We start from the raw sequence: 72,089 nt of genomic DNA, 5'->3' as shown, positions 1-72,089 counted from the left end.
ATATATTTGACCCTGTAACTTTCAAAAACGCTATAAAACCTGTACATGGGGGTTACTGTTATACTCAGGAGACTTTGCTGAACACAAATATTAGTGTTTCAAAACTGGAAAATGTATCACAACAATTATATCATCAGTAAAAGTGCTGTTTGTGTGTGAAAAATGCAAAAAAAGTCACTTTCACTGACAATATCATCGCTGTGATATGTTTTACTGTTTTGAATCACTAATATTTGTGTTCAGCGAAGTCTCCCGAGTAAAACAGTACCCCCCATGTACAGGTTTTAGGGTGTCGTAGAACATTACAGGGTAAAATACAGTGATAGCAAATTAAATTCTCTGGACTTTCGGCCTGGGTTGGCAGGCAGGTCCCTTAAATTGCAATCAATAAAATAACTTAATTATGTAAAAATATTACATAAATACGCACGTAGAATTTAAATATATATGCATATTTATATATTTGAAGTCTACGTGTATATTTATATAATTATTTATGTAATTTTGTATATGGACATATGAATAGTTCGTATTCTTTTTATTTATTTATATATACATAGATATATATACAATTTCATTCTAAGTGTATTTTGATATAAATATATATATATTAATATCAAAATACAGTTAGAATAAAATTTCGTATAGATATATAATTTTTTTTAAAATTTTATTATTATTTTTACATGTTTAATTTAATTTAAATTACTTATTATTTGTATTTTTTAATAATATATATATATATACAATATATATAGTTATTATATATATTATATATATATATACGTGTGTAATTTAATTATACGTGTATTTTTATATTAATATATGTACATATTAATATAAAAATACACTTAGCATGACATTATATATATGATATATAGACATATATTATATAGGTATAATATATGTCTATATCTCATATATATATACACATATATAATAATATTTTTTTTTATTAACTATAACTTTAATTTTTTCTTTGATTTTACACTGGCAGGGAGACTGCCTGTCAGCACAGACAGTCCCCCTGCAGGCAGACACATGGACACCTATTGTGACCATGTGGTCGCCCTGTTGAGCGATCACATGGCCACAGGGGTCCTAATCCGCCATGGGGAGACTGTCTGGGCTGCAGGCAGTCTCCCCACCCCGGGAGCACCGCCGATCGCCGCCGGGGGAACGACGGCGATCGGGTAAGTACATCTTAAATTTAGGACGGTTCAGGACCGTCGTCGGTCGGCAATGAAAAAATGACAATGACGGTCCTGAACCGTCCTACGTCCTTAAGGGGTAAAGCCAATATCTGTTAAATAAATTGCCCTGCCAAAAAATAATGAGACATTTATAGTTTAAAGGACCACTCTAGTGCCAGGAAAGCATACTCTGAAACTGCTATGTTTATAAAACAATTAGTTAACCCTAGCTGGACCTGGCACCCAGACCACTTCATTAAGCTGAAGTGGTCTGGGTGCCTAGAGTGGTCCTTTAAGTAAATAAATCCAATTAAAAAGAGTAGCATCATGAGTGATATGATTAAATTTCTGATAAAATATAACCTATTCATTTTTCTAAAATAGGTACATTGGAGACATGCCTGCTACCATGACAGTCATTGACATAACTATGCTTACTGGGTTTCAAGCAAACAAAGACGATTTAAAACAGGTATTATTTTAAAACCACATTTCTGTTATATACATATATATATATATATATATATATATATATATATATATATATATATATATATATATATAATACACATTATTTAACTTTAATTCATTTAGTCTAAAGTGAACCTGTTGTGAAAAAAATACATATTTGATATATCCACCATATACATTGAATACACCATATTTCAAAAAGATACATGGTGTATTCAATGTCAAATATAAAGACTTGCTAACTTTTCCTCCATTGCATCGCATCCCCAGCCAGTGCAAATCTTGTCAGTGACGTCGGTACACTGGCTTCGTTGAAGCATTGACTCTGCCAAAGACCTACGTATATCCTCTGTCCGTAATCTCACATCTAACGCTCGCCTCCAAGACTTTTTCAGGGTTGTACTTCTTCTGTGGAACTCCCTTCCCTTCTCCATAAGAATTTCACCCAGTCTCCACTCATTCAAAAAATTATTGAAAACTTACTTCTTCAAGAAAGCATATCATTTAAACTGTTAGCAGGTTTTTATCCCCCACCCCCCATGATGCCTCTCCTGCAACTGTCAAATATTACCTACTAAGCCCTCAGTGAATACTTTTCTAACAACCTACTTCGTACCCCTATTTTTACCTTTTGTGTCCCTATACCCCACTCACTCTAGAATGTAGGCTCATTGAGCAGGGCCCTCCACCTCTCTGTTCCTGTACGTTCAGTTGTCTGGTAACAATTACATGTCTGTTAGTCCACCCATTGTACAGCACTATGGAATCTGATGGCGCTATATAAACAATAAAATAATAATAATAATAATAATAATAATAATTGACTGACAGCTGGGAGAAAAAAATGTTTTTAAATAGGTTTTTCTCCCAGCATTTGATAGCAAGACTGTTAGCACAATGTATAAATAAAATACCATGCTCATCTTATGAGCATACATTGTTTAGGGCATGATAGATGCCCTTTAATAAGTCCTTTATGATTCTATTTAAGCAGCATTGTAGTTTTCTACATACGAATAATAGCAAAAAAACACACACACACACAAAAAATACAATCTGCCATAGTTTGAAGAATAGGAAAAACAGAGTGTATACCGCGCCTAGAGGTATTTATATAAAAAAGTATGCATACATATATTTGGTGGATATTTCCAACAGTGGATGGTAACCTCAAGATATAAATAAAGAAATAATAATAGTGCAGTACATTAAATCAGTACAAAAAGATATCACATAAAGCTATACACAGTCCACTCACATTTAGATGAGCTATAACAGAGCTCGGCTGTGATGCGCTTGGACGGTACAATCCCCGTCTTGGGATATGTGGTGATGGTGGCTCCAGGGGTTTTCAAAGGTGCAGTGGTATATAGATAATAAAAGGGAAATATAGCAGCAAATGGTGAAGTAAGTACTGTTGATATAATAAAAAATAAATAGTAATGTACTTACAATTGCTAGAGCAGTCTCCCAAGATTCCAGTCTCCCAAGATTCCGGTCATATATTTCCTCCCAAAAATTCACAAAAATCTAAATAACCCCCCAGGCCGCCCAATCGTATCCGGCATAGGATCACCCCTCTCCAACCTATCCGAATACATTGACATAATGCTACAACCATATGTGAAACAAACAAAATCATATCTAAAAGACACAATAGACCTTCTAAAAAAATTGGAAAATATTGTCTGGGAAACAGATTATATACTGATTACCTGTGATGTACAGTCCCTGTATACGATTATTAAACATGATAGAGGCTGCAAAGCTATTAGATCCATTTTGGAAAGGGATGACTCTATGCCCCAAGAGTTTTTAATCGAGGGCATAGACTTAATTTTGAAGCACAATTATTTCTGGTTTAAGGATGGTTTTTATCTGCAAAAAACGGGAACAGCCATGGGTACCAGGTTTGCACCCAGTTATGCCAACCTCTATATGGCGGAGTGGGAGGACCAGTCCGTTTGGAGGGGGCATGACTGGGTGGACTGCCTGGTATCCTATTCCCGATACATAGATGCCCTTTTTTTTATTTGGAAGGGATCTGTGAGCTTAGCCAAAGATTTTATTTCTCTTTTAAACAAGAATGATGATGGTATTATTTTAACCGCAGATTTTAGTAACTCTATGGTAACTTTTTTAGATTTAAATATTTATATTGAGAATAATAAAATACACACCAAAACTCATTTTAAAGATGTAAATGTGAACAATTATATAAGTACAGACAGTTGTCACAACAAAATATGGCTAGATAGTATCCCTAAAAGCCAAATTATGCGACTTAAAAGGAACTGTTCAGACACATCAACTTTTCTCAAGCAAGCAAACACACTAAAAGAGAGCTTTATACAGAAGGGATACGATGCAAAGAATATAGATCTAACAATTAATCAAACAGCCATAATAAATAGAAATCAGTTAATTTATAAAACAAAACCGCGACTGAAGCAAGATAATCCAGATTTTACTTTACCAATTGTACTAGATTATAACAATAAAAACAAACAACTGAAAAAAATTCTAATCAAACACTGGCACTTACTAAAGGAAGACGAAATTCTGGGAAAAATAATTCCAGAGAAACCCAAAATAGTATTCAGAGGCGCACCAAATTTAAAGATGCATTTAACAAAGAATTTTACAAAGAATAGCCCCAATAAAATCAATAACTTTATGGATAAAAAAGGTTTTTATAAATACAATTGCTGCATAGCGTGTAAAAAAACTAAAAAGACAAAAAGAATGGTGACTGAATTTAAGTCTAACAATACAGGCAAAATATACAATATAAAGGAAGTTATCACATGTAATAGCAAGAATGTTATTTATTTACTAGAGTGCCCGTGTGGCCTACAGTATGTGGGCAGAACCACTAGATCCCTAAAAACAAGAATAGCAGAGCATTGTAGAAATGTAGAAAAAGGTTTAAAAACTCATTCTATACCTACATATTTTTGCTTACATAATAATGACCCCAAGCACCTTTCATTTACTGGGATTGCTATAGTGAAAAACCATTGGAGGGGAGGAGATATCGTTAAAAAGATCGGACAAATAGAAATGAAGTGGGTGTATCAATTAGACACCCTACACCCCAATGGGCTGAATGCAGATTTTGACCTTTTTAATTTTTTATAAATACTTTATATTTTTATTTTATATTTTTTATTAATAAAGTTTATACTTTTTACCTTTTATTTTTTTTATTACTTGGTAAGAACTTTTTTCTGAAGGTCAAAGATTTTTAATTTTTCATTTCTCTCGGTCTTTTTACATTTATCTGAACCCCTCGTTTTTTCTTTTATGCTTGTGTTTTCTGCTGCATTCATTTGCTCTGAATGTTTTTATTGGTTTTATATATTGTTTTCTGCCTTTTTACACCCGGTCCAATGTACTATTATACATCCTTGATCTCCATGTAACTTTATCCACTATATTTATTGAAGGAATTAATGTATATGATACACATCTATTTAATTTATCCATACATTGTTATGTGTATATTTTTTTTTAAGAAATTCACCATACTAAGTTCAAGAATAATATGTTTGAATGTTATATACTTCTATGGAATATATATATTTCCTCTAAGTAGAGTCTGCTAAATATTTAATCTATGTTGAAGTGCCACTAATATAACCCTATGCAACCTATATCTGGTGCCCTTAACAAATATGGCGGTTATACACACGAATAACCACGCTTACATCTATTTATTCTTTGCAGAAATAAGCTAGTACACACGCTCTGGAACGCAACGCACGCTGTTTTCCTAGCGTTGCGTGCGTTCCATCTGAGCGTAACAGCATCGATCACGCCAAGGTGCAGTTCCGGAATGACGCGTACACCACGTCATTTCCGGTGCGACGCGAGTGCCGCGTCACCAGTCAGGCGACACATGCGTTCCACACAGAAAACCCGGAAATAGGAACCACCACACCACCAACGAATTTTCCAATCTACAGCCATATATAAACGGATCCCTGAGGGAGATGATCCACACTTCTGAAGAAGCCTTATCAGGCGAAACGCGTAAAGTGGACTTTTATATTTGTTATTATACTTGTTTGTTATATATATTAAAGTACTTTTTATAGTATACTTTTTTATATTTCAATTATTTTTATCTACTCCCTGGATTCTGCATATCCTTGGTGGGGATTATACCACCTAGGCCGTTTACACTAGAGCAGGTTTTATGCTCTAGCAATTGTAAGTACATTACTATTTATTTTTTATTATATCAACAGTACTTACTTCACCATGTGCTGCTATATTTCCCTTTTATTATCTATATACCACTGCACCTTTGAAAACCCCTGGAGTCACCATCACCACTATCCCAAGACGGGGATTGTACCGTCCAAGCGCATCACAGCCGAGCTCTGTTATAGCTCATCTAAATGTGAGTGGACTGTGTATAGCTTTATGTGATATCTTTTTGTACTGATTTAATGTACTGCACTATTATTATTTCTTTATTTATATCTTGAGGTTACCATCCACTGTTGGAAATATCCACCAAATATATGTATGTATACTTTTTTATATAAATACCTCTAGGCGCGGTATACACTCTGCTTTTCCTATTTCTATCCACATAAAAGGTTTTGGGAATCCTTGTTTTGTACACTGCTGCCTGTTCACTATCTGCTATAGGGAGCGCCTATTATCCCCTTATAGTTTGAAGAATGTGTTTACTGCAATGTGAATATATACATTTATTGGAAATTTAAAAAATAAATTCTAAAACCATAATTTTTAAACAATGTACATAGCAAAGTCCAGAATACTTTTTGGGTGAATTTGATCCAGTGGTGCTACCTGTTTATTGCTCGCATCCACTTGAATTCGAAATTCCTCCTTTTATGTGTCAGAGCCAGTGAAAACTAATAACCGCTGTAGAGACTAGGTGCAAGGTAATTTCTGCACCATAACCTGCAAAGCTGCTATTGTGTATAGTGTGACCTTTGTACAGGCTGTACAAAACAACCACAAAAAGGAATATTTTGGTGTGTCACCTGTAAGGAGCTCCAATACTCCCACTGGGTATCTCCGGCAAATATCCTCGAAGCTGGAAGAAGTGTAAATAGCTCTATTCCCCCCAGTAACAAGATAACACATAGTTCTGGGAGTACAACTGTTTTATTCAACAGGCTTGGTCTTTTTATACACAGACCCCCAGCATGAGGGCTCCATTGCGTGCATACAGTGCCCACCTAGACACCTCTGTAGCCAGAGATAATTGAGCTGTTGACCGCTAAACTAATTATCTTCTGGATACAAAGTACCTAATACAAAAACACCCCACAAAAAACAATAAAACCATACAGGAACCCCACGCATCATAAATCCCCGAATAGCTCTCGTCCGAGCGCCCAAGCTGGCAAAATAGCGCCAGGATCCATGATGAATTGTTCGATCACCATCGAGGTAAAGTTTTGACTCGCCGCACAAGAGGACTAAGCCCAAAATAGTTTCAGCGTAATTGTGGCTTTGGCTGGTCCAATATCAGGAGCTCCTGCGGTCAAATGGAAGGATGTTCCCCCCCCTGGCTCTCAAGGAGCAATTATTACTATAAGTCTGTAGTACCTTCCCTCCAAATAGCACTCTCCTTGCCGGTCAGCAAGGGGGTCATCACATTGGGTCAAGATGACCGAGAGCTGCAAAGTCACATAGTTGAGTTGAGTTGTAGAGTATTCACAGCTAAGTACCACTGAAGACTATTTGGTAGTTTATACAGCCAAATGACTGCCAGGGAGGGACTTTCGATAATACATTCATGAGAAGGGGAGGTACTAAATAAAGGGGACAGTAAACAGCTCTTTTCAGGACAAAGTTTATGTAATAGGTCAGGGTCCGGCACATCACCTAATCTAAATCAATCTTGCAGAAACTTTCACTGTCTTGACCTACAGCAATTCTCCACCAATCTCCTGCCCTAACTCTGCAACCTGTCTCTACAACTCTGAACTAGAAAACATGGCGCCTCCTGCATTTAAACATAGTAAGCAACCCCAGTTACAACCTTGGCATACTAAGACTCCTATAGTTTGTCTCTTTGCTCTGCCAAAGAAAACTATTTCAATACATTCATAACCACACTCATCTGAGAATCTAAACACCTCTTTCACACTGGAAATTCTGTTCTTCCGTTGTTGCCACAACTACTTCTACTAACCTGACTAGTCCAGACTTCGCAACTCACTTCTCTGAGAATATAACTTCTTGACCTGCTTCAGTCCGGATTTCACACTTGGCACTCTGACAATACAGCCATGACCAAAGTATCCAGTTGCTTAATTATTGAAAAATCCAGCAGTCACAGCTCCCTTCTAATTCTCCTTGATATCGCTGTTGTTTTTGACACTTGATCATCAATTCATCCTTCTCATCCTTTACAACATTGGTCCATGACACTCTGCTCTTTTCTAGTTCTACTCTTACCTCTCATAGCACTCTTTAAGCATCTTCTTTTCTATTTCTTCCTCTCTTTAACAACTACTCTACACTACACTAATGTTCCCCAAGGTTCTGTTCTCAGTCCCTACTATTACCAATCTATGCTTCCTCCCTTGGTAAATGAATTGGTTTCTTTGTCTTTCACTATCACTGCTTTCGCAACTATCTCAAAAACATATCTCGCATCCTCTCTTCTTAACACCAGATGCAGCTAAGATGCTTGTCCATTCCATTATCGTCTTCTGCCTTAACTACTGCACCTGCTTCTCACTAGTCTTACATGCTCCCAACTTGCCTCACTAAAGTCTATAAAGAATGCTACAGCAAGGCTCATCTTCCTGTCCTACTTTACATCTCACGCCTTCCCCCTCTGTCATTCCTTACATTGGTCTAAGATATATGGCACAATTTAAAATTCTGGTTCTAATTTGCAAATCTCTTTACTGTCTCATCTACCTACCCTCACTAATATACAAGTATGTTCAATGCAGGCCCCTACCCTCTGCAGAAGACCTGTGTCCATCATCTGTTCATACTCGCAACACTGACTCTCACCTTCAAGACTTTTCTATGGCTGCACAACTTCTTTGGAACTCTCTTCCCTGCTCCATTAGACTCTCGCCTATTCTCTATTCCTTCAAAAATAATCACTGAAAATTCACTTCTGCAAGAAGGCAGTTTTCCCTCCTCTCGTCTCACTTTCCCTCTCCTTCTCAACTGCTTCATCTAATAAATTAAGCCATCATTGTAAACTCTTCTAGCAATCAACTTTTCTATTACACAAAATACATCTTACCCTCATGCCTTGTGTCATTTTACTATACTTCCTTTAGAATGTAAGCTTGTTTGAACAGGCTTCTCAGCTGTTCCTGTTTCTGTACGTTTAACATGTCTTGTTGCTACTACTTGTCTGTTAGTCCACCTATTGTACACAGCTGCGGAATTTGTTGGCACTTTATAAATTATAATTTTAGTATTGACAACTCATTTCTCTCTGCAATTAAAAGCCATGGCTATGGAATATACTGAGGTATAGAAGTAACGTAAATTTAGAACCAAATACAGAAAGAAAAATGCCCAGAATGACTACAAATGAATTAGAGGCTAGTGATAACATAAGGACCCTCATGCAACTTAATGCACGTTATTGACATTGACAGACGGAAACAGTTGTGACCTGCCAATATCACGGGTGCAGGGGGTGCAACTTTCTCCCAGCACACAATTAAGATTTACTCTGGATGTGCACTGTTTCAGGAATAGACACTGCACATACTGACTCTTACCACCATGGCCACTTCAAATCCCTGAAATGGTCATGGTGGTAGGAGTTACCCTTTGTCAGATTGACAAAGGTAGTGGAGCTTGCCTTAAGCTCCATCCTTTATCAAGATTGTCAACTTTAGGAAAAATACATAAGCCAAAGTAGTGTCTATTTTGTCTTATGTTTAAAAGAGAAATAGATCAGGAATCAAGAAAATAACATATTCTGAAAGAGGAATAAAAGAAGAAACAGTAGGAGAAAGGTGTATTTGATGTGACAGATCCACTTTCAGTCTGTTTTTTACCGTTATTCATGCATTAACAATTTAAAGCAAATATATATATATATATATATATATATATATATATATATATATATATATATATATATATATATATATATATACGTGTGTGGATCTGTCACATCAAATACACCTTTCTCATATATATATATATATATATATATATATACATCCAAAATAGGCAGGAGCACTCACTTGCTAAAAGTCCAAAATTTATTAGAACATCTTTAAAAAGCGATCAACGTTTCAGTCCTGCATAGAGGACTTTCATCAGGATCTTTGATTTTTAAGGTATACTTCAAGCGTGAGTGCAGGAATTCTTTGGATTTATATATATATATATATATATATATATATAAATCTGAATACCGTGTAATCCTTAGTGTTTTTTTTTAATATATTTTTAGCTCACAAATAACGTTGAAAACTATATCATGGACTTTGAAGTAAAGGCAGCCAATGGATCGGTTGTAATCTATTTGACCGAGGTAAGTTTTCAATTAATTCCACTATATTGCAAAAATGCTAATGTGCCACTGTACTCACCTTTCAGTATTGTATTTCAGGTTTCCAATACACAGGATACTATTATTGGATTCAGAATAAAGCAGGATGACAACGTGGGTCTTCTCCAGCCAGCTGATATATCCATATATGAATATTATGAACCCGGTAATTTTGAAATTATTATTTTACTTTATTCACAATAAAGCACTATTTACCAATGCACTAAAAATAAACCTCTTTGCCAATCACTATTGACTTTATTTGCTGATTAAGGAATAGTGGGGAACTGATTAGGGAATTGAACACCAGAGTAGGAGCAGGAAAAATTAGTTTTACAGTAAACACAATTCACAATTTAGCACAATTCCTAGTAAATAAAATAAACTTCTTGTAATGCAAGCTTTAATTACATTTATTTATATGTAATTATGAATTCATTTTTAAAGGGGACTGTGTTAAGTTTCCTATAATCAATTTACTTCTATATTTATTTTTAATTTTTTACTTGACCACCAGGTAATACATTTTCACAAACCTAGCTCATCAATGCATACAGTTATATCTATATCTAAAACATATTGAACTTATTCACGTTTACCTTTTCACTTATCCCTGAAGCTTTTGGGATTCTCATTCATTTACTTGGATTTTTTCCCTTGGGCAGAGAGAAGATGCAGCACTTTTTACAACATTCCTACAGAAGGCATCCAGTTAAAGAAACTGTGCAAAGGATCTACTTGCAAATGTGCAGTTGGTAATTATCACTTTAGATCCATTCAAGTAAATGCCCTATATAACATTCAGTACTTATTAACATTTAGTAAATGCATGCTAACGCTTATATATTGACATTTAAAGAGAACTAGGGCTAAGCTCTAGACATGTGCACCAGTGAAATTTTCATTTTGTACGAATGATTTTGTACTAAATAAAAATTTCATTCGTCAATCCCGAATTTCATCCGCAAACCATTCGTTTTCAAACGGAATTAATAAAAAATAATTAGTTTTTGTCAATTTTGACAAAAACAGCACTGCGTATGCGCAAAAAAAAAGCAAGGAGAGAACCAGCAGCGCTACCAGCTCCCTCCTTGTAATATATAACTATCCCTAACGCCCCTGCATTAAAATCTATGGGGGCCAGTGGCTGCTTGCTGTCATTTAAAACTAAATATATATCAGTATTGGGGTCACTATTGCTGACCAGTCACTAATGCAATGAAGGGGGACCTAGCACAGGTTAAATCGTGCCGCATGACCCTACCTGTGCCAGGTCCCCACGTGTAGAAGGGACATGTTGCCTAAACAGCGAGCATCCGCTGGCTGCTCGCTGTCATTTAAAACTGGATATAAAAAAATCTATATTTTATATAGAAGTGATAGAGAGCTATGGTAAGAGTACATGTAACCAAAGGTTATAGCAAAAACGATAACAATGTTGCAATATGAAAAAGTAGCTATTTAGATCTAAATAGCTACTTTTTACACATACTCTTACCATAGCTCTAACACTTCTATATAGGATACATTTATATCCAGTTGTATATCGACTTAAAACAACCAATCAGAGTGCTCTGAGACTAATTGCAGGGTATGGGAAGGCTTTAAAAGCCTTTCCCTGCCCTGTCGAACTCATTCTGCGCCGAACCCTCCATTGATGAAGATGGATTATTTTTTTACCGTTGGGATTTTTTATTTTTTTCAGCGTATTTTTTGGTGCTCAGGTTTTTTTTAATTTTAACAATTACGACGCGTATTATGGATTTTTATTTGCCCTTTTTTGGGGGCTGAAGAAAGAAAACATCTAATGGTAAGTATGAAATTTTATTTTACAGGGTTAGTTTATTGCCCCCTCCTCACTATTATTAGGGTAAGGGGGTAGGTAGGGTATTTTTATTCAGGGGGGAGGTACTAGGGGCTTGGGGATCCCTAGTCACTTTATTATTTGTGGTCCACACCAACCGGTCGTGGGTGGGGACCTGGGGGTCATTAGGTCCCCTTTTTATTTATTTATTCGTTTATGGGTGGGGACCAGTGGGGACATTAGGTACCCACTTTAATTTTTTAGGGAACACCACGAAGAGGATTTCTTCCTGTATATTGCTTACAGTGATGAAAGCGTATATGGGATCTAACCCTACATCTCGATAATCTCCCACATAATCTCCGCACTTATAACTTTGAGACTAGTTCTTCTTTTCTCCCCAACCCTTATTTCTTAATCACCCGCCGGTCATGAGTGGGGACCTGGTGGGGACATTAGGTCCCCCCCATTATTTATTTAGGGTCTCCACCACCAGAGGGGACATTAATTTAACATTTTAGTTAATTAAGTAGGGTCCCCACCCACAGCTAAAGGGTGAGGACATGGGGGGGGACATTAGGTCCCCCCATTATTTATTTAGGGTCCCCACCCACCACTCATGGGTGGGATCCAGGGGGGACATTAAGTCCCCCCATTATTTCTTAATTGGGCTTTCCCACCCGCCGCTCATAAGTGGGGACCTGGGGGGGGACATTAGGTCCCCTCTATTTATTTATTTAGGGTCCCCATATGCCGCCCATGGGTGGGGACCTAGGGGGGACATTAGGTCCCCCCATAAATTATTTATGGTTGCCACCCGCCGTTCATGGGTCGTGACCTCGAGGTGACATAAGGTCCCCCCATTATTTATTTAGGGTCCCCAACCACCGCTCATGGGTGGGGACCAGGGTGGACATTAGGTCTCTCTGTTTATATTAATAGCCCCACCCATGCATCACGGGTGCAGTAGCGGGGGGGCACTTTGTCTCCCGCATTGTAGTTATTTGTGTTCCCTAAACTGGGCAGGTCCCCCCTTAATGCACTATTGAATGGGAAACAATAGCTGCCCAGTCACGAGTAGTTTTAAATGACAGCTGCTCGCTGTTTAGGCAACATGCCCCTACTCGCAGCATGCTGCAAGTAGGGGCGTTCGGGAGAATTCAACCTTCCTTTTATTAATATGGGGGTCATAGTAACCCCCATAGGTTTGAATGCAGGGGGAGGGGGTAGGAATAGTTTTTTTATTACAAGAAGGGAGCTGGTAGTGTTGCTGGCTCCCTCCTTGCTTTTTTGGGGGGGCGGTGCATGGGCAGTGCTGCTTTTGTCCAAATGGACAAAAACAAATAAAACATTTTTACGAATTTCGTTCGAAAACAAATGGTTTGCGGGCGAAATTCAGGATTGACAAATGAAATTTTTATTTAGCACGAAATCATTCGTACAAAATTAAGAATTCACTGGTGCATAAGTCTACTCTTTAGTATCCCCGTCAGTTGTGAAACATTTATACTCGCGCAATATACTACTTCTGCAATACAACCATTTCGTGATATTACCAGGAGTACTTTTAATGTTTAATGTTTTTAATGTTTAATGTGTAATGTTTTTAATGTTTGGGATGCTACTATATGCAAATTTGTCTTTTTAGATTTTACAAGATCTAACAGCCCAATGAAAGCCAATGGGTAACATCAGAGATCCTGTTATAGCTGACTAATTATGTCAAAGATGTTTACACCCAGAATATGGGACATTTTTTTTTAAAATGCCCCAAATCCTCTTTATGATTAGTTCTCATCTACAGCCATCAATGGGTAGAGGAGATTATATTTGCTTTTTTAATTAAACAAAACAATGAGAAGTCACTGTCCCACCTGCTTCTATGGACAACCTCAATTGTGTATTGATATCACTTGTTCAACTTTCTTTTAGGTGGTTGTGGCACTCAGGCACAGCTCTCCATACACATTTCAGCGGATTTCTTAAAAGAGAAGGCATGTGAAGTTGGAGTAGACAGTGGTATGTGTTTGTTTCTTTGTCCTGATTGTAAAAATACTTGTGCAGGAATATTGCTAATTTCATGTTTTAAATCTTTGGCAACTCGATGCATGCAGCTATATCTGTATACTACAAAACTGTGTACAGGGCTGACTCCAGAAGTCAGTATCCACAAACATTTATTATTCCAATACCAGCTAAAGTTCACTACAAGCTGTATTCAGATACTCCATAATGAACTCCAAAACATAAAATAATAAACATTTTATTGAATATCAAGGTAAAATAAATAAATTCAACGCCAAAAAAAACATTCAGAAACCCATTGTGTTTACCAGGTGAACATATGAGGTACGCATGTATACCTTGTATCAAATTCTGCACAGTCTTTTAAAACGGTTTATTCACTAGAGAGTGAATGGTGTGAAAATTATTTGCAATTTATACAACATATCAGATAAAAAAAAAAAAAATCCTGAAAATAAGCTAAATTAACAACTTGGATATTTTAATCTAAAGTTTGTATTTTCATAATTTACCACTCTACGCTGCTTAGTAAACATTTTTTTAAATTATTGTTTTAATTTTGGATGCTTGGCATTTTAACTCAAATGTCTAAAGAGTATGGTTTTAAATGATGGTGCTCTATAAGCATGGGTTGAAAAGCAGAGATAAAAATAAGGCACACTCCCTGAACAAGTCAATCCTGGGGTACCCCTCATATATACTAATGCTGACCCCTGCTTGTGACCCAGGCAACCACCATGACCTCTGAACCAGGAGCCTCTCCACATATGCACCACCTGTCTGTTCCAAAGTCTTTCTCTCCCTTTTCTATTCATATATCCAGTGGGTCACAAACAAGCTATGTAAGGGAAATGTTTATTATGTTATTTCATGTTATTAAAATAACAAAGCAAAAAACATGTCGTCACAATATACTAATGCATAGATGGGAAGCCAACTCAGGCAACAATTAGACAACAGAACCTAAGCCAACTATTGTACAACCTCATGTATGTAACTATGCTATGTAATCTGAATGCATTTATATCTTGTACTGTTGTACGTGCAATGGAAGTGACGACAAATCAAAAATAAAGAAATTGACATTTTTTTAAAATAAAGCACACTATCAAAACTTGAAATATTGTTCAGAGTGAGCTGTGTAGAGTGTCACAAATAATGTGATATTACACAATGTTGATTACAGATTAAAAAGATAATTGTGAACATACAAAACCCAATATAAAAGTGAATGCAGTTCTCAGCTATATCTTTTGTATTAGTATAATGCAGGCCATGTCTTTTTAGTAACTGAAAGTAGAGTTATATCTTGGTTATGTGGCACCCCCATTGTACATTTAACATTTTAGTTTCACTCCACCCTCAACCCCATGTGTGGGATTAAAGTTTATTTAACAGAGCAGGAGATAAGAACCTCTCAAGTAAAAACTATGTGCTGTAAGATCTAATTGAAAATGAAACCAATTTCATGTTGGTTGTGTGGGCCATGGCAGGGGAGGTGTTGCTAGGGTTGCATAAACCGAAAGAAAATGGATTGAAAAGGACATTCCACACACACAAAGCACATTAGCTTGAAGAGCAAAACCTCTTAATTGTAGTTTATTAAAGTGCTGATTTCTATTTAAATGTTAGAAATACCTCCCATCCATCATACAGCCAGGAAAGTTTTCTCTCTGGTTCTGTGAGCTCCTAAGTGCCTGCTCCCCAAAGTACAAGTGTGCCTACTGAAACGCATCGGCAGATCGCACTTCAGCCCTGTCTATTGACTCCTTGAATTTCAGCGTGAAGAACTTTGGGCTAAAAGCAGTGAGCATGCACTTGTGAATATTCACATACTGGAACAGTAGGTGAAGAGGTCCTTGCCCTAAACAGCTTTTAATCTAAAAGCATAAGTGATTTAACTTCAAAATGGCAAAAATTTAGCAGTGAGAATGCAGAGGAACGATCTAAACATCCTATCCACTTTATTTATCTAAAGTTGTCTTAATACCTAGAATGTCCCTTTAAATGTAATAAACTAAATAAACAAAATCAGGACAGCAGAGACTGTCCCGCCAAAATCAGGACTGTTGGGAGGCATGTCATTTTCTTTTACGTGGTTCCCAAACCAGTTGTGTTTGTGTGTATTTTTTTTTTCTCTAAAACCACTTTAAACAACTGGTTCATCTCTAAATCCTGGACTGATAGGGTGGCTTTGAGGACTAGTTTGGGAACTATTGATGTATACTTATATATTAAATGTCCATACAAATCTAGGTGATAGGATACTAATGCATACTTTTGGCACTCTTTAGTTTTCAAGGTGCTTGTGACATCTTCGCAGGAGAAACCAAGTTATGATTACCACAATGTTACCATATTGGATGTTCTCAAAGAAGGTAGGTTCTTATCAGCAACTCTTTGATTTCTTCCATACAAGTAAAATTGTTTTCATATGGTGTTATTTGACGTCTGTCTGTATCTCTAGTAAAGATTAAGGCCGATGTCCCTATATATTAATCATTATGGTACGGGTAGGGAAATTTTTGATGGTACAATATACAATACTTGGATTGGGAGGATTTTATTCCTCACAGCTGTCATTGTTTGTGACTATGTGCCTAAAAATATCCCTAACTGTACAAGTTTAAAGAGACTCTCCTGTGCCAGGAAAACATATCCGCTGCAGTGCCCCTCTCCCTCCCACCCCCCATTCCATGTTTCTGAAGGGGTTAAAACCCCTTCAGTGACTTACCTGAATCCAGCGTCGATGTCCCTCGGAGCTGGGTCAGGTTTCGCCCACGCTCCTCCCCCGCCGACGTCAGCGCTGCAATGGCCGTGCGCATTAGACCTCCCCATAGGAAAGCATTATTCAATGCTTTCCTATGAAAATTCCGGCGATGCTGGAGGTCCTCATGCATAGCGTGAGGACGTCCAGCGTCGTTTAAAACACTTTTTGTGTACTAAGAACACGGCAGTCCCTCTACTGGCTGTCTGATAGACAGCCACTAGAGGAGGACTCTGTCAGGATTGCTAGTTGATCAAGCATGTAGAATTGAATCACACCTAGGACTAAAACGTAACGTCTTACCAGGCCTTAGAATGGCCTGACTAAATGTACCAGAGAATAGTCAGAATACTAGCCGAGATTGGGGATACAGAAAGAGACGAAAGAGACGAAAGAAACGATAAGGGAAAACCAGAAGTCAGGGATACCAGAATACAGGGAAGTCAATACGAAGCCAAAGTCAATAACCAGAAGTAAACGCTCAGAAACACACGCTCGGACAACCACTAGGGAAACCACGACAGGGCAATGATGAAAAAGCACAGGGAGTTTAAATAAGCCTATCTTAGCTCTGATTGGTTGGAAATCGGTCTTTGACCCCAATCGGTCTTTGACTACCACGTGACGTCATGCACATGCTGACGTCGTCATCAATGTGGGTGGACGTGGAGTTATATTTTGGCGTGGATCCGCAGCGGCCAATGTCCATTAACATGTTGCGGGAGTCAGGCATACAGACGCACGGCCGCTGGGCGCAAACGCCGCAAGGTGAGGCTGATTATGTTACATTACCCCCCCACCGGGTGGGCAGGACCCGGTTTGAGAGGAAACTTGGCGTGGAAAGAGCAAATCTTGCAGCCAGCATGAATGTCAGAGGCAGGAACCCAAGAACGCTCTGCAGGCCCATACCCCCTCCAATCAACCAAATACTGTAAGGACCCACGAGAAAATCTGGAATAGATTATGGAAGATAGCTCATACTCCTCCTGACCAGAAACAACCAGTGGATGGGGAACTTTTGGGATAGTATACCTATTGCAGACAAGAGGTTTGAGCAGGGAAACACGAAAGGTGTTAGGAATGCATAAGGAGGTAGGAAGCGACAGAGAATAGGAGATAGGATTCATTCTCCTAACGATATGGAATGGACCAAGGAATCTGGGGGCAAATTTCATGCAAGTAACTTTTAGTTTAACGTTGCACAATGATAACCATACCCTCTCACCCACTTGGTAAACAGGGTTGGCATCCCGCCGTTTATCTTCATAAAATTTGAAACGACCAGCTGCGGTTTTGGGAGCGGAGTGAACTTTGGTCCAAGTATCACGAATAGAAGCAAGGTGATCATCCAAAGCAGGGATAGCCATGTCAGAGAAGACAGACAGTAGGACAGTAGGATGGCAACTGTTATTAACAAAAAATGGGCTATATCCGGAAGAGTCATAATCAGCATTATTCCTAGCGAACTCGGCCCAGGGTAGTAATTCGGACCAATTATCCTGAGTGCTCTTAACAAAACAATGCAGATACAATTCGAATGACTGATTAGCCCTCTCAGCCATGCCATTGGTTTGGGGATGGTAAGAGGACGAAAAGGACAATTCAATGCCCAACTGTTTATTAAAAAAAGCCCTCCAAAACTGAGACACAAACTGGGAACCTCTGTCAGACACAATATTGTGAGGAATGCCATGCAGACGGACAATTTCCCGTATAAAAATAAGAACTAAGTCTTGAGAGGAAGAAAATGAGCCATCTTGGAAAAGCGGTCAATTAGCTATTAGAGCTAGGAAGTTCCACAATGAAATCCATGGACAAATGGGACCACGGAACATTAGGCACAGGAAGTGGTTGCAACAAGCCACATGGAAGCTTATGAGGAACTTTCAAAACTGCGCAAACTGAACAAGCCTGCACATAGTCTTTAACGTCTTTCCTGAGAGTATCCCACCAAAATGATCTCATGATTGTGGAAATGGATTTATTAATACCTGGGTATTCAGCAGTTATGTTGTTGTGGAACACCCTCATGACATTCTCTCTTTCACTCAAAGGAACAAACTATTTATCTAGCGGTTTATTGCATGGCGCCTGAGACTGAGCCTCCATAATGGCACCAAGCAGAGGTGAAGATAATGAAGGACAATGGAAGCAATGATACATTCAGGTGGAACAATAGGGGACGTCTCTTGTTCCTGCACTGATTCAGTATCAAATGGTCTAGACAAGGCGTCTGCTTTTACGTTTTTGGGACCGTGTCTGCAAATGATAAGAAAGTTGAAACGAGATAGGAACAAAGACCATCTAGCCTGTCTAGAAGACAGTCGTTAGCGTCCCCTATATATGCCAATTCTTATGGTCCGTAATGATCAAGAGGGAATCCTTGGAACCCTCCAAAAGATGTTGCAACTCTTTAAGCGCTAATATAATGACCATCAACTCCCTATTGCCAATATCATAATTAGCGGGGGACAACTTTCTAGAGAAGTACCCACATGGATGCAAAGGGGTGTCCTGACTCTGAGTGAGAAGAGCTCCTACCTTAGTTTCTGAGGCATCAACCTCCAGTATCAAGGGTTTGCTGGTGTTAGGATGAATCAATATATCAGCAGATGCAAACCTTTGTTTGAGAAGTTCAAAAGCCTCTTTAGCGTCCTTAGACCATATCGTACTGTTAGCCCCGTTGCGTGTAAAATTGGTGATGGGGGCTATCACAGAAGAGAACCTTTTAATAAATCTTCTGTAGTAATTGGCAAACCCAATGAACCTTTGAATGACTTTTAGTCCATTGTGCAATGGCCAATGTAGAACAGCCTCTAGTTTATGAGGGTCCATCTGAAAACCAGCAGCAGAAATGTTATACCCCAGAAATTGTACTTCAGTCTGATCAAAAATGCACTTTTCCAGTTTGCAATAAAGTTGATTGTTAAGTAAAGTTTGCAATACTTGTTTTACCTGTTTGTGGGGAGTCTGAAGGTCATGAGAATAAATAAGGATATCAACCAGGTATACCAGGACAAATGAATAAATATAGTCCCTGAGTACATCATTAATAAAGTCCTGGAACACAGCTGGCGCATTGCATAACCCGAAGGGCATAACAAGGTACTCATAGTGCCCACTTCTAGTGTTAAATGCCGTTTTCCACTTGTGATTTTCTTTAATCCTTACCAAATTGTATGTACTTCTGAGGTCAAGTTTAGTAAAGATTTTAGCACCCTGGAGTCTGTCAAACAATTCGGAAATGAGTGGAATGGGATAGGCATTTTTTATTGTGATCTTGTTTAGTGCCCTGTAGTTTATGCATGGACGTAACTCTCCATCTTGATCTTCTACATAAAAGAAGCCTGCACCAGCAGGCGAGGATGATTTACGTATATGGCCCTTACTTTCTTTGATGTATTCTTCCATTATTCTACTCTCCTGTGACGATAAGTCATATACTGCTCACTTGGGTGGCATAACGCCATGTAATAGATTTATGGAACAGTCGAGGAGGTAGAATATTGGACTGATTTTTACTGGATACCTCCTTAACCTCCCAATACTGTATGGGAACCTCTGGGTTTTGAGGCATAGCAGTGGGTAATGTAATGATGCCCACTCTCTTAGTAATGTGCAACATCTCTCAATACAGTCCCTTTCACCATTCCAGTATGTCCCATTTGCCCAGTCGATATGCGGATTATGCTTAATAAGCCAAGGGAATCCTAATATAATGGGACAAGACGGAGAAGCAATTATTTGGAAGGTTATGTCTTCCTTGTGTAGAGCACCATGGAATTTTTTTGTGGGAAATAAGGGTTGAGAGATGGGGCTCCCGTCAATAGCTTCAACAGCCAGAGGTGATAATCTCTCCTTATGGTATGGAACGTTTTTTGACAAAATGTATATCAATGAAGTTTCCTGCTGCACCTGAGTCTATCAGGGCTTTGCATGAAAAGTCCTTCCTATCACATTTGGCCGTAATCCTAAGGAGGAATCTACTTTTGTTATTCCCAGAGGACATATCCATCACACCTAAGACATGTCCCCTTAGTGTTCTTAGGTGCGCAAGTTTTCCGGATGTTTGGGACAAGAACTTCTCATATGTACTTTTCTACCGCAGTATAGTCATAGACCCTCTTTTCTCCTATATTGTCTTTCTGCCTCTGACAGTCTAGAGACCCCCAACTGCATGGGTTCGGGTTCGGGCTGTACCGTGAGGTCAGGAACAATAGGTCTGGAGAAACGGGGTGCTAAAGGCATAGCCATACGGCTGGTCTTATTTATGTATTTTCTCTGGTTCTCAATCCATTATCAATTTGCATGACAAATGTGACGAACTCATTACGTTTTTTGGGTAGTTCTTTGGCAGCAATCTCATCCAAAATACTCTCAGAAAATCCTTTCTTAAATGCAGAGATTAATCCGCTGTTTGTCCAGTCTACCTCAGATGCCAAGGTGCGAAATTCTATGGCATAATCAGAGATAGTCCGGTTCCCTTTTTTCATATGCATTAGGGCAGTGGAGGTGTCATCCTCCCTGCCTAATGGTTCAAACGTTAATTCCTGATAATTGTGTGCAATGCTCCTATTACTCTCCAACAATTGATTGGCCCATGTTAAGGCCTTACCTTTAAGTTGGTTCATTAGATAACCAATCTTAGCTCTATGTGAAGGGAAAGATATAGGTGAGGCCTCAAAATGATACTCAATTTGGTTCAGAAATCCCTGGCATTCTTGAATATTCCCGCCAAAATGCAGTTTCAAGTAGACCATCTGTATGTATATTTTTGTTTTAGCTTCAACTATTTTCTTTACATTGCAGGGTCTGAATTAATAGATATCAAGGCTAACAATAAGAGGCAATTCATTTCTCATGTGGCATGCAGGGATGTCCTTGATATCAAGAAGAATACCCATTATTTTATCATAAATTACTATTCTGACCTATGGGAATCAGAGTAAGTACCAATACATTTTAAGTGTACCTGTCATAAAAAATTTGCCTGGAAACAAAATATATATATATTTTTTTAAAAATACAAATTGTGGTCCCTACCTTACCTGTAATTTTTCAACACGTGTGGCCTATTCCTGTATGCACATAGCGGTCATTGTGGTTTCTGTGAATACTTTTCTAGCATGTGTTCCTTGTGCTTGCTAAAGAATAGGAACAGAGTGAGCAAAGACAAATGTCCCCCCCCACCCCAAAAAAGTAAAAAAAAAAAAGAAAAACACACACACACCCCCAAACTACATCGTCTATTGCACCTCTATCAAGGACCTACACACTTAATGTATTGATATCTGACAATTTCATATATTTGCAACATTGTATAATTGTCTTACTCAGGGTACACAAATTTAACTGATTGTAATTGAGAGCATAAAAATATTAATATATCCAAACGCATTTGATTTAATGATATTGATTCTAGCTGCAAATTGTAAAATCTGACTAGTCATCTTTTACTAATCATCTTCAGTCCCTTATAGTAAGTCGCTCACATTCTGGGGAATTCTCAATATTAGTTGAGTGAAGCTACAAACTATATTCATTTATTTCATGTGTGCTCCTATTGCCTTTCTTATGAGTAGTTTGGTGTTTGATGAATTAGGGTTTTGACTAACCCTGGTAGGAGCTGGAGAACTTTTGATGTGAGAAAATCTCCCTACTGATTAAATGTTCAATTGTGTTGGTGGGAAGTTTGCATTTCGATAAATGTTTAAAAACTTACATTTTTATTAAAATGGACCCTGCTACATTGTCATACTAAAACAGCCTACTTACTGTGGGATATCACTAGGGCACTCCTTGCAACATAGCTACTACAGCGGAAGTTAATAGTTATGTATCTCAGAGTGTTTGTTTAATAGAATGTTATATCTCTGCATACTTTATTTCTATAGCTTAACTATGCTATTTTTTTACCAAACTAATTGAACCAGCTTTTCCTTATCCGATTAGCCAAGTGGTTAAATAAACTTTTATACGGTTAACTTAATTTAATTTTTTTTCTCCATTTTCCAATAGGTCAATTTATTTGTTTAGCAGCAAAACCTACTTCAGTGTCTGGCCGAATGAAGGTGAAGCCCTGAAGGCAGTGGACACGTTTTCTAACGACATGAAAAATTTAGGGTGTCCAAGTTAAACATATACATTCACAAATTTTGCACTGTCTTGTATACTTTAAGGAATCCATCGTCTTTAAACAGAGATGGAGAAAGCTCTGTCTATGTGAAAATTATGTGGGTTATAATGGGAGTAATTAAGTTAACAATGTTCGCCCCATTTTGCAATACAAAATTAAACAGCTATTCAGTACATATTCTACAAACATTGATAGAATACTTAAAAGTAGACTTAGTAAAAGTTTTATAATTAGTTTTTTTTTAAATTCTTAATATTTGGGATTTGAATAAGGTATCGGTAATACAGGGGAATTTGCAACAAATGCATAACATTGTCCTGTAACTATACATTAATGTTTGCATAAAATTGAACATAAAGCCAGTGCATTGTTTTGTTTATTTCACACACAGTTGCAATTGGTACAGGCGTTTAGTGCCTTGCCGTATATCAAGTTTTCAGTACCTGTACTTTCGGATGTTCGTCGTAGGAATTGACAGGTGGGTGGGTGTTGGCCTATTGGGCCAGGCATAAGAGACGGCTGTATCATGCTTGGTGTCTGAAGATTTGCGTGTTCGCCTTTTGTATTCTGCTTGGTTGTCTCAGATGTCGGGGGTTGTGTTTGTTGGCCTGTCGCTTCATGTTAGTCGCTTTCTGTGTGCTGGAGTCTCAGGGTCGATTGGGTATGTGTTGGGTTTGTGTGTGTGCGTGGTTGTGTTTCGCAGTTTGGCGTAAAGTGTCTGATTATTATTATGTTATTATTTATATAGTGCCAACAAATTCCGCAGCGCTTTACAGTGGGTAGACAAACAAACATGTAGTTGTAACCAGACAAGTTGGACACACAGGAACAGAGGGGTTGAGGGCCCTGCTCAATGAGCTTACATGCTAGAGGGAGTGGGGTAAAGTGACACAAAAGGTAAGGATAGTATTAGACTAATGACAGTTGCAAGAGAGGAATCAGTCGCGAGCTATTAACAGTTTAATTGATACGCTTTTATGAGGAAGTGGGTTTTTAATGATTTTTTGAAGGAGTGGAGACTAGGTGAGCATCTAACGGAGGAGGGAAGTGAGTTCCACAGGAACGGTGCAGACCTCGAGAAGTCTTGAAGGCGAGCATCAGAGGTGGAAGTACGGACAGAAGATAGACATCTGAGGAGGGTGAATGTGTGGTGGTAGATGCGTGTCGTGTCTTTAGAGGGGAGTGGTAGGTGGAAAGGGGAGGGTGTGATATGGGGGAAGAGAGAGGGAGATGGATGAAGATAAAATAAAATAAAAAAAAGAGGAGGGGAGGGGGAAGAAGGTCTCGTGATGTGGGAGGTTGGTGGGGTTGAGACCGGTGGGGTTGTTAATGGTGGGGTAGTTGCCGGATGGAGGTGGGAGGCAAGCCATAGTTTTATTTTTCCTAGCCAGCCCTGGCCCTTCATGTGGGTTGAGGGAACTCAAATAGCCACGGGTCCCAGATTTTGTTGAAGTGTGTTGCGGTGTCATGTACCAGAGTGGATAGTTCTCCATCTTTCTGGCTTCCTCTATCTTGCGTATCACTGTTTGGAGGGTAGGTATCTCAGGTCTGCCCCACGTCTCTGCGATTGCTCTTCTTGTTGCCAGCGCAATCTTTGCTATAAGTTTGTTTTGGCAGCAGGGGGGTTTTGAAAGGAGCCAGATCCATGGGTCTAGTGGGACGTGTGTGTGTAGGATCTTAGATGTTAGTTGTAAGATTTAAAGCCATAGGTGGGTTATTTGTGCGCATTCCCACCATACATGGAGATGTGTGCCCTTTCCCCCACATTGTTTGCAACACAGGTTGTCTGAGATTCCCATTTGTCTGAGTCGGACTGGAGTGAGATACCAGCGCATTATCGTTTTATATGCTTGTCTTTTGTGGTTTACGCATATCGAAACTGTGCCGACACGTATGTTAGGGAGCCCTCGTAGTAAGATGTGATTATAGTGGAGTATAGTGTGGATATATGGCCTTTTTGGATCGGGCAGGCCATGCATGTTCGTTCAAAGGGGGTGAGGGTGGAAGTGGCTGCTGCTTTGTTTTTGGGCATGTCTAGGAAGCTGCAAATTTGGATGTAATCGGAAGTGGTCAAAGGTGGTTATCGGGGTGCGTTGGGGGAGGTCTGGGAATGGAAGGAGTTTTTGGTTCTGGAAGAATTGGTGGAAAAGGATGCGGTCATTGTCTTCAAATCTGGAGAAATGTTGGGGGTCATGCCTGGGATAAATTGTGCGTTGTGTAGGACTGGTGTGAGTGGGGAAGGGTTGGATGTCCAGGGAGCATTTAGTTGTAGGATGGGAATAGTGTCAGGTGTGCTTGCAATGCCTGCCAGAAAGAAGTGTTCGGGATATTGGGTGCGTAAACTGATGTAAATGTGTATCTTTGGGGTCCTATATGTCCCGAGATTGTGATGTATCTCCCTTGAGGATCAGTGTGGGTGTGTGCAACCTGCAGGGGGGCAAGATTTGCGACGTATTTATCACCACTCTGTTCTGTTTACCAGTCGGGGAGTTGGTTGTATAATATGTGTGGTAGTGTCGGCTCAGGAGCGGGAAACATTTGCCCTGGGCAAAGTGGGTTTCTTGGGTTGGCCCGACGCATAAATTGGTGCCTTTTGGAGGGGTGGTTGAGGCCCTTGCAGTTGATTGAGACGCACAAGTGTGCTGGACTCCGTGGCCCCAGTTGGGCGCTCCCGGGTGGACGAAGGTGAGGGTCCAGGGCTGGTTGTTTGAACGGCCATGTGGACTACAGGGAGGCAGGTGGGTAAGAAATGTAGGCGTGAGAGGAGAAGGAAGAAAAATAGGGCGGGAAGAGAAGAGAGAAAAAAGGGAGGGAGAGGGAGTTGGTTGTAAGGTTGGGGGGGGGGAGAAGGGGGTATGAGTAAGTGGTGGAGGGTACCTGGTCTTATCCTGTGAGTTTTACTCTACATAAGGGGTCTATCATTATATATATATATATATATACACATACACACACATTTTGCACTGTTATGTTATTTGTGTTTTTTAGATTGATCCCGAATTGTCATTTTGTTGACTGGTGCAGTATTTATTCTATTGTTTTATTATTTATCTCTAAGTGTTGTGGGATACACTTTTCACTGCACCAGCAATTTTATATTTGTGATAATTGGTAGCGCCAATACACCTTGATTTCTTTGTACTTATCTGGTCAGTGCCAGGCTCTGTTGCGGAGCGGATCTGGACTGATTTGTTGGTGTGAGGGTCAGTCCAGCTGATGCTGTGTGTTTTGTGTATGCACAAAGCTGTTCTTAGTGGTGGTTCGGTAGTTTGCGTTTGGTCACTGGGTTGGGTGAGTGAACCAGTAGGTGTGGTCGGGTCCACTCCCCCCCCAGGGTTTGCGTTTATGTGTCTCTTTTTGTGGTGTATTTTGAGCTTCTTGTTGTACTGTTTAGGATCTTAGGTGTGTGCAGTCGGTAAGCTGATGAGGTCAAACCTGTTGGTCTTGGTTGAGTGGGTGGGTGTCTTAGGTGAGTTGTATGGGAATTTAGGTTAAAGTATACAATTGCATGAGTACAGCCTTTGCACATTAAGAATACAGTACATAAGTAATATTAACCCCTTAAGGACACACCTTCTGGAATAAAAGGGAATCATGACGGAATATTTGTTGATCGGGGGTTGTGGTCGTTCAGTCGGGGTTGAGTCTTGATGTCGTGTTTGTGCTTTGCCCAGCGTCAATACGTTTGTCGGGTATCTCGCTTCTGTGACGTTCACCAGACCTGCGGAAAAGGGTCACAATGTAGGTTCGGAGGGGAGGGGGGTCGGCTAGCAGCTCCTCATGTGCGACTGTTGGAATACTGCTCATTGTCCCTTTGCCCTGTACCTCCTGCTCTCCTCCCCCTTGCCATCACGTGCCTCGTTCCCCCCCGTCTCCCTAGGCTACCTGTCGGGGTAGTCTTATAGACTGGTGTAATGTGTGTCCCAGGGGGCCAAGCCTAATGGCCAAAGGGTGGTGTGGTCTCTGGGCCCTTCCCCGTTGGGCCCGGCCATTGGAGGGGCTCCCGTGCCTATGGTAATTGTGTGGGGTGGGGAGGGTCGGTGGTAATGCGACGCAGCTGTGTATTATGGGGGGGGGGGGGCTTAGGCGGCCTTAGTGTGAGGTCTGGGACTTCCCTGTTCCCCTGAACTGGTCGTGCGGTACATTGTGTAGAAATTCGAACATAATAAATCTTTACATTCAACCTTCACAATTATTAGTTGCCATATTAGGCCTGGCTTTGCTGTACCCTTGGAAGTTGTGTGGGGATGGTAGGGTGAGCACTATTGAACATATATGACATAAAACTTTTCAACGTTACTAAGTGCCTTGTAAGGCTTGGCGTTGTTGCACCTTTGTCAGTTATATGAGGTACTATTTAGCATGGGCTCTTTCTACGGCGGGCTCCTGCTCGGGTGCGCCAGGGAGCATAGCTCAGAACATTTTTGATTGTGGGGAGGAAGACGTCTTGCGTCACTGTTTTCAGCATTCCCCTTAGCCTTATGTTTTTTTCCGATGCGATTGATTATTCAGATCGTCCATGCCATCTTCTAGCTGCTGTATCCAGACATTGAGTCTGGTAAGGTCATGGTCGTGGAACTGGGATCTCTTGGATATGTCAGTGAGTTTCGGTTTGGCTAGTCCGGGATGCAAGGGCTTCAAGGTCGCCCCGTAGGCCTGTAATTTTTTTCTCCAGCGCCAGTATATGCTTTTATGTCGCATGTTGCTTCTTTTAGGAGTCTGCAGAGGTCCCCTGTTGTCAGAGGGGCATCTGTGTTTGGGTGCACTTCACTGTCCTCTGAGTTTTGAGTTTGTGCCAGAGTCCGTGAGGCCTTGTGATAAAGATGGTGGGCGCTGCTCTTTGGGTGTTCTTAATATCGTGGCGACTGAGGGGGTCAGGTCCCTCCGTTTTTTGTTGCATCCCATTGGGTGTCGAGAATTTTTTGCGTAATTGAGGGTGGTATGTTGTTTGAAATCCTTCGTATAAGTGCGAATGGTTGCGGATTTAATTCCCTGGGGAGAGAGAGCTCAGGGCTCACACGTCTGGTTCCACTGACGGTCAGGCTCCGCCCCCCAAAAGTGTTATAATTTTGAAGCAACAATGGAAAAAAAAAAAAAAAAAACTAGGACAAAAAGGTGCTCAAATTTAGGTTTTATTAGAAATTCATTAGTACGGATTTTTTTGACTTTTTATTATGCAATGTGCAATGATTCTATGTATGAACTAGTAAAACAGGTTGCTGCATCAGTCTGAAAAGGTTGATATGAAGAAAAATCTTTAATAGTTCAAAACGCTTCGAATACTGCAGAAAAATACGAAAAATATTTATGTGCATGGTTTTGTATTGCAAAAGTGTTGCTATCAAGTTGGTCAAGCCATATAAAAATATACTACTATGAACAATGAAATGATGCTCTCTAAATCGTATGGTTAAACTAAGCACCATATACCAATAGCAGACTGTTGAATGCACACCTAATAAATCATGAAACCTGGCGAAAGCCAGCACCAGGTACATGGTCAAAGTAACAATTTAAGCTCAGTGTATCAAAATGTATATACCGTATATACTCGAGTATAAGACGAGTTTTTCAGCACATTTTTTGTGCTGAAAAAGACTCACTCGTCTTATACTCGAGTCAGTTGTCTGTATTATGGCAATTTTCATTGCCATAATACAGACAAGGACCGGGGGCTGTCAGGAAGCTGTAACTTACCTTCACCGCAGCTCCTGTCAGCTCCCTTCTCTCTCCTCCGTCCGTGCAGCTCCCAGGTCAGCTCCCTCTGCAACTCTCGCGAGAGCCGCGGGGTTAGAGCGTTGCCACGGATTACCGTGGCAACGCTCCGCGCGGCCGCGAGAGTTGCAGAGGAAGCTGCACGGACGGAGGAGAGAGAAGGGAGCTGACAGGAGCTGCGGTGAAGGTAAGTTACAGCTTCCTGACAGCCCCCCTCCTACAGCCCATCCACTGGACCACCAGGGAGTGAGAGCCCCCCTCCCTGGCCAGCTAACAAGCAGGGAGGGGGGACGAAAAAATAAATTAAAAAAATAAAATAAAATAATAATAAAAAAATAATAACATAAAAAAAATATATATTACAATAATAATTAAATAATAATAATTAATAAAATGCCCACCCCACCAATGCTCTGCACTCACACACACACACACTGCACTCACACACACACTGCATTCATACACACACTCACACACACTGCACTGCATTCATTATATACACACACTGCATTCATACACACACTGCATACACACTGCACTCATACATACACACTGCACTGCATTCATTATATACACACTGCACTCACACACTGCACTCATATACACACACTGAACTGCATTCATTATAAACACACTGCACTCATACACACACACTGCACTCCATTAATTATATACACACTGCATTCACACACACACTGCATTCATACACACACACTGCATTCATACACACACACTGCATTCATACATACACACTGCACTCATACATACACACTGCACTCACACTGCACTGCATTCATTATATACACACTGCACTCATACACACACTGCACTGCATTCATTATACACACACTGCACTCATACACACACTGCACTCATATACACACACTGCACTCATATACACACACTGCACTCATATACACACACTGCACTCCATTCATTATATACACACTGCATTCATACACACACTGCATACACACACTGCATTCATACACACACACACACTGCATTCATTATATACACACACTGTAAATAAATATTCAGTTAATATAACTTTTTTAGGATCTAATTTTATTTAGAAATTTACCAGTAGCTGCTGCATTTTCCACCCTAGTCTTATACTCGAGTCAATAAGTTTTCCCAGTTTTTTGGGGTAAAATTAGGGGCCTCGGCTTATATTCGGGTCGGCTTATACTCGAGTATATACGGTACTTGCATGGTGAGCTCAGTATAACAAATGTATCTATTTGTATGATAGAGAAAGCAACAGCTACACACAGGAACTATAGTCTATGATTGGATTGATAATCAAATAGATCAAGGGATACAGAAATAAATTGTTTAACCGACCAATAGTTTCAGTTAAGTAGCTGGCAGTACCAAATAAACAATCTAACTCAGGGGTAGTCAACCTTTTAATACCTACCACCCACTTTTGAATTTTTGTTAATGGTACAGTTTCCTTACCGCCCACCAGTGCCAACTTAACTAATTTTAGAGCACAAGTGCAATGTTTTTATTTTTAGACAGGAGAGCTCTAGTGTGTGGGGTGCAGTGTGTGTGTGTGATAGGTTCTGTGTGGGCTAGTGTGTACATGTGAGGTGTGCATGAGGTCTATGCTGTGTGTAGGTGGGTGAGTTGTGAAAATCTTAAATGATCACTATAGAGTCAGGAACACAAACATGTATCCCTGACCCTATAGTGTTAAATACACAATCTAGCCCCCCTGGGCCCCAAATGCCTCCATAAATATAGTAAAAAATATTACTGTATTTAAGCCTGAAGCTGTAACTCTGCATGCTGTTAGACACAGAAAAACAAGCAGTCTGCTGATATCATCAGAGGTGGCGGCCTGATCCAATCACAATACTTCCCCATAGGATTGGTTGAGACTGAGAAGGAGGCAAATCAGGGACAGAGACAGCATGATTCAAACACAGCCCTGGCAAATCAGCATCTAGTCATGTTTCGATGCATTTTATGCAGCCATGACCCAGGAAGGATCTCTAACAGCCATCTGAGGAGTGGCCAGTGAAGTTATCACTAGGCTGTAATGTAAACACTGCATTTTCTCTGAAAAGACAGTGTTTACAGCAAAAAGCCTGAAGATAATGATTCTACTGACCAGAACAAATTCAATAAGCTGTAGTTGTTCTGGTGACTATAGTGTCCCTTTATTGTCTCACCCTGCGTTTTTCTTACCTTTTACCAGGGAGGGGTGGATGGGGATAATGCTGCAAGCCCTGGTTTTCCAGTGGTTGCATGTTCACTTTAGTCTGCAGCTCTTCCGGCTGCAGGCTGACTCTTCTGTCCTCCTGCAAGCACAGCACTGTATCGGAGCGTTGCCATGGTAATGCGCGGCAAAGCTCCCAACAACTTGCTTGCGGGAGGGACACAGAGCATGCCAGGACCTTCCCTCCCTCTGCTGGAACTAAGTTTCAGTGGGCAGGTGAAGGAGATCTTTGAGCTCGAGAGGGCTTACAGCAAGGCTGGCTCTGCATGGGAGTTGATCTCCCCTGCCGGCCTTGGTCCATGACCATCAAGGCCAACCAGGCGTTTTCTGCAGAACCCACCACCATTCACCTAAAATCCCAAGACCCATGGTCTAACTAAATGACAGCACATCTACATCTCAATCTGTACTCTCCAACCTTTAATGGATGGAAATACTCCTCAGAGCTATACTGACTAAACGTATTGACTAAACGTAATCGGGAAATAATAGCAAGTAGTTAGAGACAGACAGTAGTAAATGACCGTAAGTACTAATTCCAATTACAACAGATTTTTAAACAGGCTCAAACATGCCTGATTATACGCTGACTGCCTTCCTTAAACTTGGGATCCCATGAGGCTGCCACACAATAGGTTAGCAGCAAAAAAAAATCCCCATGCCTGCTAAATCATGATTATAATTTGAACCACACTAGCGACTCATCTCTAGGGTCTTTACATCACATTAATCAGGTGAAATCTAACAAAAGAACGGTTTGACGTGCGTTTCAGTATTTAGACAATATACCTCCGAAGAATCATTCCATCCCAGTTAGATTCCCTGTTTTTATCCACGATTAGGACTCTAGTACCCATCTAATTAAGAACTAGGGCTGGAAAGTGCATGTTGGGATGTATATATGTTATCATTCAATTAGACAGTTTATTTGGTACTTCCAGCTAGACACAGCAAAAAGAACACACTGTGGAGGCCATTAATATTTTATGTTAGGATCAGTATGTAATTTTTGCATGCATTTACATGCCAAATACTTCAAGTAAGAATGTCACACTGTCATTCATTAAAGTGTGAATTGCCAGGAATACAAAGTGAATTTCAAATTTAGGCCAAAATAGCAAAACTGAAAACCTGCTTATTACAGCTGATAATTCACACTTTCGCAATAACCTTATTTTTCTGCTTTAAAAAAACAACAAATTTCTACTGGAAAAAACTAAATTATTGATCAAGTAGTTCTTGCAAACATCATTTAACGTTGTAAGACTAAATTACACACAGTCAAATGTCTACTAAGGGAACTATTGGTAAAGAATACAGTGTGAATTTTTGGTATTTAAATAAATGACTTACCTCTTCCCTGCGTGCATTAGCTCAAAGGCTTCATTAATGGAACTGAAGGATAAGGTGTGAGTAACAAACTCATCAACTTTAATTTTTTTGGACATGTATTCAGAGACCAGCTTTGGAACACTTTCTACACTCTTCCAACCTGTAATACGTAAAAAAAAATCCATAAGTTTAACTAATATGATATAATATAATGCATTTAACACATTCTTTGCACAAATGTAATTTCTTGGATGTCATCGTAGACTCAAAAAAGTAAGATTACAATTAGTATTTATCCAAAACAATATGTATCTATATCACACATACATACACACATAATCGGAGGATTTCTTTTACGGTAAATCTTTAACTAACTGGTTAAAAAAAAAACAAAAAAACCTCCCTCTATGAACTATATTAACAAAGAAAACAATAATTACCAATTTAAAGTTATTCCCATACTCCATCTTGCTTGCCTTAGCCCAGGGAAAGAGGAATGTCCAGTAGGCTGCTATCTGGTCTGTTCATTGCTCCCTAAGGCCGGTGCTCGTTTTGTAGAATGCTCTGATCATCTGTAAGGAGCTATGATCTATACATTGATAGCTCCCTGGAGTACCCTCCCCTCACATTAGAATGTGCTGACAGGCCACATGCCTCGCACACCCCAAAGGCGAGCCTTGGTGCCATCTCTCCATGTCCCCAAAGGCCAAACCTTTGTTTAAGTCGAAATGTTGTAGGAGTCCTTTGTTTCTGGTGAGGTGCTGCTTAGCAAAAAGGCCAGCAAGGACTGAGCAGAGGTGGTCGAGGAGACTGGCAAACACCGGCAATGTAGCATGGTGAGTAGGGAGAGCTGAAATCGAGCAGAGAGTGTCTACCTGCAAGAGTGTGAGCATGCGCTTTTGCTCTCTCTCCCTCAATAACTATGCACGTGTAAATCAGACCAACTAATCTATAATGAGAATCATTGACAAAGGTCTTGACTATTATCGTTTTTAAATCAATTACCGGTAGTTATTGCAGCTCTAATACACACATACATTTTACTGAATATTACCCCTAAAATAATGACAGTTTGTGGAAAAAAAGAAAAAAAAAAAAAAAGAAAAAAGGTGCTCTACAAGTAACACACACATAATAGCTGTTCATTAAAACAATAATAACAAATAAATAAAGCAAATTGGGTGCTTTTATAAACTAATTCATGCTTACTCTTAGATTTCAATATGCAGAAGGGGAATATAATTCAGTAGTAAAGGTAACAAGACATTTCAAGTAAATCTGTTTGTGTTTTGCTAATTAGGCACATGAGGCTGCTTTGTAAAATAAAGATGCAAACAAAGCATCAGTTTATCAATATTCTCCTAGTAAACTAGATTCCACGAGCATAAAAATGTTTGTATTCAAGACAAAATTGACATGTCTAAATTTGCAGAAAAAAATGTAAATATAATAAATGACTGAAATATACATGCAGGAACCAATTATTGTTTTAAACCCCTCCCCCCCCCCCCCCCCCCAAAGAAAGAAAACCAACACTAAAAAAAGAATATGAAAGGAAAAAGGAAAAACATATGAGGTTTTGTACAACAAATACTGTGGTAGGTTAATTTCTCTAGTGCAGGGGTTCCCAATAAATATTTCCTGTGAAACCCTTTGACATAGTGTATCAACATCGTGTAGCTTGCCCTGCGTGTTTAACATAAAAAGCTACAGCTAACACAAATGGATAGACAAACTATTCTCCCCTCAATAGAAACGTGAACTAAAAGAATAAGTGCAAGTAGCAGGGCAAGCTACAAATAATCTTTTAGCTGCCAGAAGCAGCAGATAGCCGAGGTGATTAGGTTGGACAGCTCTAGCCATTTATCTGGATAGCCTCCTAGCTACGGACGGTTATTAGCACGGTTGGTTTGGGAGTGGGGTTTGGCTACCATTGGTTTTATTGTGGGGTTATGCCTCCATTCAACTAGATGCACGTCTACTCCCACTACTCTATCTGAGGGGTTTTATTCATAGAACCCCAATGGCTATTACCTATCTCTGACTATCTTTTCACCTACTGTCCCACACAGGCTACATGTTCTTTATGCTGCCTGCTGTGTAACCGATATCCTGAGCACCTCGGACGTTTTGCTCTTCTCAGGCTATACTATACATATTGTTTTGAGCATGCAGCACACTAAGGTTTTATAAAGGGATTTTTTTTAATACCCTTTATACTTGATTATTACAAGACACTTTCTCCTGCTCTCCTTTTTGTCAAGGTCAAGGTCTGTATTATTACAAAGAAAATAGACCTGCGCTCAAACTCCCATTACTCCTGGGCGGCAGCAACGACCATAGTACACATCAGCCAAAATACATATAGTAAAAACCAAAGAAAAAAAGTTACCTGCGCTCTTTCCACATCCCTATGTATTTTTAAACAAATGGAGGTTTTTAATTACCTCCAATGGCCATGAGAGGAGATGCCCACCTGCCATGTCAAGGCAGACCTCTTAAGTGGGTCCTTCTCTAACCATTTGCCTTGCTTCCTTGAGCTTCTGGTAAAAATATCTCTAATATCTACCCCTTTCTGTCTCATTAGAGATATTTTTGCCAGAAGCTCAAGGAAGCAAGGCAAATGGTTAGAGTAGGACCCACCTAAGATCTCCCTTCTCAGCTCCCTTGTGCGCCTCTTAGTGATGCCGGAGCGAGGTCATATTCCAGCTTCAGAATCACTCCTGTGCGCACGAGAAAGCTGAGCAGGGAGATCACTGCCCACTGCTCCCTTGCCACCCGCGGCCATTTTATTTTAAACATTTTTGGCGAAACACCAATTGGGAAACGCTGCTCTAGTGCTTCATTCCAGCTAGTCTTGATTTACAGGGCAAAATGTGACTTATGCTGGATGTAGATTTACTTCAATCCATTTACTTGAGGAAAACATAACAAATCTAATCTCTGTTGCGTTCCTCCTAAAACATAGGATGAGCATACTTACAGTGTGTTTAGTTACATTATGCAGTACGTAACATACAATGGATGGATAAACCTATAATAATATATACATTTATAAAAAATAAAATTAAAGAAAAAAGCCCCCCTCCCCCCCCCCCCACTCACCCTTTGGTTTGAGGGTTCCAAAATAGTTTAAGAATGCCTTAAAAGTTGCAACAGATTTGTTTAAAACATAATTTAATTTTCGACACTGCCAAATATAAGTCTCACCTCCAAATGCAGTTCCTTTCCAAGTTCGGCCTGTGACAAGCTGAAATGGACGCGTTGAGATTTCCTGTCCAGATGCTGCTACACCAACTACAACACTTGTACCCCAGCCTTTATGGCAAGCTTCTAAAGCAGCTCTCTGATAAAATGAATAACAATTAAAAAATATCTTTGTAGAAGAGAAGGGCTACAAAACTGGTTCATGGATTGCAGGGTAAAACGTACCAGGAAAGGTTATAGGATCTTAGAGGAATATGAGATGGGTGGATATGATAGAAACATTTAAATATATAAAGGGAATCGACACAGTAAAGGAGGAGACTACATTTAAAAGGAGAAAAACAGAACATAGTCATAAATTAGAGGGGCAAAGGTTTAAAAATAATATCAGGAAGTATTGCTTTACAGAGTGCATGGAATAGCCTTCCAGCTGAAGTGGTAGAGGTTAACATAGTGAGGGGGTTTAAGCTTGCGTGTGATAGGCATAAGGCTATCCTAGATATAAGAGACTAATGAAAGTATTTAGAAAATTGGACAGACTGGACAGGCTGAATGATTCTTCTTATCTGCCGTCAGAATTCTATGTTTCCAAAAAAAAAAAAAAGGGAATTTCAATTCAAACCTAGAATCTAGAACACAAATAAGCTATTAGTAGTTTACTATGACGAATTATTTTTACTTAATATTATTATACATATTGTATTTAATAAAGTTTTACCGTGCAGAATACAGTCAGCATCAAGCAATATAGGATGTAGATTTACCATAACTCCAACATTTCCGATGCACTCAAAAGAATAGTCTACTCCACCATCTGTAATTTCCACCAGCACTTCTTGAATGGGCTTGCTGTAGTCTAGAGGACTGATGCATTCAGTAGCACCAAATTCCATTGCCTTTCCAAACTTCTCTTTATTAAGATCAACTCCAATGATGCGAGTGGCTCCAGCTACTTTACAGCCCATGATAACTGCCAGACCAACTCCTCCCAAGCCAAAAACTGCACATGTGGAGCCAGGTTCAACCTGAAGGCAAGGGGGGAAATTGCATAATTTCTCTTTGTGTTATATTTCAACAAACAATAGAAGTTTTTATACCAATCCAAGTGACACCCATTTTTTTTCTTCAAATCTCACAAATACTAAAAGAAAAATTACAAAACACAAATATCATATTTAATCACTTAGATAGTGTGAGCGAAATGGTCGCAGATCACACACAGGTGGCAACTGGGATGTTAAAAATAAGAAAAAAATTAAACCGGAATCACCATCAAAAGTATAAAGAAAAAGATTACCTACTGACGTTTGTTTCTGGGCCTCTTTGCATTCCATCCCATTGACTAACACAGCTGTATAATATGTATTTTGCTATATGTGTTGATATATTAATTATATATTATTGTAGACTGAAATTAACATATTTGGTAGCAAAGAATATGATGTATTTTAAAATGCTGCATCACTATAGTGCTACTATGTCATTTTTGTACTATGAAAGGTCAATAATGACCAAATATAAAATACAACCTAGTATGATAGAGAACATAGAAAACGTAGCAACCAGTGAGCCTAAGATGTAGAATTTCATTTGTGACAGAAATGCCTCTGCCACATGTTCTTGGAGGGACCTGCTTGCCAGCCTACTCCATAGAGACCGACTGTTGGCACTAATTGCCTGGAACGGTTTTGGGTAAAAGGACCATGTGCAAGGTCGGTCAAAATTATGACTTCCATGGAAATCGCGAACCCCTGAACCGATCTGGGTGATTTTTGGATATGTTGCCCCCCCGAAACGGTGGGGTTCCCATGTGTTTTAGGTGTACTTTTGGGGTCTTGTTGTATTGCATGTTTCTTGTACTGAGAGATAATTTAATTATATGTTTGTGTACTCAAGTAATTATCTCCCAGGCACAGGGGAGGGATTGACCTATTTTGTATGGGAGTGTCCTGAGAGCCAAAGTAATCGCATGTATGTTTTTACTGTAGTCTACTCTCAGGTCCAGGGGGGAGTGCATAAAAGGCCAGTTGTGGCTACCAACATTGAGTCTCATATTATCTGTGGGGGGAAACGGCTGTATCTACCCTGGGAATTGCTATATCACTATATTCCCCTGGCATTATAATTACATTCTCTTCTAAGAGCAGCCTGCTTTGCTCTCTGGACTAGGAGAAGTCTACCCACTGGAAGCTGGATCCTGGTCTTGGGTCCGGGTCGGTGGAGGACAGCGAGACCCCAACCAAGCTGTAACGCTGGAAGAGGGGACTACAGTGCTGATGGTGTCTGGTGGCGTGCTGGAAGTACTCGGGGAGCACTAGGAGCATCGATTGGCGGAGGCACCTGGTTGGGGTGCCAGGCGGTCTGTCACATCATTCCTATGCATTTGCCAGCTGCATAAAAAGTATTGTACTACAGTTAAAGGAATACTCCAAGTACCATACGTACTACAGCCCACCTTCGCTCGAGCTAGCCCAACCTCCAACAGAGGTCCTGATGCTCTAAGCCATGAGATAGTCCTGCACTTTGCAAGACCTTGTGACTTCTGGGAAGGACGTGCACAGCGGAGCTGTCACACTGTTCTAATCAGTTGACTACATGCCATGGGAGGAAGGCAATGAACTCCTGACACCTTTATTATTACAGCAGTCTGTAATTGGTTAAAAAGCATCAGATGATCACTTTCAACAAAATAGCTAAGTCATGCATTAATGGGCTTAGCTCTGACAGCTTCCAGCTCTCACCAAAGGAAGTGATCAGAGCCTGGTGGATCCCTGCTTGAAAGTCAAAATATCTTTAAGTCTTCTACAAAAATGTATTTAATATGAACTGAAATTAAACCAAAGCAATACTGTTTAACCCTACCACTAAGATGTACAACACATATACTGGGTTATATTTCTACACAGGTGTCTGGTTACTGGCAACATTACAGATTATCATTGTACCTTACAGAAGTGAACAGGCATTAAACACTTTTTTATTACTGAAAGGAACAATAAGGCATTAGGAATACAAATCTGCCACTGGCCCTCAGGCTTTTCCACAGGTAAACACGAATCAATGCTTTCTTTTGGGGACTCGTCACTTGGCTGATTTTTACACGGTAGTGCAGCGGAAGTGCCTCTGGTGGCTGCCAGGAAGACAGTCAATAAAAGGTGGACTTAATCCTGCAATGGAAACATTGCAGTTTCTAAAAGACTGCAATGTTTTATAAAAAGGACAGGACCACTGCATCCAGATCACATCATTAAGATGAAATGGCCTGGGTGACTTCAGTGGTTCTGTAAGCACCTAATGAGCAATATTGATTGATGTCGGTATAGTATGCTTGGAAACTATTCAACATGTTTACTAGCAGATTCACGTATAGTCAATAGAAGCACAACATCAACTACCTTAGCAGTGTTAATAGCAGCCCCATATCCAGTTGAGATACCACAGCCAAGCAAGCAGACTTTGTTCAATGGAGCAGAGTCTTCAATTTTAGCAACAGAGATGTCAGCAACAACAGTGTATTCTGAAAAGGTGCTGGTACCCATGAAGTGGAGAATCTGCTTTCCGTTGCAGGTAAATCTGCTGGTCCCATCAGGCATTAATCCCTGACCTTGGGTGACTCTGTCAAGAAAATATATGGCTATCAAACAACTGTGGTAATTTATGATTTATGCAAAGCTTAAATATTCTGCAATATAGGACCAAAGGATCATTTTTTTCGACGATCCAAAGGGACATTTCGGCATGCAGTTGATTTAAAGTAACTAAGAGAAGAGCATGCACATATTTTGAAAGAAGGAAATACAAGTACTATTAAAAGGGACAGTCCGGTCACAAAAATAAACTTCATCTAAAGTGCGCTCTCTTCCATTAAGGTGTTAAACTGCTCTCAAATGGTTTAACCCCAAAACTTGCCTCCAGCGCTGATCTCTAGGTTCCCCAGTCAGCCTCTGGCTTCTGAATCTCAGTTACAGGAAGTGCAGGGTGCAACTGATTTGTTAACGCAGTGAGCTGATGCTCCAGGCCAATCAGTAGCTCCCCATTGATCATGAAGGAAAAAAAAAAGGGAAGTGTTTTTTGTTTTGTTTTAAGCCTCTTAGGAACCGGACTGTTTTGGCCATGTTGTACGTTAAGGACCAGGGCTGTTTAAACACTTTTGTGATGCTTGTGTTTAGCTGTAATTTTCCACTGTCATTTACTGTTCTCATACAAATTATATATTAGGTTTTTTTTCAGGACAAGAAGGGCTTTCTTTACATAGCATTATTTGTATCATGTCATATAATTTACTTAAAAATTTAATAAAATATGGTGAAAAATTTTAAAAAAAAATTGACTTTTACTTGAAAGATCTTTTACTCGTCTACAAAAGCTAATGAAAAAATACTGTTAACTAGATTAAAATTTTGTCCTGAGTTTAAAAACACCCAGTGCTTACATGCTTTTTTTTGCAAGTTATAGGGCTCGAAGTACAAGACAGACATTGGTGTTTCAAAATATATATTTTTTAAATTTATCATTAGTGACATTGTAACACTGTTATCTGTCATAAATCTCTGAATCACACCTCACATGTACATATTTTTCAAAGTAGACAACCCAGGGTATTCAATATGGGGTATGTTCAGTCTTTTTTAGTAGCCACTTAGTCACAAACACTGACCAAAGTTAGCTTTTATATTTGTTTGTGTGTTAAAAATGCAAAAAAACATTATGAACGCTAACTTTGGCCAGTGTTTGTGACTGAGTTGCTACTAAAAAAGACTGAACCTTCCCCTATTTGCTATACCTTGGGTTGTGTTCTTTTGCAAATGGTATGCCATCATGGGGGTAATTCTCATTCCTGCTGGACTACCATATGCTCTCAAAGGTAAACTAAAAAAACAGAAAATCAAGCCTTATATTTGACCCTGTAATTTTCAAAAACACTATAAAACCTGTACATGGGGGGTACTGTTATACTCGGGAGACTTTTCTGAACACCAATATTAGTGTTTCAAAACGGTAAAACATATTACAACAATGAGATCATCAGTGAAAGTGCCGTTTGTGTGAAAAATTCGAAACATCTTTACTTTTACTGACAATATCATCGCTGTGATATTTTTTACAGTTTTGAAACATTAATATTTGTGTTTAGCGAAGTCTCCCGAGTAAAACAGTACTCACACGATGTACAGGTTTTAGGGTGTCATGGAAAGTTACAGGGTTAAATATAGTGCTAGAAAATTAAATTCTCTGGACTTTCTGTCTGGGTTGTCAAGCAGGTCACTCAAATTGCAATCAATACAATGACTTTATTATGCAATTACATAAATATGCACGTAGAATTTAAATATATATACATATTTATATAAGTCTACGTGTATATATATGAAATTATTTATGTAATTATGTGTATGGATATATATTTCGTAATATATATATATATAAAATGTAATTCTAAGTGTATTTTGAGATATATATATTAATATCAAAATACAGTTAGAATAAAATTACAAATAATTTTATTTATATTTTTATTTGTATGTAACTATTTATATTTTATAATATATATATATATATATATATATATATATATAAAAAAAATGTTTTTATTTTATTTACCAACATATTTTTATTTTCCAGCAACAGGCAATCCCCCTGCAGGCAGATACTTGGACACCTATTGCGGCCATGTGACCGCAGGGGCCTTATTTGCAAGGGAGGACTATTTGGGCTGTCAGGCAGTCCCCCCAGGCCCGGTAACTAACTATGACGGTTCAGGACCGTCATCAGTTCTCAAGTGGATGTTACTTAGGTCGTTAACAGCTTAAATCAATGTGGAGCTACTGATTTGCTTGGAGCGGCAGTTTAAGGGTTAAAAAAAAAAACAACAACAACAAAAAACACACTTTTCTCACTTACCTTATTCCAGTGCTCAGGTTTCTCGGCATTGGTACTGTCTCCTCTGACGTCAGGGCCAAGGGGTAAACTAATGTGCAATGCTTTCCTATGGGGCATTTGAAGACGCCAGATGTCTTCATGCACAGCGTGAGGATGTCCAGCGTCGTTTCACGGAGTCAAACTCCGTGAAACAGCAGGAAGCTCCTCTAGCAGTTTCTTCGAAAGAGTTTGTAATCATGCTCTTTCAATTTATTAAAGAACAGAGACATCTTTAGAATTGTGTAAATAGAAAGCTGGAGGTCTCATAATTGATAACCTATTTTTCCTATGTGCATTAAGCTAAATCTAAACTGCTGTGAACTACAATTTGCACAAGAATTATAATCCAAAACTGTTGTAGCTTGAGATATTGCTCATCAAGATTTTTATGATGTTGTTTTTTTACTTTTAATAGCAAGGTTTACGGTCAATGTGGGGACTAAAATGTTATACAATACACAGATAGCATGCACTTAACTACTACCTTATCTTTTGGCAGAGATTGGTTTTAGGATTCAAGCAAAACTTGCATTCCCCACATTGTGGAATATACAGAGGAATAACTTTATCGCCTAGAAAGAAAAAGAAACAAAAGTGCAGATTATTTAAAATATCAGGGTTATATAATATAATATGTACAAGGCAGCCAGGCTAGAAGCTTCAGTTTAAACACTGACTAGTTCAAGTGACCTACAAACACAAATTTAACATGGTAGGAAGGTTCAAGCTTGTAGCCCATGGGTACCATCAAGATTCCCCCTAAGGCATCAGTGTAAGTAATCAATAAAATGGTGTGAACCTGTAAAGTCTTCCTCTATGTAAAAGTTCTGCTGCACATTTGGCAAAGCCTGTAAGTCCAGTAAGACAGTGTCTGGGATACTGGTGGCAACTAGACACATGAACTGCTACCTCAATAGTAGGAGTTTTAAATGGTTATTCATTCACCCTTCCAAATGAGCTGTGACACCTGGCTTGTAATATAGATAAAGTGACTCTCTGCAGACTCCCTTTCACATCTTTAGAAAAACATTAGAATGGTTATTTACTAAAGTGACTGTTGCAAATGTAAATTGTATTTAAAATGTAAGGACAAAGTAAAAGAACCACAGCTGATTTGGAGAATATTTCCAGTTTGGCTACTTCAGTCTTAAATATGAAAATAACTGAATTGAAATCATGCTCTTCATAAAAATTCCAGAATCTGTTAATAAAGTAGACAGAGTAATCATAGGACATATTCTTATAGCCACCACACCCTAGTTACCTAGATATTGGAAATCCCCTGCTATACCCTCTATAGTTGATGTACTAAAGTTAGCATTAGAAAACAAAATCGTATGCGATGGCTATTAGAAAGTCATGTTTATTATGGGATCGGCTTCATTATTTCTGGACTAAGTGGGAAAACAAGGTTAAAAAAATCTCATTGTTAATAATTCAAGATATTCAAACTGTAAATTATTAGTACAAACTTGTTTTACATAGATATAATAATAATTATTTTATCATCATCGATAAAAATACATTAATATTGCACAAAAATATTGTATATTCAGACTGATACTTTCACAAGTTTCCTCTTACCAATATTTTATGATTGTTAGTTTAATTATTGTATTTTTTTATTATAATATTAAATAGCTACTAAAAACTATTTGAAGAAAAAAAAATAACAAAAAAAACAGCAGTCATATATATATATATATATATATATATATATATATATATATATATATATATATATACACATATATACACACACACACACAACATATATATCACACTACACATTTCCATAACAGAACTGTAAGAATTTCACTCATAAAAACATGCATGAAGCTACACTCTCAAGTTAATAGAAGTTCTACATCTGTGTTTTTGTTCCTATAGTGGTCACAAAAGAAGGAAAGGAAAGACAAAATACTAACAAAGTCATATTTACAGGTTGCACTTTAATTTGTAATGCTGTGATGAAGTAAACATAACTTGTACTGTGTAGAAGAAGTCATGCAAATTCTTCCTCCACACTAAACAAGGATTAGCAGAGCCTGAGGCCAAGGTAAAAGCAGCATAGAGATTCCCTTGCTTGGAATAAATATGTATTTTTTATAAGCCACTGAAAAATATACAAATCTGAGGAAAAATGCACCACAAAAGGATATTCACTTGTGATTTGTTTACCTCCATAATTCATTTAAAAAGGGTAATTTTAAAAGCATGACTTAAATACTGTAAATATTGTATAATTCTAAAACCAAAGTTGTGACATATGAAGCTGACAGCCAATAACTGTTCTGCCTCATTTAGACAGTAGGATATCTAAAGCGGCAGAATGGATTTTATATGACTCATAAAAATTGCTATTTGATGTTATACGATGCAAACGTGCAACAACAAGCACGTACTCAGATATCTTTCTTCCAGTTATAAATTTACCTCTGTGTGTATTTGAGCCAAGGCTGGTGCGTTCAACATGTGATTTAGGATCTAGAATGCTCACTCCTTCTGCATGTAACACTCTGGGCATCTCTTTGAAGTAGTTATACTGGCTGGAATACCCAAATGACATCTGCATCATGTGAAGCCTTCAGCTTACCACTGCCCCACGGCTGCACTTGGATTAACAATGAAAAGGGAGCCTGAGCAGAAGCGGCCAGGGACCTTAGTGTAACATTAAACCACTAGTAAACAGCTTAAAAGTCAACTGTGAGGTGGTGCCAGGGCAATCTAGTCATCATGACCACTTCAAAGAAATTAAGTAGTTATGATGCCTTGAGTGTTCGTTAGAATCCAGCCCCAAATACATACAATGAAACACATTTTACCTGCTTTAACTCTAGTAACACCTTCTCCTACACTTTCCACTATTCCAGCTCCTTCATGCCCCAATATCACGGGAAAACTGCCTTCTGGGTCAGCTCCACTGAGAGTATAGGCATCGGTATGGCATACAGCCGTAGACACGATCTGTAAAAGTTAATGTGATCTGTTTTATGTGCTTCCAGTCATGTATTTTGTTATGATAAATAATTTAAAAGAGGGAAAACAAAATTTCTTCCAAGGGCAACATCTATGTCTGAATGAACCATTTATTTTGATATATCAAAGATCTGTTCAAATTATAGTGAATGCATTCTTTATGTAGTACATTGCTGTAATCATCTTGCCAATTATTTTAGACTTCAGTGTACAACTTTAAACTCCAGTTATTTCATAACCTCCAGTTATTTAAATGTGCCTAAGGATTTGGGATAGTGTGCAAGTAAAGTATTTTAAAATTTTATTTTATGAAGAATTTAGCTAATTTACAAATGTTAAAACGTCAAGAATGTGATTCCTTAAAGAATAAGAAAGTAAACACACAACTGCAATGTTAATGGAAACACATTTAAAAACACTTATTAGTCTGAGGTATCTCATAAATTAATCAGCCATCAAATTTGGCTTTACCTTATCAAATGCTCAAGGAAGAAAAAAAAAAATATTAAAAATAATTGCAAGGGACCATTGTATTCTCTATTAAACACAGCTAACATATGCATTTTTCGTTTCTTAATACCCATCGTACATATGTACTTCCTTACTGTAACATGGTACAATGCATCAAATTACCTTGATGCGGACTTCATGGGCCTTTGGTGGTGCAACTTCCACTTCTTCAATGGAAAGGGGTTTCCCAGCCTCCCAGGCTATGGCTGCTTTACATTTGATGACCTACATAACAGAGAAACATAAACAATCAATCATTTGCCAAAAAAAAAAAAAAAAAAGACAGCATATATACTCAGTGACCAGATTTTATTGGTCAGCATTTATCAAAGCAATACTAACCTTAATTCCTTAGAAATGGAATTTCTGCAGACCACTGGTCTATGAAAAGCACACCATGCTATTTTAAACTACGGTATTCTAATTCCGTTTACATCTCTGTTAATACATAACTGCACCATGTTATAATTACACCACTTTCCTCACACAGGCATTTTTTTTATATATATATCAATCACATTGTGTTATTACAGCAAGCATTACTACAGTTCTATAATAAAATAAAAAAAAAAAATAATTATATATATATTTTACGTTAGCCTTCCACTATCCTATATCCAGAGTGTCAAACTCTAACTGAACTCTAACAGTAATCCTAATTAAAAATAAATAAATAAATAAATACACAGGAACTGTGTTTTCTAAACCTGGTAGATATATTATACAGCCTCCCCCAATCCTCAGTGTCAAGTTCACGTCCCTGCTGCTCAGTAAGCAGGATAGCAGACACAGTGTATGTACAGAGCTGGCTCTATGCACCCTCTGACATACGGTGTACTAGATCTCTAGCAGCCTGCTCTCACCTTGCCCTCAGTAGCCATGGTCCACAGAGTCCCAGTGCAGCAGTCGCCAAAATGCCACTACTTCGCGACTTGACTAGGAAAACGAAAGAGACCAACAGAAAGGCGATGAGGTGACTTGAGCGCCACCTACCGGAGTGACGGACCCCAGCGTATTTCAGTAGTAAAAGTTCTATACAGCTACATGAGAAAGAAGTAAGGACCCACGTGAGAAAAAAAAAATATAATAATAAAGAAAACTATTGTATATAGTATAAAAGTTTACTGAGTGGGGATCAACTAAAAAAAAAATACTTCTAGGGTAAAGTTCTAAAAGTGAGCGTTCGTGCATTCCATAGTGACCTCCACTTTTAGAACTACAGTATACCATACCTGTACTGTACACAACCCATAATGAGCCTAAAATGGCTCGTGTATATTAAGTGCTGCTTTGAGTGCACGTAGTATGGTTTATTTAAATATGTGTTGATCCACTATTACTTTATATATGTTTTTGTGATGTTTCTACAAACCGCAAACCAAGTGAGCCATTTAATATTAATATATTGTATGTGTTGCACAGCTCATAAATAACTAAAGGAAAATATATTTCCTGCACGCAGTTATATGAAAATAAATCAATAAGGGGGGAGGGGAATCACAATTCTTAATATTTTTTTTTACTTGCAAATAAACAAAACATTAAGCTTGGCTGTGCATACAATAAAGGACCACTAAAGTCACCCATATCAATTTATCTGTACTTTTAACCCTGCATTGCAAAATATTGCAGTTTTGTTGAGGCTGCAATCTATATGGCAGGGTTAGATACATCTCTAGTGGCTGTCTCCTAGACAGCCTCAGCTTCCTCTAAAACAACCAACTGAATTCAATGCTTTCCCGTGAGACACACTTGGATGCATGCAAGGTGCTCTCTGCAGATTACAGCACCCAGGGAGTTTCTTTATGGATGCCTTTGATTTGTGACTTTGTATATTGATTTTATTAAAGACCCGGAGGCTCCTATTATGCTGCACTCTTTCTTTATTTCCCTCAGCAGCAAAGAAACATTATTGAAAAAAAAAACATTAAAACAGGTCTGCCTTCCAACAGGCAATGTCCGCCTAGCAACATGATCATCCAATCAGCGCCATCCATTCCCTATAGCTGGCTGAGTGTTGATGACCATTTCCTCTTTCTTTGCTGCTTTCCCTCAGATAAGTACAACTCTCTCAGCTTCTGGCTGTGGGAATTTTGTATTTGTTTTATGATTGCATACTAATTGTGTATATTGAATGCTTCTCATATTGATCGATAGTATACATGAAAAAAGTTTTATTTTTACATATTTATTCATGTTCCTTTAATTGTGGTGCTTTATTGAAATGTGCTGTGATAGGCACATACTACTTTAACTTGACAGTCCTTTTCGCTATTCACCAGTTTTTTCTTGGTCATTTGTTACTCCCTAGGATTCAAAATCCTAGGGAGGTTTTTTCTGTGAACCGCGGATCCCGGCATTGTCTGAGTCAGCCGCGCGTGCGCATCCCGTCAGGGACGCCTCCGGCGGCCATCTTGTGACTCGGCTGCTGTGTCCGCGCTCGGAATTTCGTTAACCGAGCGCGGTAAACAGCCGCAACCGCCGGGCACTAACTGAGCACATATTCTTCTGCCGCCTCGCGGCTAACGTTTAGCACTATTTAACCCTCAATTCAGCCGGAATTTTCACCGGCGGCCATTTTAAACGGCGCTTTCGCGCTCTTTTCGTCTGTGACACGCCCACTCCGTCCCCTGAATCGGAGTTGGTGTCCAGAGTTGTGGCGGACGGTCCCCCCTTTCTACCTGCTCCCAAAAAATTTCATTATTAATCTCAGTGAGTACTATTCATCTACCTATTGCTAGATATATTGTTCTAAGTCCTTTGCTGGGTTACTTAACCTGCCAATACCACTTCTAATACTCTGCTATATCTATTTGCCTGTTCTTTGCTAGCAATATGCAGTCCTCTAATGACTTGCCTGGCCCCTCAGGGGCACAAACTAACCCTCACACTGTCTTGGGTATTCCCCCTGTAACTCCTGGGGATGAGGTGGATTTCCCAGCATCTGAGGAAATCCAGGCCATCATGGATACTACTGTTTCCAATTCTGTATCCAAAGCCTTGGCATCTGCCATGGACATTATGTCCTCTTCTATCTCCAAATCTTTTACCCAAGCATTACTACAGGCCCAACTCATGGTCCCTCCGCCTGCTATGTCAGTCGCGATACCACCTGTTTCTCAACCCCCACGCCTCGGCCGCAAAGCCCTGGCAAAAGTTAAGCACTCCTCCAAACTAATGATGGACAGTATAACACCTGTCATGGATGGCGCGAATATTGAACCACCGCGCAAGAGAGCCTCTAGCCGGGCAAAAACGGCTAGACACTGGAAGTGGGCTAAAACCCAGCCTGATAATACTGAGTCAGAGCTCAGTTCAGATGAGGAGAGTGCACCCACCCTAGACTCAGATCAGTCTAATGACTTATCCGACTTAGAGTCGGAGTACGATATGGATAAGGAGCATGATCCCTCCACTAAAATGGCTACCACTGGCATGCCCAGTTCTGAGATACACAAAGAGGGTAGAATACTTGACCCACAGGGTGAACCGTTATTCGAACCCGACGATTTACGGCACCCCCGCTCTGCGGAATGGTCACCGGCTGAGCATGTGGCGCAATACATCGCATCTCGAGCCCGTAAGCCTTTAGACAAGGCAACACGTAACAAACTAAGGGCCGAATGCCCACGTCCCACCGTACCAGACGAAGTCTGTAAGACACCCCAGGTGGACCCTAAAATCATACAATTTCTAAGTAAAACCAATTGGAAACCTAAGAAAGGTCTAGACTTCTCCCTCTATAATTGTCAAGATAAAGTCTTGGATATTTTGGGTCCGGCAACCAAAATTTTCGAAGCCGTAGAGGAATCCTTGGCGCGCGACGAAGCCTTAGATCGCCTCACTATTAGAGGTTGGATTCAAAGAGTGATATGCCTTATAGGCAATGCCAATACGGCCCTGGCTACTGAGCGCAGGAAATCTATCCTAATTAAAATAGAACCCAAACTGGTAAATATGGCCATTACTGAGCCAGGAGCCCAAGCAAAAGGGTATCTTTTTGGAGAATCTTTTGTAAAAGACCTGGGCTCTTATGTCCAGACATTCACAGCCTTGGACAAGGCACAAACTAATCTAAAAAGGGTATTCCACCCAAAGGTTTTTGGTGGGGCCGGCAGAGCAAGGGGCCGTCTGTCCGGCAGACTCAGTAGAGGTTCGCGCCCGAACCGAGGCTCCTATATGGGGAGAACCCCCTTCCACGACCAGAGGCCCGCTCCAACCTTCTTCCCCCAACGAGGTAGACCTTGGTTGTCGAGAGGTGCACGAGGCGCTCCTTCCGGAAGACGTCCTTACGGTAAGCTACCCTTCTCAATTTTCTTCACATCTATTGATAGGGGGCAGACTCACACATTTTTCCCATGTATGGGCCCTAATTACATCAGATGTTTGGATTCTCAGGGCAGTCCAAGGATATCTCATAGATTTTGTATCCCTGCCCACTCAGCTCTCCCCACCCAGGGAGATTGCTTTTTCCCAAATAGACACGACCCTCGTTTCCGAGGAAATTCAAGACTTGGCACTCAAGGGTGCTATCCAAGAAATCCCCATGCATACCCCGGGATTTGTGAGCAATTTATTCATTGTTCCCAAAAAAGGGGGCGGATCCCGCCCAGTTATCAACCTCAAACATTTAAACACCTACGTAGCCTACCATCACTTCAAGATGGAAGGCATCCATTGCCTACGGGACTTGCTCCAACCAGCGGACTGGATGGTCAAACTCGACCTAAGAGACGCTTATCTTACAGTACCCATTGCGCAAGCACACCAAAACTTCCTGCAATTCATATGGCAGGGAAGAAAATGGCGGTTCCGCTGCCTTCCCTTCGGTCTCTCTTCCGCACCTTGGTGTTTCACCAAGCTCATGAAGCCCGTTATCGCGCTCCTACGCAGTCGGGGGATTCGTCTAATCATATACTTAGACGACATCCTGCTGCTATCCCAGTCAATACCATTACTCCATACTCACCTCGGTTGGACCACAACCTTGCTACAGAATTTGGGCTTCATAATCAATTGGGGAAAAGTCCATCCTGGCCCCCACTCAACAAATAGAGTTCCTAGGACTCTTGGTGGACTCAGAAACGCAAACATTGCATTTACCAACCTCCAAGATGAGAAATATCAAGAAAGAGATAAGACGTGTGCTTACCTTTCCTCAAATATCGCTCAAACACCTGGCCAGAGTGATTGGGCTTCTAGCGGCCTCCATACAGGCCATATTTCCGGGCCCCCTTCATTACAGAGCCCTACAACGCTTACAAGCGTCACACCTCAGAGGCGGTGCCTCATACGAGGATACTCTGACTCTAGACGCGGAAGCGAAGAAAGAACTCCAATGGTGGCTCCTACACATGGAGGCGTGGAACGGCAGAGCCATCTTCGGCTCAGCCCCAGATATAGTCATCGAATCGGACGCGAGTTCTTACGGTTGGGGCGCACGCTGCGGAGATACCTCCACAGGCGGACGCTGGTCAGAAGCGGAATCCAGGCTCCACATAAATTGCTTGGAACTCCTAGCAGGATCCTTTGCGATTCGCAGCCTCTCCCCGACACTGTCCCAGTGTTCAATCCTACTGAAGATGGACAACATATCGGCTGTCCGTTATATCAACCACCTCGGTGGCACAAGATCCAAAGTTCTAGCGAATTTGGCTCGAGATTTTTGGCAGTTCTGTCTGCAACACAACATGACAGTCAAGGCGGAATATTTGCCAGGGTCATGCAACACTACGGCAGATTGGTACTCCCGTCACCTGCGGGACTCCAGCGACTGGCACCTCGATCCCCAAATCTTCCAACGCATTTGGGATCTGTGGGGTCCTCTGGCAATAGACTTATTTGCCTCTCGCTTGAACGCCCAACTTCCGACCTTCTTCAGTTGGAGGCCAGACCCCACGGCAGCGGCTACGAATGCATTCTCACAAGACTGGTCAACAACCAGGAACTATGCATTCCCTCCATTTGCCCTTATCCCTCGTTGCCTCCTCCACCTACGGCGCCACTTGGGCGACATGGTTCTAATAACCCCCCTATGGCCGGCACAACCTTGGTTTCCTCCTCTGCTGGAGATGGCCATAGACCCTCCACGTCTCCTCCCGGACACCCAATCTCTCCTCCGGGACCCCGAAGGGAATCCCCACCCCCTGATACTTCAGGGCCTCCTCCGCCTCATGGCATGGCTGATTTCCGGGGACCCTGGTCAATCGAGGGAGTTTCGCAATCGACTCTACGACTTCTCGAGGGCGCATGGGCACCCGGCACGAGACAGTCTTACAAGTCTGCTTGGCGCACATGGGATGGTTGGTGCGTGGCACGGGGTGTGGATCCCCTATCAACTCCTGTGACAACTGTCCTGCAATTCTTGACCTCCCTCTATGATAACGGGAAAGCATACAGAACGGTAAACCTCTACCGATCAGCTATCTCAGCCGGCCATACCGGCATTGACGGGGTTCCAATAGGACGACATCCCTTAGTATGTCGCCTCCTAAGAGGCATCCGCTTCGCAAGGCCACCCTTACCTCGCTATTCCTCCCTATGGGACGTCTCCCTGGTACTAACTTTCCTGACTAGGTGGCCAGACAACGAGTCTCTATCCTTAAAACAAATCTCAGCTAAACTAGTTATGCTGTTATGTCTAGTCTCATGCAAGAGAGTGTCAGACGTTCGAGCTCTCGATGTCAATGCCCGATCCTTCACCCCAGAAGGAGTCGTCTTTGACATCTCACGAAGGACGAAATCGTCCTCCAGATCGGTCCTGTATCCAGCGTTCCCCGCGACACCACTCCTCTGCCCAGTAGCATGTCTTAGGGCGTACGAAGCTCGTACTGCATCCCTCCGGATTGAGTCGAACCCCCAACTCTTCATCTCCTTCCGTAAACCACACGCTCCGGTATCCTCTCCTACCTTGGCCCGCTGGGTCAAATGGCTCATGTCCTTGGCAGGTATTGATACCTCCATATTCTCTCCTCATTCAGTTCGCGGTGCCATGGCCTCCAAAGCCTCCATGGTGGGTTGTCGCTTGGAAGATATACTGAAGGCGGCTGATTGGTCCGCAGAATCTACTTTCCGTAATTTCTATTTCAAACCAATCCAGCATTTCGCAGAAGCCGTGATATCACAGCTTTGAAATAGCATAATAGGAGCCTCCGGGTCTTTAATAAAATTCAAGGATTTTACAATTATCATGACGGAAAGTCATGATTTTATTAAAGACACGGAGGCGAGTATTATCCCACCCACCCACCCTCGGACGGCTCAGTGGTGGGACGAGGTAAGTTTTCAGAGAAAAGATTTCCAAGGTAAGTTCAACTTGACGGTAGGGATGATATCACATATCTACATCGCTCTAGAGCACTATATAATGATGGGACTTTATTGCCATTGTTGTCCTCAGGTTGGTAGTTGCCTCTTATTACTGATATGAAAAGTTATCACTGTTCTTGCAGACATTTAGACCTATATATATGCGGACAACCCATAATTTTCAAGAAATTACCATATTTCTCTTGTTTCTTTAGCGTGACCTGGCTAAAAGACCTCTTGGAATCACGTGCTTTGTTACGAATCGTTTGGTTTACTCTGGTTTCCTGTTCCGAGTTTGAGTTTCTTCGGGAGTCGCAAGAAAGAAAGAGGAAATGGTCATCAACACTCAGCCAGCTATAGGGAAAGGATGGCGCTGATTGGATGATCATGTTGCTAGGCGGACATTGCCTGTTGGAAGGCAGACCTGTTTTAATGTTTTTTTTTCCAATAATGTTTCTTTGCTGCTGAGGGAAATAAAGAAAGAGTGCAGCATAATACTCGCCTCCGTGTCTTTAATAAAATCATGACTTTCCGTCATGATAATTGTAAAATCCTTGAATTGTCGCTGACTATCTTTGCAGCATTTAAAGCATGATACACTATGACGCAAGAACAGAGGATTGGTGTCTCATGGCAATGTCTCAAGTCCTTACTAAAAAGTTAACTCTTAAAGGGAATCTCCAGTGCCAGGAAAACAATCTGTTTTCCTGGCACTGGAGGTTCCCTCTCCCTCCCACCAATCCCCAGTTACTGAAGGGGTGAAAACCCCTTCAGTCACTTACCTGAGGCAGCGGCGATGTCCCTTGTCGCTGTCTCCTCCTCCGCGCTGCTCCTCCTACTGTCTCCGTCGGCCGGTGGGCGAGACTGATCCAGCCCACCGTCCGAAGAGACCTAACGCGCATGCGTGGCAATGCCGTGCATGCGCATTAGCGCTCCCCATAGGAAAGCATTGAAAAAGAATTTCAATGCTTTCCTATGGGGAAATGAGCGACGCTGGAGGTCCTCACACAGCGTGAGGACGTCCAGCGACGCTCTAGCAAAGGAAATCTTTGCTATGATTCAGGAAGTGACCTCTAGTGGCTCTCTAGTAGACAGCCACAAGAGGTGGAGTTAACCCTGCAAGGTAATTATTGCAGTTTATAAAAAAAACTGCAATAATTACACTTGCAGGATTAGGAGTAGTGGGAGTTGGCACCCAGACCACTCCAATGAGCAGAAGTGGTCTGGGTGCCTGGAGTGTCCCTTTAACTTGAAGCATGTGCTCAGCAGGGGTTAATTCAGACTGACACATAATAACAACAAGTACTACATAGCATAACAAGGCACAGAAACACAATAAATAAAACACAGACTCAGAAGTGTGCTGAAAAGGCTGTGGTCTTTATTTAGTTTACAAATAATACAAACATCACTTATTAACTTTATAACTAGTGATGTACCGAACTGTTCGCTGGCGAATAGTTCCCGGCGAACATAGCATGTTCGCGTCCGCCACCGCGGGCGAACACATGCGGTGTTCGGTCCGCCCCCTATTCGTCATCATTGAATAAACTTTGACCCTGTACCTCACAGTCAGCAGACACATTACAGCCAATCAGCAGCACACCCTCCCTAGCAGACCCTCCCACCTACTGGACAGCATCCATTTTAGATTAATTCGGAAGCTGCAACCATTTTTTATTTTTTTTTCAATTTATTATTTTTTTTTTTTTAGTGCATATAAATGTTACAAGTAGATACTACCTCCAGACACTCTGTGTTACTGCAGATACTCCCTCCAGACACCCCGTGTTACTGCAGATACTCCCCCCAGACACTCTGTGTTACTGCAGATACTCCCTCCAGACACTGACACAGAGCAGAATAGGGACTGTTCCCCCTACATAGGGTCACTTGGCAGATATGGATTGACACCTATCCTAAGGATCCCTGATAAACACTGACACGGAGCCCTCCATGGGTGAAGATGGATTAATTTTTTTTTGTGCTCGGGTTTTTTATTTTATTTTTAAGTTCGACGGGTATGATGGCTTTTTATTTGGCCTTTTTTGGGGCTAAAAAAATGAAGATTTTAGAAGAAGAAGACGTTGAATAGTAAGTTGAATTTTACTTTACAGGGTAGTAATTTTATTCCCCCTTCACTATTTTTTAGGGTGAGGGGGGTAGGTAGGGGCTTTTTTATTTGGTTGTGTGACTAGGGGCTTGGGGACACACACTGCATACACACTATACACACACTGCACACACTATACACACACTACACACAATATACACACACTATACACACAATATACACACACACTGTACACACTATACACACACTGTACACACTATGCACACACACACTACACACACTGCATACACACTACACACACTGCATACACACTGCACACACTATACACACTGCACACACTATACACACACTGCACACTCTATACACACACTATACACACACTGCATACACTATACACACTCTACACACACTGCATACACACTGCACACACTGCATACACTATACACACACTGCACTAACTATACACACACTGCACACACTATACACACACTGCATACACTATACACACACTGCATACACACTATACACACACTGCATACACACTATACACACACTGCACACACTATACACACACTACACACACTACACACACACACTGTACACACTATGCACACACTGCATACACTATGCACACACTATACACACACACTACATACACACTGCACACATTATACACACACTACACACACTATACACACAATATACACACACACTGTACACACTATGCACACACTGCACACACTGCATACACTATGCACACACTATACACACACACTACACACACTGCATACACACACTATACACACTCTATACACACACTGCACACACTATACACACTACACACACACACTATACACACTCACTATACACACAATATACACACACTGTACACACTATACACACTCACTATACACACAATATACACACACTTTACACACTATACACACACTGCATAAACATACATTTAAAAAACAATTGCAGCTGTTTTTTACATTTCAAAGTTGGGGAGTGGGGTGCCAAATAAAGGATCCGCCCCGGGTGCCAAATGCTCCAGGTACGCCCCTGTATAGAGGGGAGCCATGTTACTCTGTATATAGAGAGGAGCCATGTTTACACTGTATATAGAGGGGAGCCATGTTACTCTGTATATAGAGGGGAGCCATGTTACACTATATACAGTGAAAACATGGCTCCCTCTATATACAGAGTAACATGGCTCCCTCTATATACAGAGGGGAGCCATGTTTACACGGTATATAGAGGGAAGCCATGTTATTCTGTATATAGAGGGAGCCATGTTTACACGGTATATAGAGGGAAGCCATGTTACTCTGTATATAGAGAGGAGCCATGTTTACACTGTATATAGAGGGGAGCCATGTTACTCTGTATATAGAGGGTAGCCATGTTACTCTGTATATAGAGAGGAGCCATGTTTACACTGTATATAGAGGGGAGCCATGTTACTCTGTATATAGAGGGGAGCCATGTTACACTGTATATAGAGGGAGCCATGTTACTCTGTATATAGAGGGAGCCATGTTTACACTGTATATAGAGGGGAGCCATGTTTACACAGTATACAGAGGGAGCCATGTTACTCTGTATATAGAGGGAGCCATGTTTACTCTGTATATAGAGGACTGTTTGCGGTGCGTTAAACGGGGAGTTTGGTCTGTCACTGTGAAGCGGGCGTAACCCTTACACTACCTGATCGATACAACATGATACCTGATGTTTTAAAGCACGTTATTCCAAACAATTTAGGAATGTTAGGTGATTTATGCCCTTTATGGATTAAAACCAGACTCTGCATCAACTATGTAATTTTCCATGGGAGTTTTGCCATGGATCCCCCTCCGGCATGCCACAGTCCAGGTGTTAGTCCCCTTGAAACAACTTTTCCATCACTATTGTGGCCAGAAAGAGTCCCTGTGTGTTTTAAAATTCGCCTGTCCATTGAAGTCTATGGCGGTTCGCACGGTTCGCCCGTTCGCGAACATTTGCGGAAGTTCGCGTTCGCCGTTCGCGAACCGAAAATTTCGGGTTCGCGACAACACTATTTATAACTAGTGATGTCGCGAACATAAAATTTTCCGTTCGCAAATGGCGAACGCTAACTTCCGCAAATGTTCGCGAACCGGGCGAACCGTCATAGACTTCAGAAGGCAGGCGAATTTAAAAAACCCACAGGGACTCTTTCTGGCCACAATAGTGATGGAAAAGTTGTTTCAAGGGGACTAACACCTGGACTGTGGCATGCCGGGGGGGGGGGGGGGGGGGATCCATGGCAAAACTCCCATGGAAAATTACATAGTTGATGCAGAGTCTGGTTTTAATCCATAAAGGGCATAAATCACCTAACATTCCTAAATTGTTTGGAATAACGTGCTTTAAAACATCAAGTATGATGTTGTATCGATCAGGTAGTGTAAGGGTTACGCCCGCTTCACAGTGACAGACCAAACTCCCTGTTTAACGCACCGCATACAACCGCAAACAGTCCATTTGCACAACCGCAAACTCACCATTTGCACAAGGTTGGATACCAAGCTAGCCATGTCCCGTTCCTTGTCCTCACTGATGTCATTGAAGGTCTCTTCCTCCACCCAGCCACGTACAATACCAAGGGTCCCCGAAAGGTGACAACAAGCCCCCTGTATTTTTTTTTTAAATGTACACTACTGTTACACCAGATATGAGTTGCACTGGTGTGACACTGTGCCCTGGCAGGCCCTGAAACGCACACGTGTGAAGGAAACTGACTGCTATTATTTCACAGTCAAATTTCTATTTTTTTTTTTTTTTTTATGTACACTACTGTTACACCAGATATGAGTTGCACTGGTGTGACACTGTGCCCTGGCAGGCCCTGAAACGCACACGTGTGAAGGAAACTGACTGCTATTATTTCACAGTCAAATTTCTAGTTTTTTTTTTTTTTAAATGTACACTACTGTTACACCAGATATGAGTTGCACTGGTGTGACACTGTGCCCTGGCAGGCCCTGAAACGCACACGTGTGAAGGAAACTGACTGCTATTATATTACAGTCAAAAACGTTTTTTTTTGTTTTTTTTAAATGCAAGCTATTGTGACACCAGATATGAGTGGTGGCACTGGGACCACCTTAAAAATATTGGATATCGCTAAAAATCATGATCACTATATACTTTCTCTACAAACCTCTAAAACGAACCAAACTACTCATCCATCCGCTATACCACTTTATCCCACCTAGAACTAGTGCCCAGTTAAAATACTTGACTCTTACTTACCCACACTCAGTCATGCCACACACATTTCACCACTTCTCTCACTGAATCCCTCTGACTATGGCTAAATTCATCTTCTACATCAGAACACTACTCCTAAGATTGGGTTGTATCCATGTCTCGGGTCTTTCATTTAGAATAGGGGCAGCTTCGGTCTCCTTCAACACTGACACTCCAGTGCATATTATTAAAAGATTGGGCAGATGGAAATCCTCAGTCTACAACTGATATATTCCTCATCCCGAGAAAGAAATGAGGAAAGCTTTGTAAATTTGATGCAATAAGTGTGTTTTTCTTTAATACCTTTTCACCCTCTTTGCACGAACCCGATTTACATATATCACTAATATGTTTCTGAACATAAATATTATATTATTCACTCACTCACTCACTCACTCTCTGGGCCAGCCTAAGACATCATGCTGCCTAGGTCCAACGATAAATGACTATGGGGGATAATGTATAATAAACACAGGTTACTGGCTATGGGGGGATAATGTATAATAAACACAGGTTACTGGCTATGGGGAGGATAATGTATAATAAACACAGGTTACTGGCTATGGGAGGATAATGTATAATAAACACAGGTTACTGGCTATGGGGGGGATAATGTATAATAAGCACAGGTTACTGGCTATGGGGGGATAATGTATAATAAACACAGGTTACTGGCTATGGAAGGATAATGTATAATAAACACAGGTTACAGGTTGTGGGGGGATAATGTATAATAAACACAGGTTACTGGTTGTGGGGCATAATGTATAATAAACACAGGTTACTGGCTATGGGGGAGATAATGTATAATAAGCACGGGTTACTGGCTATGGGGGGATAATGTATAATAAACACAGGTTACTGGCTATGGGGGGATAATGTATAATAAACACAGGTTACTGGTTGTGGGGGGATAATGTATAATGAACACAGGTTACTGGTTGTGGGGGATAATGTATAATAAACACAGGTTACTGGCTATGGGGGAGATAATGTATAATGAGCACAGGTTACTGGCTATGGGGGATAACGTATAATAAACACAGGTTACTGGCTATGGGAGGATAATGTATAATAAACACAGGTTACTGGCTAGGGGGGGATAATGTATAATAAACACAGGTTTCTGGCTATGAGGGATAATGTATAATAAACACAGGTTACTGGCTATGAAGGATAATGTATAATAAACACACACAAAAAAAAATGAATGCAGCTTCAGAATTAATCTAAATTGTATGCTGTCTAGGAGGTGGAAGGGTCTGGGAGGGAGGGTCTGCTGCTGATTGGCTGGAACGTGTCTGCTGACTGTGAGGTACAGGGTCAAAGTTTACTCGATGATGAATAGGGGGCGGACCGAACATTGCATATGTTCGCCGTCCGTGGTGAACGCGAACACGCTATGTTCGCCAGGAACTATTCGCCAGCGAACCGTTCGGGACATCACTATTTATAACCAAACATCTCCGGTTTTTAAACCCCCAGAGAATTAACCAAACATCTCCCGTCTTTAAACCCCCAGAGATTTAACACATAACTCACCAGAGTTCTGCCCTATTAGCCAGAACTTAAACCAAATGATAAAGAAACTCAGCTAGTCCACCCCCCCCTTTAAATTAGGCAGGTGACCTCAACCCCACACGCTGCAGCATGCAACTAATGCTGCAGCCCACCCCACCAGACCACGGCCTTATCGACCATGCACTGCAAATCTTTATTAAAAATATCCAACCCAACATCAGATAATTGAATACCATCCCTTATAAACAAGCCTTCGCACTGCGCTTCAATGTCAACATGGCGAAAAGAAAAACCACCGACTTATGGCATAAATTTCTCCATGGCTTTATTATTGGGTCTCAAATGCATCTTTACAAACGGAGCTCAAATTTTTTTACCAAATCACCCAAAAGCTGAAAGGAGATAGGGGGCCTGTTATCATGGACCGGCGCTTTCTTTATCCAGGCTGCCTTTAACATTTGTTGAATAATAAATCCCTTAAACACAGACTTCTTTCCCAATACTTTATGGAAAAAGGAAATGCCTAATAGGGCTCTTTTAAAAGAAAACTTGGATACGCCGGCCCGAATTATTCTTTTTTTTTTTTTATAAATAATTTATTTGATTTTAGTTGTCAGATATACAAAAACATACAAAAAGACAGTACACACTACACAATGCATTACCATCAACAGGAATATATATATATATAAAGTGCATAGTTAGCAATTTCTCTCTTCTTTGAGAGGATATTACTGCCTTATCCCTTATTCAAAATTAATCACTCTTTATTCCTCTCTCTCCCAGTGGAGGCACTTCATTACTGTGATGGACTTAACATACACATAACACTAATATGCATTGCAAAACCCTTCTTGGGGAACATACATAGGCCGCTATATCCTAGTCTAAAAAAAAAAAAAAAAAAAAATGATATTATCCTAATTGTTTTGTCCAGGAATTTGTCTAATCAATCTCTCTATTTTTTCTTTCCAGAATTTACTGACTTCTCTAATTTTTGTAGACTGGTTCCCCAAGGCCTCCATAGTTAATTGGTATTGGACTTGTGAATATAATTGGTCTTGTGTAAAAGTCACACTACTCTTCCAATTTCTTGCTATTATTATTTTTGTTGCAGCAACAAAGTGGACATATATAAATCTTTCTTTAAAGTGAAGTAGTTGTAGGTTTAAATGGAATAGGCCGTTATGCTGACCTCTAGGTATATTTTTCTCTATAATATACTCCAAAGATTCAAAGGTCATGTACCACAAATTTTTAACTTTACTACATTCCCACCATATATGACCAAAAGACCCCTCTTTTTCGCTACATCTCCAACACAATGAAGAGTTGGAGGTATTCATTTTGGACATTCTGATGGGAACTAAATACCATCGATTCATTAATTTAAATAATACCTCAAGAAGATTCAGACAGTGGATTATTTTGCCTGTTTGAAATATTACTTGATCCCATTCAACCTTGAAAATCTGTACATTCATTTCGCTACTCCATTTCTGCATATTAACATTCCTGCTAGGAGCCTCAATTTCTAGCCTTCGACACTATTTGCGGTACATTATCATTTTTTAATAGAGCTGTCAAATTTTCTATTCCCTCTATGGGTCGATATAACAAGAATTGTTGGATAAAACCTCTGATTCTTAGGTAATTATACCACTCCTGCCTGGGTAGCGAATATTCATGTACCAGGGTTTCGAATGGTTTAATTTTATCTCCCAATATTATTTGATTTATAAAGTTAATACCCTTCGTTGTCCATGCACTTATATTTATATCCTTCATCCTTAAATGAATAATATTGAAGTTAAAATTTCCCAATATTTTATTACCTATTCCGCATTTCGTCCTCATCTTTTCCCATTCCATAAGAATTGATTGCAAACAACTATTTGAGGAACACACCTTCTTAAATCTTTCATCTTGTTTGGTTAACCAGATTAATTGGTACAAATTATCTATTTCTGTCATCTCCTTTTCTAATTGGTACCACCCCAGTTCCTCAGAACTTAAGAGTTGCGTTTTATAAATATGAAACATCATATTAGCTGCATAAATTGTATTAATATTCGGAAAATGTATCCCTCCTTTCCTAATTTTCTGCATCAAAAGTTTTTTATTCATCCTCGGCCTTTTTCCTTTCCAGATAAAATTATTTATATCTCGTTGTATCATATATAGCCATGGTTGTGGCATTCTCAAGGGAATCATGCGGAATAAGTAGGACCATTTGGGAAGTAGATATGAATTGACCAAATTAATTCTACCCCACCAGGACAGTTCAGTTTGTCTCCATATTTTTAATGACTCGTGGGTTGATCTATATGTTTTTAAAAAAATTATTTGCATTGTATCTTTTAAGTCATCATTAATCATTATTCCCAGATAAGATATTATGTTTTTGTTACAGTTAAATTTATATTTGTCTCTTATATATTGGCAACATTCTCTAGAGATATTTATAGCTATATAAGTGGATTTATTTGCATTTATTTTATAATTTGAAATCAAACCATATTTATCTACCTCTTCCATCAAGGCACCAAGCGATTCGACAGGGTCGGTTAAGGTCAGAATCAGGTCATCTGCATATAGATTTAATTTGAATTCTTTCTCTTTATAGCTAAAGCCTTTTATTTGAAGATTATTTCTTATATTAGTAGCTAGTATCTCCATTGTCATAATATATAAAATGGGCGATAGGGGGCAACCCTGTCTCGTTCCGTTTTTTAGTGTGAACCAGTCAGCGCATATATTTGGAGCCACTGTTCTTGCTTCTGGACCTTCATATAGTGCCAGAATTGCTTTAAGCATCCATCCCTGTATGCCGAACTTTTCCATAGTTTTCCTTAGGAAGACCCAACCGACCCTGTCGAAAGCTTTCTCCGCGTCTACTGCCAAAATAAACAAAGAAGTTTTATTCCTTTGAGCTGCATCTATCAAGTCGAGTAATCTTCTAGAATTGTCAACTGGATCTCTCCCCTGTATAAAGCCAATTTGATCATTCTTTATAATCTTATCCATGAGTCCCTTTAGTCTATTGGCCAAAACTGATGAAAAAATCTTAACGTCCGTGTTGATTAAAGAAATAGGTCTGTAATTTTCCACCTTTAAGGGATCCTTATTTTCCTTTAAGATTGGAAGGATATTTGCTCTTAACATCTCAGGAGGAAATTTACCTACTGAGACTATTTCATTAAACATATTGGTTAAATGACAAACTATATGGTTTTTAAAGGATTTATAAAATATATTTACAAAACCGTCTGGGCCTGGCGTCTTATCTGGTTTTAGATTGTTTATTGCTGCCTCCACTTCCTGAACTGTAATAGGAGCATTTAACTTATTTCTTTGTTCCTCCTTGAATGTAGGTATATTACTGTTACTAAAAAAATCCTCATCATTCATTTTCGGAGGAATTAAATTATACAGGGCCTCATAATATTTATTAAATCTCTCACCTATTTTTTTTGGATCTAGATAAACTCCTTCCTCATCCGCTATCTTTACTATTTTATTGGAGCTGATTTTATCTCTTAATTTTTTAGTCATAATCCTGTTTGCTCGGTTTCCTTTATAATAGTAATTCGCTTTCAGTTTCTTCATAACCTTAGAGTTTTTTTCTATAAGGAAGTTATTAATTTTATTTTGGATTTTTTTCAGGGCATCTGCATTTAATTTAGAAGGAGACTGCTTATTCTCATTCGAAGCCTTTTTTAATTCCTCTTGTAGTTCCAGAAAAAAATTATTATTTTGTGCCTTATACCTTGTTTGTATACTTATTATATTGCCTCTAATGGTAGATTTAAATGCACACCAATTGTTTGTATATGAAGTGTCATTTGGATCATTTTCAAGAAAAAAAGTTTCAATTTGTTTTTCTAATGTATCAATATGGGTCTTAGATTTTAACAAATTATCATTCATTCGCCAGGTTTCACAATTAACCCTGGTCCATTGATTTTTCGTCTCCCACATATTAATACTGTGGTCTGACCAGGTATTGTCCAATATCTTACAGTATTTGATATTTGATAATGTTGTTATATTACCTCAAACCATATCGATTCGGGAGTGGGACAGATGCACATGCGAAAAATAAGTATATTCCAATGAGTCAGGATTAATCGTTCTCCATAGGTCAAAATAGTCAAAGTTAATCATGTTTCTCTTAATAGATTTCGCTAACTTATCTGTTCTTTTTTGATGTAATAAGGTTACTGTTGTCTTTTTATCTAATATCGGGTCCAGTACACTATTGAAATCCCCAGCTACCAAACACATGCCTATTTTAATGGATTCCATTAAACCCAGGACTTTTTTTAGGGTTGGTGCGGGAAAATCATTAGGAAGATATATGTTCGTCAGTGTATATGTTATCTCATTCAGTTTACAGCAAACTATTACATATCTACCGTTCTTATCTATAATTTGATGTAATATGTCTACTTTTATTGTGTGAGAAAAAACTATTGCTACACCTCTTTGCTTTTTCCCACTTAATGAGGAGTGTATCACAGTAGGGAATTTTCCACCCCCCCAACCATGATTATCCGTATCTAACCAGTGGGTTTCTTGAAAGAAACCCACTTCTACTTTATTTCTGAGCATGTAGTTATATATTAAAGATTTTTTATTTGCAGTATTTAGACCCTGGACATTAACCGAAATCATCTTAACCATTTTAAATCATAGACCCTAAATACCACTGTCCCCAAGAGAGTTGCAATGCATTTACATAGAACACAAATAGTCCATTTGTCATAGACCAAAAATAGCCTTATGGGCAATACACCCAGTCTGACCCAACACAGCCTAGCTCCTAGAGGGTTGTCTTTCAACCTACCCCCAAAGGGCCATCTATGTCCACGTGATATGATATCTTTAGTTACCATATCTCGGTATTTGTGTCAACAAAAAGTTGGCACTTGGTGGGGCGATATAGTATCGGGATGACCAAAAATCCTATCCTAATCCTTAATTTGGGAACACTCTACCATCTCGGATGACTACTTTCCCTCCCTTTTCCCTCTTTTTCCTTTTCTCCCCTTTCAAAAAAAAAAAAAAAAAAAAGTGATTTATTTACATATATATTCCTCAAATTTATGTATACCCCCACTATATTCGTATAAATTTAAGTCTACTGAGAATTTAAGTCTACTGAGACGCCTAGCCAATCCACCCAAAACCTGTATAATTTTCCCCACAGTGTAACACAATCAATCCTTTTATAATAATGTTAATAGTTCTTCCCCTAGTACTTGTGTATATTACCAGTTATCAATACTGTTGGGTTTCTATAACCTCAGTGTTTACAAAAAAAAAAAAAAAAAAAAAAAGTGATTTATTTACATATATATTCCTCAAATTTATATATATCCCCACTAAATTCATATGCATTTAAGTCTACTGAAACACATAGCCAATCCACCCAAAAACTGTATAGGTTTCCCCACAGTGTAACACAATCAATCCTTTTATGGTAATAGTTTTTCCCCTACTACTTATACATATTACCGATTATCAGTGCTGCTGGGTTTCTATTACATCAGTGCTTATGTATAAAAAGAAAATTCCCTAAGCCTTCTGTTTCGAAGCTTAGCAAACCTACTTAAACCTATAGTCAATATACCATTCCTTTTTTATAAATTCCCTATGTAAGCTAATATATCCTTTATAGTGCTAACTCTTTCCCAGGATCTTTCCCAGAATCTTACACGTGTTGCCACCGTATCTAACTTCCTACTGCATCAGTGCTTATTCTATGACTGTTAAAAAAAAAAAAAAAAAAAAAAAAAAAAAAGGAAAGAGAGAAAGTCTTCCTAGTCATAAATAAAAAATTATAATTGTCCTCTTTCATCCGGAGAACTTCAGGGCTTCTGCAGTTAATAATTGTTATGTTGGTCCTGGTATTAATGTTTCTTCCATCCATTTTCTCAACGCGACCAAAGTTGTAAATTTTTCATTTTTTCCTTTCCAGAAGATCCTTAAACATTTGGGGAAGCCCCATATGTATTTCACTTCTTTAGCTCTTAACACTATTAATTCTTGATTGAAGCTTTTCCGCCATGTTCTTGTGTAGAAAGATAGATCTGGAAAAATCTTCAAATTCTTAAATCTCTCTTCCAAGACCGGATTATTTCTTAATGAGCTGATGATTTGGTTTTTAATATGGAAAGATTGAAATTTAACAATTACATCTCTTGGCAGTGTTTCTGCTACATTTCTGGGTCTGGGTAGCCTGTGGAATCTATCCAATTCAGAATCTTTTAAATCATCTTGGGATAATACAGACTCGAAATATTCCATTAGAAATTTTTTCAATATAGAGTCAGCGACTTGTTCAGGGATGTTACGAATTCTTATATTGGTTCTCCTGGAACGATCTTCCAGGTCATTTAATTTATCCTCTAGTTGATCTACCCTTGATTGCAGATCTGTTGTTATTGACTCCATATGTGCATATTTTATATCAGTTTGAGTCAACTTATCCTCTATAGATTCCAATTGGACTTTCATAGTTCTCAGTTCTTGTTTTAAATCAGTTGAGCTTTTTTGGATGTCTTCTTTAATGTTCTCCTGAAATTTATCCAGGTAATTAATTAAGGTCTCTTCAGTGAGGGGTTTGCCCACTTGTGCAGTATGAGAGGGATTGTGGTTGGGAATGGGGGGAGGGGAATGATCCTGATTTTCAAAAGGCAATTGAGATTTATTTTGAGAAGGAGAAAAATAACCTGATAATCTTTTCTCAATCACAAGATCTTTTTTTTCTCTCTTTCTTTTCTCCTCCTGTGGTTTTCTAGTTGTCATTTTGTGTTATTACTTTATTTTATTTTTATATAATTTTTCCTTTTTTTTTTTTTTACTCTCCTCTCGTATCTCCTTTCTTTTTTTTTTTTATAATAGTTGCAATAGTTCTCCGTATTGTAGTATCTGCCCTCCTCGCGGCCCACCACTCTTCTGCCCTCTCACTTCAAATTTTACGAGCAAAAAAAAAACACAGTCACTTATCTTGTTGCTGCAGTTTTGCGGCTCCCTACTCCTCCTCAGGGCCTGCGTACATCTCCAAACCGAGGCTCCCAGACACCAGTTCAGGCAGCAGCGTTCCGTCTTCCAGAAAAAAAATATTGCACGTTGTCGCGCCTATTCAGGCACTATACAGAGACCCCCGTCGTTGCGGTATTGCGGTTTGCGGTTTGCGGTTTTGCGGTTTGCAGTTACTGCAAATATCGTCCTCTCGAGCGTTCCCACCAGCCGCCAAGAAAGCTCCCGCCGGTCACCCCTCAACACATCGCCCCTCCTCCTCCGTTGACGCTCTCACACGCGCCTACGTCATCCCCTTCCAATCTCCGCCCGAATTATTCTAATCACATATTGAATTGTATCCTGTATAGTGGGATCAGTAGCGTCCCTATTTAAATAAAAGGACCACTATGGTGCCAGGAAAACAAACTCGTTTTCCAGGGGCGTGGCTAACCGCCGAACGTAATGGACGCACGTTAAACCTGCTCCTCTGGACCTACTTACAATCCATTGCAATTGGAGAATAATAATTGATATGGGCAACCCTAAAAAGCACCCTCACTCCCAGGGGCAATCGGGGAAGACGCCTAGTGCGAAATCAGGATCTTTAACCCGATATTTTAAAGAAAACTCTGACCGGGTGACGGAGGCCGCGGCCTCGAGTATGGAGGGGGCAGAATCACTTTTGGGCTCTCAACCTCCCAGCCCTTACTGCTCAGAAAGCTCACAGTCAGTAGACAAGAACGATGATATGTACATCAGGCAATTAATAAAGAACTTACCCTCAAAAGCCGACATCCAAAATATGCTGGGCAAGCTTGAAGTCTCCTTACAATCCAAAATGGAGGAGATGGGCTCTGACGTCCAGCAGCTTAACCTGCGGGTTACGGATCTGGAGGAAGAAAGAGACGTGTTACAAGCTCAAATGACTAACATTTCAACCAATTTAGACTCCAACATTCAAAACTGGGCATCAACACAACGACACATAGATGACCTTGATAATAGAGGCCGCAGAAACAACTTGCGAATCAGGGGTATCCCGGAGATCCAGGGAGAAGACATCTCTGTACAACTTACAGAACTTTTCAACCTGCTACTGGGAGCTCCCAATGAAAATCTAATACTATTGCATAGAGCACACTGATCGCTTCGCCCCAGAGGTCTTACTCAAGATGCGCCGAGAGACATCATCTGCAGGCTCCATTACTTTACTGTAAAAGAAAACATAGTGAAAGCCTTAAGAGAGACCTCACAACCTCTGCTCTTCCACGGCAACCCAATACAAATTTTCCCTGATCTTTCGTGGTACACTCTCCAGGCGAGGAGAGCCCTCAAACCTATAACGGAGCTTCTAAGAAACCGCAACATACGATATAGATGGAGATTCACATTTGCACTGGTAGTGTCATCAAAAGGGTCAGTACACTCTATTTCATCTATCCTAGACGTACCACCTTTTCTCAGAGCCTGGCCCCTGGATCTTCCAGACACGCCAGTCATAGACTGGAACTCCCCTCCGCCGAACCAAGACACACTGCAATCCTCTCAACGGCAGAAATGGACCACACCGGCTAAGAAGAGGCGCACCAACCAGAGGTTCATTTCTCCAAACCGGAGGTATATGAATACTCCTCTCACTCACACTCCCCGACGAATGCAGCCCAAAACCGGTCCTCCAGACCGTCCTTTACAGAACTAATCCATCATGATCTCTGCATGGGACTTATCTGCACTACCATCATCCCAACAGCGACACTCACACAGCGACCTCGGCTTTACCAGCTTTACCAGCAATTGCATTACCTTTCTGACAGATAGGTCACCACTATTATGCCGAAAGAACTTTCTCAAGCAAACCTTTCTCCCCAGCATCCTACTCACAAGAGACTCTTACTATACAGACTTACGTATGGAACTCCTTGCAGAGAGGTCTGGGACTAACTTATACGCCAGGTTGTATATCCCTAAGCACTTGCTATGTGTTCTATCATAACCTTTGCAGAAAAGTGATAAGGTTAATACAATGTTATTGTACTTTTAAAGTGGTTAAATGAGCCCTGACGGTGGTAATTACACTGTAGTGTGTCGATATGATACAGAGAGGCTGATAACAGTACTCCTCTTCCTCTTACACACCATGTAGATAGGGATAATGTGGCTGCAGGGGAAACAGACGACTGTATAAACAAACACTCTTAGCAGAGCATATTGGGCCTCATTAGTGCATAACTCCCAAGCTAGCAATCCCCACTCTGTTTTCTTAACCTCACCTGATAGGAGAATCGGACCGGGGCCCCAAGTCCCTACCAATTCTCATCATCTAGGGGTTGTTTCATTCGATCCCATGACAGACGGCCCTTTGATAGTCTAACCCCCTCTCATCAGATTCTAACAAAGGTTATCTCCCGAGTCACACCAGAGGGAGTCATCCTTCCCACTATGACTGTAATGCTGTTACATGACTGGATATGTTATCCCTAACCAAGGCTAGTGGACAGCAAACCATATACGGAGATCTTTTTTAGAGCCTTTCAAACAGCAGAAAAAAAATGAATAAAAAAAAAAATATATATATATATATTTATATATTTATCCCTATAATAATAAGAGACACACACAGTCTTCCTACACCTAACAGAACCCTATTTCACTGCCGCTCCGCTGAAACCGCTTCTGCAGTTGATATCGGAAACCAGTTAATACCCCGTGAGGGACTTATGTTGCCACACCAATTCACCCTAATTGAGAGTAAGCTCTCAGACACGCATTTCTCCACTAAGATAGTCTAAACGTTAGGATTGTAATTTTGGGTCCCAGGCAAGTCCACGACCCCAATTATCCTCTGGTTCTCTCTCTAGCGTCGAGACTGAACCATATCCCCCATAGGGGAAGATCCCCCCTTACCCCTACTCACACTTATCTAATCCTCTTACCCATTCTTTTATCTACCCCCTTCCCCCCCTGACCATCTTCCCGACCACAACCAGGACCAGGATCATAATCAGCGAGACATACTTGTAACGGACCGCAGTACATTAGTCCACGATATCCGTTGGTATCTTCAGGAAATCCACAGTCAGGACAGAAAGCACGGTAATATTCCCCATCCTCCCAATAACCGGACGAAACACAGTTTGGGAGTCAACTAACTCGCTTTATTCACAGCTGGCAGATTTATACAGTTCCCCATGCAAGGGGTTTCCACACAGATAATCCAGGGGATTTCTCCCAGCATGCATTGTGACTTTCCCAATAGGCACCGCTGCACGAGAGGGATACTCCCACCAAAATGGACGATTAAGTGGATTATCCCCTCGTGCAGCAAAACCGACAATTGACTCTAAAATATGTATTTTACACAATATTCGGTACTTTGCGCTGGCGGAACGTTCGACAGATAGCTGGGGTCGGAGCGCATACGTTGTGAGAATACCGCTCCGATCCCAGCTGAATTGACCGAACGCCGCACAGAATACATTCAAACATTGAGTTCGGTTTAAAAGTACCGGATCGCTGTGGGGAACATAATGTACCGAACGCGGAACTCCCGAACGCTCTGGAAGTCCAGCGGTGTTCGGACCATTGAGTAGCCGTTTTCAGTTCCAGGCTCTCGACGACCGAACACCGCTGCAGAGACAAAGGATCCAAGATGGCCGACCGCCGCATGGTCGGTAGCCGATCGGCGGCCACCTAGGAGAGCCCTTAATTACCGATTGCAACATTGTTGCAATCGGTTAGTTGGTGCCACACGACTTGTGAATGTGTGGTCTACCTGGGGAGCCTGCATTCGTACGGCGAACGGCCGGGATAGCCATGTTTCGTCGAACGAATGCTTTGTATGCTGGCAGCGTACGGCTGCCAGTATGCGAACGGCCATAACATAGCACTTATACAGGTAAAGACTTACAGTATACATTCAGCCTATGGACAACCTACAATACATATAGTTCAGAAGTGGCTAGGTTTGCCACAATGCTCCCCCAGAACCAAGCCGGCATACACAGTCTGATCCCAACGGATCGGCTTGGGGATGTCCGGGGGAGTACTCACAGATCACTTTTCTAGTTCTGTCTGTCTGGATAACCCGTCAGCGTTACCGTTTTGTTTTCCTGGCCGGTAGTGGATGGTAAAGTCAAAGGGCTGCAGCGCCAAACTCCAGCGCAGCAGCCTGGCATTGTCCCCAGATACACGGTTTAGCCACACCAACGGGTTGTGATCTGTGAGTAAGGAAAAAGGTTGTCCATACAAATACGGCTGTAACTTTTTAAGGGCCCACACCACGGCCAGGCATTCCTTCTCAATGGCGGCGTAGCTCACTTCACGGGGTAACAACTTGCGGCTTAAGTAGGCTACGGGATGCTCTCCGCCATCGGCTCCCACTTGGCTCAGTACTGCCCCCAATCCAAACATTGAAGCGTCTGTGTGGACAAGAAATCTTTTAGTTGGATCAGGAGCCGTTAACACAGGAGCATTAGTTAGGGCGGTCTTGAGCTGTTGGAATGCCTGCTCACACTCTGGGGCCCAGACAACCAGTCGAGGAAGGTTCTTTTTGGTCAGGTCCGTCAGGGGTTTGGCCAGGGTGCTGTAGTCGGGTACAAATTTCCTATAATACCCTGCAGTCCCTAGGAACGCTAGCACCTGGGTTTTGGTCCTGGGGGTAGGCCACTTAGCTACGGCCTCAATTTTGGCTGGCTCGGGTCTCTGCTGCCTACACCCTACTCGGTGTCCTAGATACTGCACCTCGGCCATCCCTACGTGGCACTTACTGGGTTTTAACGTTAACCCGGCTTCCCCAATACGGTCTAAGATCGCCCCTATATGTTGGAGGTGATCTTCCCAGGTCTGGCTGAAGATGGCTATGTCGTCCAGGTAGGCACAGGCATAGTCCTGGAAGCCGTCCAGTAGCCGATCTACCATCCGCTGAAAAGTAGCCGGAGCGTTTTTCATTCCGAAGGGCATGACCTTGAACTGGTACAGGCCAAACGGAGTGACAAACACCGACTTGGGGATGGCATCATCGGCTAAAGGAATCTGCCAGTATCCCTTACATAAGTCAATGGTAGTGAGATACTGACCCCGTGCCATCTTATCTAGCAGCTCGTCTATCCGAGGCATCGGGTAGGCATCAGACACTGTCTTGTCATTCAGCCTCCGGTAGTCAACGCAAAATCGGGTCGTGCCGTCCTTTTTAGGCACCAGGACTACCGGCGATGCCCAGGGGCTATCTGAGGGTTCGATAACCCCTAGCTGCAGCATTTCATCCAGCTCGGCCTTCATATGGGTCCGGACTGACTCTGGAACTCTATATGGCGCCTGTCGCATAGGTAGCTGTCCCGGGGTTTCAACTCGGTGGGTGGCCAGCGGAGTGTACCCAGGTAAATTGGAGAAGATAGCCCCTTTAGCTACGATCAGCGCCTGTATCTGGGCACGCTCGCGAGGGCTTAGCCGCTCCCCCAGTTGAACTCCCCGGGAGGGCTCTACCGTTTCTTCCGGTTCTAGCAGATCAGGTAGAGGCAAGTTCTCCTGATCTTCTATGGCGGAGGCACAGATTGCCGTCACATCCTCTATCCGCTCATGGTAGGGTTTGAGCATGTTTACGTGAAGCATGCGTCTCTTCCCCACCCCTGAGCAGGGGCCGATCACATAGGTAGTGTCGCATCGCTGCTCCACTACCTGGTATGGGCCTTGCCAGATGGCCTGCAGCTTGTCTGTGCGGACAGGTTTTAAAATTAAAACCTTCTGTCCCACTTGAAAGCTGCGGTCCCTGGCTCCCCTATCGTACCATTGCCGCTGACGTTGCTGGGCCGCCTGGAGGTTGGTGTGCACAGCCTGAGTTAGCGCCTCCAGTCGGTCTCTGAACTCCAGTACATATGATACGATCGGGGTTTCGCTAGCGGTACTCTCCCCCTCCCAGTGCTCCCTAATCAAGTTTAAGGGTCCCCGTACTCTCCTCCCAAACAATAGTTCAAATGGGGAGAACCCGGTCGATTCTTGGGGAACCTCTCTATACGCAAAGAGCAGGTGAGGTAGGAACCTCTCCCAGTCTTTGTGGGTTTC

At 40.6% G+C, this 72,089-nt stretch overlaps 1 protein-coding gene across 1 annotated transcript; it reads right to left on the bottom strand.

The window, feature by feature from the left end:
* Positions 1-28,048: 28,048 nt before the first annotated feature.
* Positions 28,049-45,794, bottom strand: LOC134614620 (alcohol dehydrogenase class-3). The gene is made up of 9 exons (XM_063458604.1): positions 45,688-45,794; positions 44,948-45,049; positions 44,161-44,302; positions 41,820-41,907; positions 38,812-39,031; positions 36,181-36,441; positions 35,420-35,555; positions 32,231-32,369; positions 28,049-28,214 (listed from the first exon to the last, which is right to left on the bottom strand). The coding sequence occupies exons 1-9, from the start codon at positions 45,703-45,705 to the stop codon at positions 28,190-28,192; spliced, it is 1,131 nt and encodes a 376-aa protein (XP_063314674.1). The 5' UTR covers positions 45,706-45,794; the 3' UTR covers positions 28,049-28,189.
* Between the last annotated feature and the right edge of the window lie 26,295 nt (positions 45,795-72,089).

The sequence above is a fragment of the Pelobates fuscus genome, chromosome 6 (genome assembly GCF_036172605.1).
Source record: "Pelobates fuscus isolate aPelFus1 chromosome 6, aPelFus1.pri, whole genome shotgun sequence".
Taxonomy (NCBI): Eukaryota; Metazoa; Chordata; class Amphibia; order Anura; family Pelobatidae; genus Pelobates; species Pelobates fuscus.
This window is presented reverse-complemented; position numbering and strand designations above follow the sequence as displayed.

What these genes read in the sequence shown, in the direction of transcription:
- LOC134614620 (XM_063458604.1), bottom strand. An exon ending in CCCATGAAGTCCGCATCAAG is followed by an intron (nt 44,303 to 44,947) that starts GTAATTTGATGC and finishes TAACTTTTACAG; the next exon opens with ATCGTGTCTACGGCTGTATG. An exon ending in CTGCTATTAACACTGCTAAG is followed by an intron (nt 36,442 to 38,811) that starts GTAGTTGATGTT and finishes CCTTGCCTTCAG; the next exon opens with GTTGAACCTGGCTCCACATG.